The sequence below is a fragment of the Hemitrygon akajei genome, chromosome 6, assembly GCF_048418815.1.
Source record: "Hemitrygon akajei chromosome 6, sHemAka1.3, whole genome shotgun sequence".
NCBI lineage: Eukaryota > Metazoa > Chordata > Chondrichthyes > Myliobatiformes > Dasyatidae > Hemitrygon > Hemitrygon akajei.
In genome coordinates this window covers 105,874,050-105,946,138 of record NC_133129.1, presented here as the reverse complement: position 1 = coordinate 105,946,138, position 72,089 = coordinate 105,874,050, and the positions used below count along the sequence as shown (strand labels likewise).

Here is a 72,089-nt window from a genome sequence, read left to right as displayed (position 1 = left end):
ATATGTATTCTGAGAGCTTTTCCCCTCTCCATTGCTCCATGTGTTGAAACTCTGTTAAAAGCAGCCAGGGAGCCCCTGACAACCCAAACACTCCCTCCAAAACTTCTATACACTCCTCCACTGAAGCCCCAGGCTTTTCAACTTTCAACTCCCGGACTGCTTTGGCTGCCGCACCCCTCAAACTTCCCACCAATCGCTGTCTCTTCTCCTCATTCGAGCCTGGCCACTCCTCTAACATCAGAGACGTATGCTTGATCCAGGTCTCATAGTCCACCTCCCCTTCCGGAGTAGGCGTGGCTCCTGAGAACACTCCCAGCTTCAGCCGTGGTCCCTCGGCCACTCCCACCAGGGAGTTAAGGGCGGCTGCCAGCTCAGAGACCTCCACCCTATCTGGGGGGGCGGGGCCTGGCCATGCCTTCCCACTCCAACCCCCCTTTACTGGTGATGGGCACCACCCCCGGGGGTCAACTCTAGCTCCTCCTCCGGTGTCTCCTCACCCTCGTCTTCCGAGAGGATGTGGAGGCCCCACAGCCCCACCTTCCCCTGGATGCTGACCGCCGCTGGCAGTTCCAATGTCCTGACGTCAGCACTCATACGAACCAAGACCCAGCTAGACTCCATCTCTTTCCCACACCACCGTGCAACCAGTTCTATCGGCCCCATACCTTTGACCAAATTCAACCCCCACACTAACGCACCATCCGAAACCCGAAAATCCATCCCGCTCGCCACTATTGCATAATGCACTGGTACATACTCTAAATCGCACCAGTTTACAATCTTATCTCTGTCCATCTCTGCACTACTGGGCATGCGCGTTTCCACAGCTACTGCAAATTCAATCCCGGACACGAGCACTCCACAAATGTAACACTTACACGACAGGCTGGTATATGTCTAGGGGAAAATTCCAGCCACTCGCCAAACCCCGCCTCCCGTATACACAGATGCTGTGGAATACACGTTAATGCAACGTCGCACACACAATATCAAGCTCACACCAGGTACAGTTACAGAATACACTTTATGAATCTTACTAGAACTAAGTGATTAATAACAATACAGTATATATAAAGGAAAAGAAAATAAAGAAAAGGTGCCAAAACTTATGATTTCAGTCAATTTAGTGCACATCGTTGATAGAAATTGATGGGTAGAGAAAGAGAGGGGAGAGGGAGCAGAAGGAGAGAGTGAGAGTGCAAAGAAGAGAGAGAGAAAGAGAGATGAGTTTAGTCATCCTGTTCTAGAAAAGGTGCGGGTAAACTGGAAAGAGTGTAGGTAAGACTTATATAACACCCTGGTTAAGAGTTTTACTGCTATTCTGTAGGTATTTCATTTTAACAGTTCTGTAAGAGCAGTCTGTTCTGCTTTTTGCATGTTTGGATTTGAGCTAAAGATAAGGTGCTATGTTGTTCAACTTACAAATCAGCCAATCAGGCTGTGGAATTGGGTAAAGGTTCTAGAGAATGCTGGGCAGAGAGGTTTTTGTGATGGTCACTGGTGTGACTTGAAGCCTTTTTGGTGGGAACTGGGAGAAGATGAGGGAAGATGGCTGAGGATGCCATCCTTGTTGCACAAGATGCTTTGTGCAGAAGTAATGGCTTCAAGGAGGAAGGATCAATACTCCTGTGGGAGAGATCATTTGTTCAAGATGGATTTCGAGGGACATTCCGAAGCTGGTGTGTGAATTTCTGCAAACCAAGGGTCCAGCACGCAAGTTAAAGATAACTTTGAAATTAGCTTCAACTTATGTCCACATTTGGACTAGTTTAACTGTAATGGGCTATTTTATTTATTTATTTTTCTTTTTCCTAACTGTTCATTAAAGCTGACATTTGTAAATATACTTCCTTTATAATTGTATGCAGCGTACGATCTCTTATTACTTGCCGATGGCTAATTGCATGGGGGCAGTATTTACACAGTATTCACCCAGATTGGAATTCAAGTGGGTGTTCAAGAAGCGAAGTTCAAGAGAGAAGTTCAAGAAGCAAGGTTAGTAGAGCTGGGACTTTTCTCTTTGGAGAAGAATGAAAGGGGACTTGATAGAGGTCTACAAGATTATGAGAGGCATAGATAGGGTGGATAGTCAGTACCTGTCATGGTCCAGATCAGTTCCCCTTTAAATTTAGTTAGGGTGCGATCCGGACCATTGATTCCTTGTTCCCGTCTAATTGCGTTTCACGCGTCCCTCCAACTCGGCAATCAAGGTAATCTACCCTCGACCCGAACCAGCAACTTATAAGCGCCTCACTTTAGCAGTTCGGGGCGAGAGCATTAAAGAAGCCTTCGCAAGTCGCCGCCACTACGACAAGCCAGAGCGATCCAGCCCGCATCGGAGTACCAGCAATTCACCTTCCGTCGCCAGAGCGATCCAGCCCGCATCGGAGTACCAGCAATTCACCTTCCGTCGCCAGAGTAGGTCGGGGCGAGGTCAGTCTCCCAGGGGTGAGTGGAAGGCGGAGTCCTAACTTGATGTTCCTGTCTGTTGTCCATGTCTACCCCCTGAAGAAGTTCCGGATCAGTGCCTGAGTGGAAGGCAGAGTCCTGACTTGATGTTCCTGTCTGTTGTCCATGTCTACCCCCTGAAGAAGTCCCGGATCAGTGCCTGAGTGGAAGGCGGAGTCCTAACTTGATGTTCCTGTCTGTTGTCCATGTCTACCCCCTGAAGAAGTCCCGGATCAGTGCCTGAGTGGAAGACGGAGTCCTGACTTGATGTTCCTGTCTGTTGTCCATGTCTACCCCCTAAAGAAGTCCCGGATCAGTGCCTGCGTGGAAGGCGGAGTCCTGACTTGATGTTCCTGTCTGTTGTCCATGTCTACCCCCTGAAGAAGTCTCGGATCAGTGCCTGAGTGGAAGGCGGAGTCCTGACTAGATGTCCTGTCCGTTGTCCGTGCTCCCCCTGTCCAAGTCCAAGGTCCATGGCTGTCCATGTTCCCCCCAGTCCAAATCCAAGGTCCGCGGCTGTCCATGTTCCCCCCCGTCCAAGTCTAAGGTCCGCGGCTGTTCATGTTCCCGTTGTCCAAGTCATGACCGCAGCAATCCCAGTTCTCTGTTTCTAAGTCCCAGGTCCGCGGCGATTCTAGTCCCTAGGCTGAGGTTCGTGTTCTTTTGTTCTCGATTTTCCGATCTTTTGTGTAACTAGCAATAAACGCTATTTTATTGTACCTGAGAAAGAAGTGTTTGTGTCCTGCTTATGGGTCCTCGCCCAGCACCCCATCCCCTCTTCGTGACAGTACCTGTTTCCCAGGGCACCAATAGCAAACACCAAAGGGCATATGTACAAAATTAAGGGAGGGAAGTTTAGAGGGGACATCAGGGGTAAGTTTTTTACACAGAGGGTTTTGAGTGCCTGGAATGACTTGGCAGGGATGGTAGTGGAAGCTAAAACATTAGGGGTATTTAAGAGCCTCTTGGACAGGCACATGGATGAAAGACAAACGGAAGGTTATGGGGTAGTGTGGGTTTAGTACTTTTTTTTTAAGGATTATATGGGTTGGCACAACTTGGAGGGCTGAAGGGCCTGCACTGTGCTGTAGAGTTCTATGTTTCTATGGGTGAGACATCTCAAATTCCCAGTTTTGGGTGGGGACCCAAGTCATACTGACCCTAGACATACAGAGTCTGAGAAAGGTGGTTTTCTCACCACTGAGTCCAGTGGCTGTTAGTGAGAGGCTAACGAACTGTGTTTTGAGAGTAAAAAGGGGTTTCACTTACAAGGATGATGTCAGGGTGAGAGTTATGGGAAAAATCTGGCCTGTTTTCCTTGGAACATCACAGAATGAGGGGCACATTTAGGAGTTGGACACCTTTTTGTGGTCGTGCCAGTGAGCAAAACGACACTCCAAGAGGGAGTGGCATCAGTGTGAGGTTCCTGCTGTTCCAGAACCTGGCAGTGTGGGACCTCCTTCCAAATGGTAGCAGCAATAAGAGAGCATAGTAGGGTGGGGTCCTTGTTGATGGAATTTCAAATAGGGACCACTCCAACCCCTCCTCTCAATGGGTCAAAAGGACAGTTACTTGTCTAATTACTCTGACAAGTTTCTGTCTTGGCACAAGTTGTGAACTGTTGCTGTGAGTCTACAACAAAGTGACCTTGCTGGAACCTTGCCCGCAGTTATCAGAGATGAACGGGGAAAGATTGGATGTGATAAGTACCACAATGGGCCAGCTGGAAATGAGGCAACAAAAAAAACAATGACAAAGCTGCGTTTTAAAGACTGGTGAAAATCGAGGGTTTCCGGTGACATCATCGTCGAGAATGGCAGCTTAAGTCACTAGCTCCTCCGGAAAAACGTGTATTAAGCCCCGTTAACCTATCAAATATAATATTTTTCGAAAAATATTTGAACTGAAAAGAGGGGCAAGAATGGGGAAAAAGAATGAAAATAAAAAAGGCGACACTGCGGAGCCTGCGGCCGAGAGGAGTGCAGCGAGCGGCTCTCCTACCCGACCGTGTGCTAGCGAGGCAGCTGCTGGGCCTCGTTCAGTCGAAGCGGCGAATGTCTTCGAAATCCTGAAAGAAATAATGGAGGTCCAGAAAGATATAAAGCAGTATCTCCGTGATATTAAGTCAGAGCTCACCAGCATCAATCAAAAATAGCGGTGGCAGAGACTTGAATTGAGAAGGTGGAAGATCATGTTCAAAACGTGGAATGGATACTGAGCAAGACAATAAAGATATTAAATCACTAAGAAGGTAAGTTGCTTGACCTGGAGGGTAGATCACAGTGGAAAAATATCAGGATCTACAACATTCCCGAAGGAGCGGAGGGCTCGTCTATGACGGAGTTTGTCGGAAAGTTACTGCGGGACGTGCTGGATCTTCCCCTGGCTATGAAGCTGGGAGTCGAAAGAGCCCACCGCATGTTAGTCCTGAAACCTACCCAGGATAGAAAGCCACACTCAATAATCATTAAATTCCTTTGGTACAGCACCAAGGCAGAGATTTTACAAAGGGCCTGGGTTAAGAAGAGAGTGTTTTTAGAGGATAAATTAATATATTTCAAACAAGATTACCCCCCCCCCCCGCAGTCCTCCAGAAATGCAAAGAATACTCCAAAGTAAAGCGAGTACCAAAGCAAAATAAGATTCGATTTCAAACTCCATACCCTGCTAAACTTCGAGTGTTTTATGACAACGGGACGCGGTTGTACCAGACAGTGGAAGAGGTGACTACAGACATGAAGGCCAGAGGGTTGACCGTCAGCATGACCAAAATGAAGGAAAGCCTGGCTGAGGAATTATCCCGCTCTGCTTGGGAAATAGTGCGAGAAACAAGAAGGCAGGAGACGGGAGGAGGCCAAGAGAAATATATCAGGACAAGACCGAGAGTTTCCCAAAGACAGTCCTCACCCCATTCAGAAGAGCCATAACATTTGGCTAACTTTAAAAATGTTGAGAAGCTAAACGGAAGCAGAAGTACACGGTGATATACCTATCTCGAGAAATACTTATTATAATATGGATTTTATATTACTCAGTTATTCTTCTTTATTCGCTCACTTACTCCTTTTTCCCCACCAAAATGAGAATACATATATGTGTGTAATGTGCGTGTATGTATGAATATATATAATGGATTTGTTCACTGACTTTTATGAATACTGCAATGCGGGCCCTCAACTCACAAGTAGGAGGGGTTATCCCCCACAACTAGACATTTCCTCTAGCTCAACGCAGGGTCATCTACTAGAGACCTCAGCCTTGGAATCACACGTTCGTTGCCATTTTTGTTATTATTTGCGTTTCTTGATTCTTATTTGTTCAGGGAGTAGATGGATTAAGTTTTATTCTAATTTAAATGATACATTGACAGATAAATACAGATGGCGAAGGACAAGGTAAAATTCATTTCTTTTAATGTCAATGGGCTATAAATCCAATCAAACATAAGAGAATTTTATCCAAAATGAAAAAAGAGCAAGTATATTTACAGTAGTATATTTACAGGAAACTCACTTAAGTGATAATGAGCATAAAAAACTAAAGAGAATGGGCTTCACTAATTGTTTTTCTCCTCATATAAATCAGGACATAGGAGAGGAGTTGCTATTCTTATCTCAAGTAAGCTAAATTTTGAAAAAGTATTCTAAATGGGAGATAAAGAGGGCAGATATATTCTGGTAAGGGGGAATATAGACAGCAATTCAGTTACTCTATTAAATATATACGCACCCCTGGGAAGTGATATTGGTTTCTTTCAGAAAATTACTGATATTATGGTAACTGAAACAGAAGGTCTCCTGATATGTGGGGGAGACTTAAATTTACAATTACAACCAAACTTAGACTCTTCCAATAGAAAAACCAATGTAACAAAATCTTTACATAAGAAAGTTAATACACTTTTTGAGGATGTTGGTTTCATTGATATATGGAGGGATCTTTTCCCTGACAGAAGGAATTACACTCATTATTCTGCTCCACATTCTGTATATACAAGAATAGACTATTTCATAACATTTGGAAAAGACAAAGACAAAATAAACACCTGTGGAATTGGGACAATAGATGTAAGTGACCATGCACCTATATATTTATCTGTTGATTTTGACCTACAACCAAAGAATACTATTTGGGAACTAAATTAAAGTCTACTCAAAGATACATACTTCAAGGAACAAATTAAAAAAGAAATTGGTCTCTACTTAGAATTTAATGATAACAGAGAGGTTACATGTCCCATTTTATGGGATACTCTGAGGGCGGTCTTAAGAGGGAAAATTATAACGATATCTTCATATAAGAAAAAAATAAGGAATAAAACATTAGAGGAATTACAAAATAGGCTGAAGGAACCAGAGAAAAAACACAAATTGAATTTGGCACAGGATACATTAGGGGAAATTAAAAGAATTAGGAATGAAATAAATAATTTGGCTACGCAAGAAATCAGGAAAAACTTAAAGTTTCTGAAACAGAGACATTATGAAAGTGGATCGAAATCTATGAAAATACTGGCGTGAAAACTGAAAAAAAAGATAGCAGAAAATACAATTCATAGAATTAGGGACCCAAGAATGAAAATGATAAAAAAAAACATAAGCTAAGTGAAATTCAAGAAGCTTTTGAAGTGTTTTACAAAACTCTATATTCCAAAGTTTCAGTGGGAAACATAACCCAAACTGACACCTTCTTGAATTCTCCAGAGTTACCCACTTTAAGCGAAGAACAAAATAGAACGATGACTGCTGACATAACTGAAGTTGAATTAAAAGCTGCAATTAGTACGCTTAAATTAAGCAAGTCACCAGGATCAGATGGGTATATGGCAGAGTGGTACAAAGAATTTAAAAATGAGTTAATTCCTGTTTTACTCCCCACACTGAACTGGGCTCTAAAAAAGGCACAAATGCCACCCAGTTGGAAGGAAGCGATAATCTCAGATATACTGAAAGAAGGCAAGGATAAAATGGAATGTGGGTCATTTAGACCAATATCTGTTCTTAATGTAGATTATAGGTTATTTACCTCCGTCATGGCCAAACGATTAGAGGAGTTTCTACCCATACTGATACGTAACGATCAGACAGGTTTTATACGACAACGCCAGACACAAGACAATATACGAATGACACTTCACATTATGGATCATATACAAAAAAATAAAATCGAAGCAATAGTGATAAGCATGGACACTGAAAAAGCATTTGATTCGGTTAATTGGAACTTTCTTTACAGAGTTTTACATAGATTTGGTTTCCAAGACAATTATTAAAACTATACAGACACTATATGACAATCCTTCTGCTAGGATTAAAATCAGTGGATATTTATCAAATAGTCTTACCCTAGTAAGAAGCACGAGACAGGGTTGTGAATGGTCACCGCTACTCTTCGCGTTATATCTGTAACCATTAGCTCAATACATCAGACAAAATGAAGATATCAGGGGGAATTACTATTAAAGGGACAGAGCATAAATTGGCTTGTTATGCGGATGACATTTTGATCTATCTAGGGCAACCAACATATTCTACCTAAATTGATGCAATCCTTCGAACAATATGATCAATTATCAGGATACAAGATCAACATAGATAAAACCCAATTACTTTCATATTACTATAGCCCACCAAGAGAAATTGAAAGTCTATACCCCTGGGCACGGCACACAAAGTCTTTCAAATATGGGAAATTATCAGAATGTAATTATCAGCCTTTATATTAAAAAATTAAGGAAGATGTGGCAAGATGGAACCTGATTCCTTTTTTCAGTCTCAGTTCCAGGATTGAGTCTATTAAAATGAATATACTGCCCAGACTGTTAGATCTCTTTCAGACCCTACCAATAGAGATTAATCAAAATCAATTCAATGAATGGAACAAGATGCTATCAAGGTATATTTGGCAGGGTAAAAGGCCTAGAGTTCATCTCAAAACTTTGCAATTATCAAAGGGAAAGGGGGGATGGGGTTTACCTTCTCTTAGAGATTATTATTTTGCTGTGATACGTTGGTGCAACCCATCATATGACGCTCAATGGAAAAACATTGAGGAGCGGGTACTTCCCATCTCCATACAAGCAATTTTGGCTGATAACAACTTGCAAAGGTACATAAATACTATTGATAACCCATGGGTGAAATTGACTCTTAAAATATGGAAAAATACTATAAAAGAATATAATCTAGAGGGAGATATTGCAATTCTTAAATGGTGTGCATATGACTCGGATTTTACACCAAATAAATTGGATGCTGGATTTAAGGACTGGACAGCTAAAGGAATAACAGTTCTTTGCAACATAATGTTCAAATTTTGAAATGCTTAAAGAGAAATACTTATTAGAAAAACAAGATTTTTATTGGTATTTACAGATGCGACAATATGTTAATAAGACGCTTAAAAATGTAACCAAGGCAAATACATGCTTGATAGAGCTCTTTAGAAAAGCATATAATTCAGATAATGGTAGTAGAATCATTTCAAACATGTATAAGGGGTTGTCAAATCTTAAAACACATTCGACTTCATACATTAAAACAAAATGGGAGAAGGAGGGAGGGATAACTATATCTGAGGAAGAATGGACGACAATATGGAAATATCAATGGAAGTGTACCAGTTCACCGAAATGGAGGGAGTTTGGATGGAAAAACTTGATAAGATATTTAATTACACCCTCTCAGAAAACCCATTATGATAGTACCCTCCCTGTTTGCTGGAGAAATTGTGGAAATCAAAATGCAAATCATTATCATATTTTTTGGGACTGCCCTGTTATCAAAAACTATTGGAGGGGGATACACAATGCCCTACAAGACATCTTTAAATGTGTAATACCCTTAGAGGTCTATATTTTGGATATATACCTCAAGAATGGTTGAAAAGAGATAAATATTTAATGAATATCCTGTTGGTGGCTGGTAAAAAGACTCTTACTAGGATATGGTTATCACAGGACAGCCCAACTTTAAATACATGGATGGAAATTACATTGGACATTTACAAGATGGAGAAGATAACAGCAACAGCATCTGTTAATCAGAAGCTGGAACAATTTGATTCATCCTGGGGAAAATGGTTTAACTACATAATGCCTTATAGGACTGATTTTATTCTCACAAATCAATGAATCTGTTGTAAAAAAAAAGATCACTCCCTACTTGTACATAGTTCTTTCCTTTTGCTTGTTTTTTCTTTCCACTCTTTTCTATAAGTGTATACCCCAGATAAATACTTTGTGGAGATTTGTGATATATATGATTATATGATACATATGTACAATGTCTGAAATACATCTTATGGAAATGTTTGTTTGATGAACTTCAATAAAAAAAATTACAAAAAAAAGACTGCTGAAAATCGAGAGTACATGAAGAGAATGTGATGAAATGCTTTGTCACTATGATTTGTCACTATCTCTGCTAGTCTCGTACACAGCCACGTATGAATGATAGATAGTGCAGATGTAGCCCCCCACATAGAGACAGGGTAGCAAGTAAGGGTATTTTCATTGTCCTACTTAACTGTATGCTCCTTAAAGTCTAACCTCTTGGGACAGATTTCTATCTGGGGCCAAGAGGAGGGCATCGTGGGGATCATTTTGGGGCTATGATATTATTGATTGCATAATTATGGATTGAGAACCAGTCTTTAGGAAATAAAACCTATGCACAATTTAACTTCCAGGTGATACTTTGTGGCAAGTGTAACCAATCATTTTGATCCCTTCCCATTGAAACCTACACAGAGAAAGACAATATATGGATGATTGGGGCATTGTTAAAGGTGTATCCCCACCACATTTCAGGACAGATCTGTTCTGTGAATTAATCTTCCAGTTAATCGTATCGTCATCACTAGCCATCAACACTAACAAAAGGGCTGTATTTTGGGTGTCTGGGATTTGGAACTGACACCTGTATTGAATATTCAAAGAGGTCTGCAAGTTGGGAAGTGCTACCAATGTAAATCTGTAATCCTGTACATTTACTAGACTACATTCAAATGTTAAAGTTAAGTAGGTAATTATAGCATGTGGAACTGGAGCTAATTGTCTACTGTTATCATTGGGTTGAAGAAGTAAGAAATGGAGTGGGAGAGTGGAATTCTTTTGGAAACTCCTGCATGCTCTCCCTCTTCGGGAAGCTTGTCATCTGGATAAAGAGATTTATATTTCCCTGTTCATTGTGACTCAGCGTCTATCTGACTCACTTTCAGTTCAGACACAATAGGAAGGATGCAGAAGCTTTTGGGAGGAGATTTGTCAGTATAGTATGCTGCCTGGAACACAGAGCATGTCTCATTCAACATTCAAGCACATTTATTACCAAAGAATATATAAATTATACCACCTTGAGATTTGCTCACACACGTGTAGCCTAAATCAAGAAATCCGAAAGAACCCAATACAAATAAAAAAGATTAAAAATGAAAATAAAAGATGATCCACAGCCCCACTCCCCAGCCTTCTCCCTGTAACCTTTGATGCCATGGCCAATCAAGAACCTGTCAATCTCTACCGTAAGTACACCCACAACCTGGCCTCCACAGCTGCCTGTAGTAACAAATTCCACAAATTCACCACTCTCTGGCGAAAGTAATGTCTCCAGATCTCCATTTTAAATCCCCCTCTATTCTGAGGCTGCGCCCTCTTGTCCTAGACTTCCCCACCATGGGAAACATCCTTTCCACATCTACTCTGTCTAAGCTTTTCAACATTCAAAATATTTCAATGTGATCCCCCTTCGTTCTTCTAAATTCCAGTGAGTACAGACCCAGAGCCATCAAACATTCCTAAAAGGGTAACCCATCATTGCCAATCACCTTTGTGAACTAGCTCTGGTCCTCTCCAATGCCAGCACATCTTTCCTTTGATGAGCAGCCCAAAATTGTTCTCAATACTCACCAGTGGCCTCACCAATGTCTTATAAAGCCTCAGCATCACATTCCTGCTCTTGTATTCTCGACTTCTTGAAATAAATGCTAACATTGCATTTGCTTTCCTTAACAAAGACTCAACCTGCAAGTTAACCTTAAGTGTGTTCTACACAAGGATTCCCAAGTCCCTTTACCTCTCAGATTTTTGGATTTTCTTTGCATTCAGAAAATAGTTTGCACATTTATTTCTTCTACCAAAGTGCAAGACCATGTACTTTCCAACATTGTATTTCATTTGCCACTTTCCTGCCCATTCTAATCTAAGTCCTTCTTCATCCGCCCTGTTTTCTCAACACTACCTGCCCCTTCACTAATCTTTCGATCGTCTGCAAACTTAGCAACAAAGCCGTTTATTCCATCATCTAAATCATTGATATACAGCATAAAAAAAAGCAGTCCCAACACTGACCCCTGCGGAACTCCACTAGCACTGGTGGCCAAGCAGAAAAGGATCATTTTACTCCCACTCACTGCCTCCTACTAATCAGCCACTGCTCGAACCATGCCAGTAACTTTCCTGTAATACCATGGGCTTTTAACTTGGTAAGCAGCCTCATGTGTGGCACCTTGTCAAGGGCCTTCTGAAAGTCCAAATATACAACATCCATTACATCCCCTTTATCTATCCTACTTGTAATCTCCTCAAGAATTCCAACAGGTTCATCAGGCAAGATTTTCCCTAAAGGAAACCATGCTGACTTTGTCCTATCTTGACCTGTGTTACCAAGTACTCCATAACCTTGTCTTTAAAAATTGACTCCAACATCTTCCCAATCAGTGGGGTCAGGCTAACTGGTCTATAATTTCCTTTCTGCTGCCTTCCTCCTTTCTTCAAGAGAGGAGTGACATTTGCACTTTTCCACTCCTTTGCTTCCCTTCACTTTCCTTCTGGCCTGTCCACTCCTTGTCACCCTCCCTCACTTCCTCCCTCTCTCACTTGCACTTGCCTATCTCAGTCCATCTACACCCACCTTCCTTCTCATTCCCTTTCACTTTCTTTCCTAGTTTCTCCATCCTCCCTTCCCTCTCACTCTCCCTCCTATGCTCACTCATTCTCTTCTCTTCTCCCACCCTCCCTTTCCCACTCCCTATGCCCCATCGTTACTCTCTCACTCTTCCCTCTCCATCTCCCTTCCTGTCTTCATTCCCACTCCACTGCCTTATCCCTCCTCCCCTCCTACTTACGCACTCTCCACCATCTAATACCTCTTCCCCTCCTGCTCTCTCCCTCTCCACCTTTATCCTTCCTCCCCCCTGCTCTCTCCCTCTCCAACTGCACCCTTATCCCTCATCCCCTCCTGCTCTCTCCCTCATCTCCACACTTATCCTTTTCCACTCTCCATTGTCACTCTCCTTCAACTTCTATCCCTTGTCCTACTCCCCCACCTTCAGCCTGTCCCTCTTCCTCTCTACCTCCATCTCATTCTCCCCCTCAGTAACTCTCATCCCTCCCTCACTTTGTCCCTCGCTCACTCCCTCTCACCTTTTATTCCCTTCCTCTCACTCCTGCCTCCATACTCACCCCTATGAACCCCCTTTCCCTATCCCCTTTCTCTCAACTTCCTGCTCCCCTACCAGATCTTCCCTGCCCCTCTCTATCCCCTTCCTCACCCCAACATCCTCTTTCTTTCCAACCCCGTCCATCCCCCTCACCTTCCCTCTGTCCCTCCCTCTCACTCCGCTCTTCCTCCTTCAATCAGGCCCCCAACCTCCATCACCCTCCTCTTCCCTCTGTCCCTCCCTCTCGCCCTGCTCTTCCTTCCTCAATCACAGATGAGAACAGTGAGAAGACATTGGTCACTCAATTTTGCCGACTGAATACACAAGACGTCAACTCCTAGTTGTTTGGTGTTTTGCAGCACGTCCAGTCAGCATGAGAAGACAGCTCATTCAGGTTCACCAGTTGTGTTTGTGCTTTCTGTTTGCTGTTTGATGTGATTTTGATCGGGGCTCTGTGGCCCGTTGATATAAAATGACACCGCACTAGGTTGCACTAAATTAAACATGCAACCTAGTTTAATGTTTTTAAACTATCTTTGATGACTTTGTGGCTTGGTGTTCTATATTCTGTGTTTTTTCGCTCTTTTTGGCATTTGAACGATTTGTTCTTTTCTTTTGTGTGTATATCTTTTCACGGGTTTCATGGTTTTATCTGTTTCCTAGCTGTCTGTGGGAAGAAGAATCCCAACTGGGCTTTCCAGTGAATAGCAGAGACAGTAAACCTTGTCAAAACTGGTGGTCTTTGGCCTTTCTGGAGCTGGGGAGATGGGTTTTTTTGAGAATAAGTACACGTTGAATCTCTGAATTTTGACACCAAGATTGGGTGTGTAGTGGACAGTGAGCAAGAGCATCAGAACTCGTATCAGGATCTGCACCAGCTGGAAAAAAGGCAGATGGAATGGAATGCAGACAAGTGTGTGTTGTTGTACTTTGGTGGGACCAACTGGAGTAGGTCTTACACAGTGAATGGTAGGGCACTGAGGAGTGTTGTAAAAGGATCTGAGAATACAGGTCCATAATTCATTGAAAGTGGCATCACAAGAAGATAGGATCAGATGAAAGTTTTTGCCACTTTGGCCTTCATAAATTAAAGTATTGAGTACAGGAGATGGGACGTTATGCTGAAGTTGTCTCAGGTGTTGTTGAGGCCTAGTTTAGAGTATTGAGGGAAGTTTTGGTCAAACACCTGCAGGAAAAATACAGATAAGTTTGAAAGAGAACAGAGAACATTTACAAGAATGTCGCTGGGGCTGGACGACCTGAGTTATAGAGAAAGATTGGATAGGTTAGGACTTTATTCCTTGGAATGTAGAATATTGAGGGGAGATTTGATAGAGATAAATAAAATTATGACGGGTACGGATAGGGTAAATGCAAGCAGGCTTTTTCCACTGAAGTTGGGTGGGATGACAACTAGAGGTCAGGAGTTAAGGGTGAGAAGTGAGAAGTTTAAGGGGAACATGAAGGGAAACTTCACTCAGAGGGTGGTGAGAGTGTGGAATGAGCTGCCAGCGCAAGTGGTGCATGTGAGCTCGATTTCAACTTTTAAGAGTAGTTTGGATCAGTAATGAATAGTAAAGGTTATAGTCCTGGTGCAGGTCAATGGAAGTAGGGCAGAAAGACCTGTTTCTGTGCTGTACTTTTCTGGGACTCTCTGTCTATGACTCTTTCCCCTCCCTCCCTCTCTGTCCCCATTCCCTCCTTCTCTCTTCTGCCTCTCCCTCACTGTTCCCTCTCTCTCTCTCCCCACAGCCTCAATGACCCACACCTCCACAGATCCACAGCACATCAGCTTCCTCCGTCCCAATACCTAGGGCTTTCCTCAACCTTCTTCCCCCTCCTCCACTCCTCCTCTCTCCTCTCTGTCTGCCCTGTCCTGGATCAGCCCCTTCCACATCATATTCAGCAGGGGGAGGGGTCCTTAGCCTCAGACTCTAATACACCAACACACTAATATGCATGTAGAAAGGACCTCATACTCCCTGGTCCTTAGCGGTCCTTGACTGTCATCAGCACTCGCTCAGAGACAGAACAGGTAGAAGAACCCTGCTCAGCAGATCCACTGTGCAGCAATGCAGAAGAAAATACAGTCTAGAACTTGGCCGTTGTTTTGAGAGAGGGAGAGGGAAGAGGAGGGTGTGAGAGACAGACACAAAGAGAGAAACAAGAGAGAGAAGAAGAAGAATGGGATAAAAAGGGTGCAGAAGGGTGCATCCAGAGATAGGACATGAGAAGTGGTGAAAGGGGCAGAAGGTGAAGATGGAGGGGAGAGGATAGGAAAGAGGAAAGGAGGGAGAAAAGAGTGTGGGGATGAGTGTGGGGAGAAAGTAGAAGGAGAGGAGGGGAGAGAGGCTGGGAAAGAGGGGCAAAGAGTAAAGTAGAGGGGAGTGGGTTAAAGAAATAGGGAGAAAGAGAGGAGGGAACAGAGCAACATGGCAGAGTGTCATGTTTGATACATATAATATACATTGATATAAGCTGTCCAGGTGTAATAGGGTCAGGGTTCACACACTGTGGTCAGGTCTTGGTGTGTGATGAGGTCAGGGTTCACACACTGTGGTCAAGCCTCAGGGTTTGAACAAAAGATTGGCCAACTGGCAGAAGGTGAAGCGTGGGAATAAAGGGGGCCTTTTCTGATTGGCTGTCAGTAATGATTAGTGTGCCGCAGGTTAAGTGTTTGTACAGCTGCACTTCACATTATACGTCAATGATTTGGATGATAGAATTGATGGCTTCTTAGCAAAGCTGTGATGATAAGCAAACAGGTGGAGGGTCTCAGGTAGTGTCAAGGAAGCAGGAAGTCTGCAGAAGGTCTCGGACAGATAAGGAGAAAGGACAAAGGGCTGGCAGATGGAATACAGTATGGTCATGCACTTTGGTAGAAGGAATAAAGATATGTACTATATTCAAAACAGGGAGCGAATTCAGAAATCAGAAGTGCAAATGGAATTGGGAGTCCTTGTACAGGATTCCCTAAAAGTGGACTTGCACTCTGAGTTGGTGGTTACAATGTTATCATTCATTTTGAGAGGACTAGAATACAAAACTAGGATTTAATACAGCAACTTTACAAGGCATTTGTCAGACCATGTTTGAAGTATTGTGAGCAGTTTTAGGCCCATTATTAAGAAAGAAAGCGCTGGCCTTGGAGTGGGTCCAGAGGAGGTTCTCGGGAATAATCACAGGAATGAAAGATTTAGCGTATGGGGACTGCTTGATGGCTCTAGACCTTTACTTACTGGTGTGTAGAAGAATATGGGTGGGTCTTATTGTAACCAATCAAATGTTGAAAGTCCTAGGTTTAGAAGTTTAAGAGACTACTGGACAGGTATATGGAGGAATTTAAGGTGGGGGGGTTATGTGGGAGGCAGGGTTTGAGGGTCGGCACAACATTGTGGGCTGAAGGGCCTGTAATGTGCTGTACTATTCTATGTTCTATGTTCTTTAAAGAATGGGGTTCCCCGCCTCCACTATTAATGCTGACCTCACCTGTACATCTCCCATTTCCCGTTGATCCGCGTTCACACCATTTTCTCACCTCTTTAATAGTGATAGATTTCCTCTTCATTGGCCTCCACATCCAATACATTGTCCTCCGCAACCTTCACCATCTCCAATTCCTCACCAGGTCATTTATAAAAATCACGAAGAGTAAGGGTCCCAGAACAGATCCCTGAGGTACACCACTGGTAACTGACCTCCATGCAGAATACGACCCATCTTTGCCTTCTGTAGGCAAGCAAGTTCTGGATCCACAAAACAATGTCCCCTTGGATCCCATGCCTCCTTGACAAGGCACGACCTGCCCTTGACAAAGACATGATGCCTATTCCTAAACATATTACAGTATACCTCTCCAAATGTTCATAAATCCTACCCCTCAGGATCTTCTCCATCAACTTACCAACCGCTGAAGTAAGACATACTGGTCTATAATTTCCTGGGCTATCTCTACTCCCTTTCTTGAATAAAATAACAACATCCACAACCCTCTAATCCTCCAGAACCTCTCACATCCTCATTGATGATGCAAAGATCATCGCCAAAGGCTTAGCAATCTCTTCCCTCGTCTCCCATAGTAGCCTGGGGTACATCTCATCCGGTCCCGGCAACTTATCCAACTTGATGCTTTCCAAAAGCTCCAGCACATCCTCTTTCTTAATATCTACATGCTCAAGCTTTTCAGTCTGCTGCAAGTCATCACTACAATCACTAAGATATTTTTCTATAGTGAATAATGAAGTAAAGTAGTCATTCAGTACCTCTACTATTTATTTTGGTTCCATACACACTTTCCCACTGTCACACTTGATAGGTCCTATTCTTTCACGTCTTATCCTCTTGCTCTTCACATACTAGTAGAATGCCTTGGGGTTTTCCTTAACTCTGCCCTCCAAGGCCTTCTCATGGCCCCTTATGGCTCTCCTAATTTCCTTCTTAATCTCTTTCCTAGTAGCCTTATAATCTTCTAGATCTCCAACATTACCTAGTTCTCTGAATCTTTTGTAAGCTTTTCTTTTCTTCGTGATTAGATTTATTACTGCCTTTGTACACCACGGTTCCTGTACCCTACCATAACTTCCCTGTCTCATTAGAACATACCTATACAGAGCTCTACACAAATATCCTCTGAATACTTGCCACATTTCTTCCGTACTTTTCCCTAAGAACATCTGTTTCCACCTAACAAACACCACCTCATCTAAACTATTCACTCTAGGGAGATCCCAATCAATATTTGGGAAATTAAAATCTCCCATCACGATAACTCGGTTATTATTACACCTTTCTAGGATCTGTTTCCCTATCTGCTCCTCGATATCCCTGTTACTATTGGGCGGCCTATAAAAAAACACCCAGTAAAGTTATTAAACACAAAGTACACTGCAGATGCTGTGGTCAAATCAACATGTACAAACAAGCTGGAGGAACTCAGCAGGTTGGGCAGCATCCGTTAAAATGAAGTAAAGTTATTGACCCATTCCTGTTCCTAACCTCCACCCACAGAGACTCCATAGACAATCCCTCCATGGCGTTCACCTTTTCTGCAGCCGTGACACTATCTCTGATCAACAGTGCCACCTCTTTTGCCTCCCTCCCTGTCATTTCTAAACATCTAAAACCCGGCACATGAAGTAACCAATCCTGTCCCTGAGCCATCCAAGTCTCTATAATGGCCACCACATCACATCTCCAAGTACTGATCCACGCTCTGAGCTCATCCGCTTTGTTCACAACACTCCTTACATTAAAATGGACACATCTCAAGCCTATGGTCTGAGCGCGTCCCTTCTCTATCACCTGCCTATCCTCCCTCTTGCACTATCTATAAGCTTTCTCTATTTGTGAGCTAACCTCCTCTTCCCCAGTCTTTTCAGTTCGGTTTCCAACCCCCAACAATTCTAGTTTTAACTCTTCCCAGTAGCCTTAGCAAAACTCCCCACCAGGATATTGGTCCCCCTGGGATGCAAGTGCAACTCGTCCTTTTTGTAGAGGTCACACCTGCCCCAGAAGAGGTCCCAGTGATCCAGAAATCTGAATCCCTGCCCCCTGCTCCAATCCCTCAGCCACACATTTATCCTCCACCTCATTCTATTCCTATTCTCACTGTCGCATGGCACAGGCAGTAATCCCGAATTTCTTCTGTACTTTCCCCTGAGAACATCTGTGGGAAAAGGATGAAGAAAGAGCAGTAGATGCAGTGTATATGGATTTCAGCAAGACATTTGATAAGGTACCCCATGCAAGGCTTCTTGAGAAAGTAAGGAGGCATGGGATCCAAGGGGACATTGCTTTGCAGATCCAGAACTGGCTGAGAAGTGGCAGACGGAGTTCATCCCAGATAACTGTGAAGTGGTTCATTTTGGTAGATCTAATATGATGGCAGAATATAGTATTAATGGTAAGACTCTTGGCAGTGTGGAGGATCAGAGGGATCTTGGGGTCCGAGTCCATAGGACGCTCAAAGCAGCTGAGCAGATTGACTCCGTGGTTAAGAAGGCATACGGCGTATTGGCCTTCATCAATCATGGAATTGAATTTAGGAGCCAAGAGGTAATGTTTCAGCTTTTTAGGACCCTGGTCAGACCCCACTTGGAGTACTGTGCTCAGTTCTGGTCACCTCACTTCATGAAGGATGTGGAAACCATAGAAAGGGTGCAGAGGAGATTTACAAAGATGTTGCCTGGATTAGGAAGTATGCCCTATGAAAACAGGTTGAGTGAACTCAGCCTTTTCTCCTTGGAGCGAAGGATGATGAGAGGTGACCTGAGAGAGGTGTACAAGATAATGAGAGGCATTGATCGTGTGGATAGTCAGAGGCTTTTTCCCAGGGCTGAAATGGTTGCCACAAGAGGACACAGGTTTAAGGTGCTGGGAAGTAGGTACAGAGGAGATATCAGGGTTAATTTTTTTACTCAGAGAGTGGTGAGTGCGTGGAATGGGGTGCCGGCAACAGTGGTGGAGGTGGATACGATAGGGTCTTTTAAGAGACTTTTGGATAGGTACATGGAGCTTAGAAAAATAGAGGGCTATGGGTAAGCCTAGTAAATTCTAAGGTAGGGTCACGTCAGCACAACTTTGTGGGCTGAAGGGTTTGGATTGTGCTGTAGATTTTCTATGTTTCTAAAATAACACTTCTCTTCCTCACCACCAACTCAACCTGAAAATTAATGTTTAGGGAATCCTGCAAAAGGACTTCCAAGTCCCTTTACCCCTCAGAGCTTTGACATTTCTCCCATTTAGAAAATAGTCTACCCTTTTATTTCTTCTACCAAAGTTCATGACAATACACTTCCTGACACTGTATTCCATTTGCCACTCTTTGTCCATTCTCCTAATCTGTCTATGTCCTTGTGTAGCCTCTCTACTTCTTCAAAGCGACATGCTCCTCCACCTATCTTGTTTAGTCTGCAAACATTACAACAACGCTATTAATTCCATCATCCAAGTCACGGACATTAAACATAAAAAGAGTCAGTCCCACCACAGACCCCTGCAGAACAGCATGTCACCAGGATCCAATCAAAAAAGGCTCCCTTTATTCCCACTCTTTGCCTCCTGCCAATCTGCCACTGCTCTATCCATGTTAGTATCTATCCTCTTATACTGAGAGGTCTTATCTTGTTAAGCAGCCTCAGGCACAGCAGCTTGTCAAACGCATTCTGAACTGAAGGGACTCATGATAGGATGGATGGTAAAAAAGCAAAGATAGCATGCAGTCAGACTGTCAGGAAGGGCAGGGTGATGATCGGACATAATTGCAGCCAGCATGATAAGTATCAGTGCATTAGTGATGCAGAATCGAAAAAGGTAGCAAATACACCACTCAAAATGTTATATATCATATCTCAATGCATGGAGTATAAGAAATAAGGTGGATGATCTCTCAGGATGAGGCTTTTCTTTCCAGGACGAAGGAGATGTCTTCCTTTTTTAAGCAAAGGGGCTTCCCTTCGTCCACCATCAACTCTGCTCTCAAACGTATCTCTCCCATTTCCCGCACATCTGCCCTCACCCCATCCACCCGCCACCCCACTCGGGATAGGGTTCCCCTTGTCCTCACCTACCACCCCACCAGCCTCCAGGTCCAACGTATAATTCTCCGTAACTTCCACCACCTCCAACGGGATCCCACTACCAAGCACATTTTTCCCTCCCCCCCTTTCTGCTTTTCGCAGGGATTGCTCCCTACGCGACTCCCTTGTCCACTCGTCCTCCCCATCCCTTCCCACCGATCTCCCTCCTGGCACTTATCCTAGTAAACGGAACAAGTGCTACACCTGCCCTTACACTTCCTCCCTCACCACCATTCAGGGCCCCAGACAGACCTTCCAGGTGAGGCGACACTTCACCTGTGAGTCGGCTGGTGTGGTATACTGCATCCGGTGCTCCCGGTGTGGCCTTTTATATATTGGCGAGACCCGATGCAGACTGGGAGACCGTTTCGTGGAACACCTAAGCTCGGTCCGCCAGAAAAAGCAGGATCTCCCAGTGGCCACACATTTTAATTCCACATCCCATTCCCATTCTGATATGTCTATCCATGGCCTCCTCTATTGTCAAAATGAATCCAAACTCAGGTTGGAGGAACAACACCTTATATACTGGCTGGGTAGCCTCCAACCTGATGGCATGAACATTGACTTCTCTAACTTCCGTTAATGTCCCTCCTCACCTTCTTACCCCACCCCTGACATATTTAGTTGTTTGCCTGTTCTCCATCTCCCTCTGGTGCTTCCCCCCCCCCTCCTTTCTTTCTCCTGAGGCCTCCCGTCCCATGATCCTTTCCCTTCTCCAGCTCTGTATCACTTTCGCCAATCACCTTTCCAGCTCTTAGCTTCATCCCACCCCCTCCGGTCTACTCCTATCATTTCACATTTCCCCCTTCCCCCTCTACTTTCAAATCTCTTACTATCTTTCCTTTCGGTTAGTCCTGACGAAGGGTCTCGGCCCGAAACGTCAACATTGCTTCTCCCTATAGATGCTGCCTAGCCTGCTGTGTTCTACCAGCATTTTGTGTGTGTTGTTGGATGATCTTGTTGCACTATTACAGATTGTTGGTACGATGTTGTGGCCATCACTGAATGATGGCTGAAGAATGGTTGTAGTTGGTTGCTGAAAGTCCAAGGTTACACATTGTATCAGAGGGATGGGAAAGTCAACAGAGGGGGTTACATGGCATGGCTCTGCTGGTAAAGAATGGCAGCAAATCAGTAGAAACATGTGACATAGGATCAGAAGATGTTGAACCCTTGTGGGTTGAGTTAAAAAACTGCAGAGAGTAAAAGGACCCTGATGGCAGTTATATACAGGCTCCCAACCATAGCTGGGATGTGGACCACAAATTAAAACAGGAAATAGAAAAGGCATGTTAAAAGGGCAATGTTATGATAGTTACGGGAGATTTCAACATGCAGATTGATTGGGATAATCAGGTTGGAAATGGATCCCAAGAGAGTGAGTTTGTTGAATGCCTACGAGGTGGCTTTTTAGAGCAATGTGTCACTGAGCCGGCTAGGGGATCAGCTATACTAGATTGGCTGATTTGTAATGAACCAGAGGCGATTGGGAGCTTAAAGTAAAAGAGCCCTTAGGAGCCAGTGATCACAATATAATTGAGTTCAACTTGAAACTTGATAGAGAGAAAGTAAAGTCTGACTTTACTTCAGTAGTGTAAAGGAAATTACAGTGGTATGAGAGAGGAGTTGGCCAAAGTAATTTGGAAGGGGATACTGGCTGGGATGACAACAGAGCAGCAATGGTGCGAGTTTCCAGGAAAAATGAGGAAGGTGCAGGATAGATGTATCCCAAAAACAAAGGAATACTCAAGTGGCAAAATAGTACAACCATGGCTGACTAGGGATGTCAAAGCAGCTGTAAAAGGAAAAGAGAGGGCACTCAACAGAGCAAAAAATTAGTGGGAAGACAGAGGATTGGGAAGCTTTTAAAACCCTACAGAGTTCAACTAACAGAATTGTTCAGAGGGAAAAGAAGAAATATGAAACAAGCTAGCAAACAATATCAAAGTGGATAGTAAAAGTTTTTTCAAATATGTAAAAAATAAAAGAGAGATGAGAGTGAATAAAGGACTGCTAGAAAATGAGACTGGAGAAATAATAACTTGGGACAAGGAGATGGTAAATGAATTAAATGAGTATTTTGCATCAGTCTTCACTGTGGAGAACATTAGCAGTGTGCCAGGTGTGAGAGAGAAGTGAGTGTAGTTACTATTACAAGGGAGAAGGTGTTCAAAAAGCTGAAAGATCTAAGGGTACATAGGTCACCTGGATCAGATGTACCACACCCTAGGGTACTGAAAGAGGTACCGATAGCGATTGTGGGGGCATTAGTAATGATCTTTCAAAAATTATTGGACTCTGGCATGATGCCAGAGGACTGGAAAATTGCAAATGTTACTCCACGTTTTAAGAAAATGAGGAAGGCAGCAGAAAGGAAATTATAGACCAGTTAGCCTGACCTCAGTGGTTGGGAAGATATTGGAGTCAATTGTTCTGGATGAGGTTATGGAGTACTTGGTGACACAGGATAAGATAGGACAAAGTCAGCATGGTTTCCTTAAGGAAATTCTTGCCCAATGAACATATGGGAATTGAGGAGAATAAAATAATTTTTTTCTCTCTTTGGCTGCCAGTGACTAGTGGTGTTCCACAGGGGTCGGTGTTGGGACCACTTCTTTTTGTGCTGTCTATCAATGAGGAAGATGATGGAATAAATGGCTTTGTTTCCAAGTTTGCAGATGATATGAAAACTGGTGGAGGGGAAGGTAGTGCTGAAGAAACAGGTAAGCTGCAGAAGGACTTAGACAGATTAAGAGAATGGGCAAGAAAGTGGCAAATGAAATACGATGTTGGAAGATGCATGGTCTGCACTTTGGTAGTAGAAATAATTGCAGACTATTTTCTGAACAGGGAGAAAATCCAAAAGATGCAAAGGGACTTGGGAGTCCTTGTGCAAAACACCCTAAATTTAGTAGTAGCGTTGCCCTTTTAATTGTTTCATCAAATGGTGTGTCAAATCAGCACAAAGCTGGAGAGCCAATTAAAAGATCTATTGATCCCGCCCAGTCCTGAAAGTCCAGCTCCTGATAGTTGTTGCTATGGTTTCAGTCTCTCAAAGCAAGGTTAATAATTTCCTAAACACAGGCCCTGGTCTTTGCACCCTTGGAGCTGGACTGGATGTGAAACTGTTCCCAGTTTCTTACGGTGAGCATTGGACTTGATGTCGATGTTGTATGTTGGATAGTTAGGGACAGTTTTAGCTGGTCATTAAGTCAGGTGATCCCAGACCAGGCACTGAACCCAGCCTTGTGCAGTTTCTAGCCAAAGTTACTATAGTAACTCGCCTGCGCTCCTTTCTTTGGTTGACGTGGTGGCAAAATTTCCAAAATGTTCCCCTACTTTGTAAACAAAACTCTATGGGTGCCCTGACCTTTGAGGTACAGTTATCATCTTTATTAAGGAATTTTAAATGGGACTTGTTTCATGCCAAACAAATAACCTGTTTATTTGGTATGAGGCTGCTATTACCAAGGCAGATGTTTTAAATTTCCAGGGAGGAGGTGGGCGTGGCTGACTTGTCTGGTTGAAGGAAGGGATTGAGGAGCCGCTTCGGTGAGAACATGAGTGTGGATACGTGAACACAAGGAATATATCAGCCAAAGTGAAGCATGTGAATAAAATAGATTGCAGAAAAAGTGACTGAAGAAAAATGGGTCTAGGTATCACCATTTGGTGATACTCGGACCGTTAAGCAATGGGAGTTTGCTACATGGCTCACTGAGCCCGACACGTACGTCCATGAATCAATGATACTTAGTTTGTTCAGTAAATGGGCACAATTTCCAAGTGCAGCATCAAAAGTTTCAGGAACAACACCATCAATGGTTTGAACAAACCCAAAAGATGTTCAAGGGGTCAGAGTCTGTAAGTGAGAAAAAGTAATTTCAGCCCAGACTGCAGCTGTTTATCTCCATTCTGAGGGACTGTCACTGTAAGCCCATTGACCTACTGTGCCTGACACAGTGAACTGTGGGCTATAGGCCAAATAGGAGGAGGTGCGATTAGAGAAAGGATGTGATTGTGTTAGAGAGGGTACTGAAGAGATTGACGTTGATGTTCCCAGGATTTCAGTGATAGAAACTGATAGGCAGAGTTTGTTTCTCCCAAGTCTGGAGGAAGCTGATTGCTGACTAAAGTGTTTGAAGTGGGGTTGCAAACATGAGGAAATCTGCGGATGCTGGAAATTCAAGTAACGCACACAAAATGCTGATGGAACACAGCAGGCCAGGCAGCGTCTATTGGAAGAAGTACAGTCGACGTTTCGGGCCGAGACCCTTCGTCAGGACTGGCAAAGTGTCCTGACGAAGGTTCTCGGCCCGAAACGTCAACTGTACTTCTTCCTATAGATGCTGCCTGACCTGCTGAGTTCCACCAGCATTTTGTGTGTGAAGTGGGGTTGTGCTGAATGAGGAGGTGGAAACACTTGGTACTCTCGAACAATTAAGGATCATCTAGACAGATTCAGAATCAGATTTATTAACACTGAAATATGACATGAGATTTGTTGTTTTGTTACAATACAATTAGAAGACCTAAAAAGCTATAAATGACTGAAATAACTAAAGGGATGTAGGTGTAATGTTCATGGACCATTGAGAAATCTGATGGCAGAGGGGAAGAAGCTGTTCCTGAATCATTGAGAGTCTTTGAATGAGTAGGGAACATGCACTTGACTCTCCAGACTTAATCAGGTAAATGAGATTAAAGTAAAATGAAGAGATACGATGTTAGGAGCTCATGGCCTGTTTCTCTACTTTGTTATTTATTTTATTGAGACACGGTGTGGAATATGCCTTTGGCTTTCTGAGCCACACTGCCTAGCAACCCCTGATTTAACCCTCACCTAACCACAGGACAATTGACAATGACCAACCAGTTTCCCTTTGGACTGTGGGAAGTACCCACGTGGTCAAGGAGAAAATGTACAAGTTCCTTACACACAGGCAATAAACCCAGGTCGCTGGTACTGTAAAGCATTGTGCTAACCACTATGCTACCCCTACGTCTTATACTGATCAAACACTCTGGAATGCAGTCAACAGGCAGTCTTCTGTTTTGTAAAAGTTCTATGGTGATTATGGGATAAGAAGTTCTGAGGAATATGGATTGTTGAGTGCTGCTTCTTTTGCCTGCTGTAAGCTCTCTATTCACTCTGCTGTGGAAGGCAGAGTGCTCTGAACAAGTCAGGCAGCATCTGTTAATCGAGTAACAGTTCATGGCCTTTCTTCATTCATTTCAATTCTAATGATTTTGTTTCTCTCACCACAGAGGCAGCCTGGCTATTGCCAGCATTGTTATTGACGATTACATGATCTGATATGGCCATAGATTGAAAATTGTTGTTTCAGATTCTAGCAGTTTGCTGCCTCTCTCAGCTCATTGATTTGTCTCTCAACCAAGGGGTCCATGGATGCTTTGGTTAATGGTAGGGGTCTATTGGGAACCCCAGCTCTAAGCCATGTACTGATTTGTTGGTCTTTCTTCACCAAATACAGGAGAACAAGTGACGGCACTGTGATCAGTGTATGCACTGTACTAAATCAAAAGAAAAATTATTAATAAATACGAGGAAATTTGCAGATGCTGGAAATTCAAACGACAACACGCCTGCTGCGTTCTACCAGTATTTTGTGTGTGTTGTTATTAGTAAATCTTTTGTTTGGGAGTCTGAGTATCTGATATTTGTCCTTCAAGTCCAAAAGCCATACTTATCATATTAGGTACATAATCTTGAAAGATTACCAATCTCTGTCTCTATCACCTCTTCTGCAGCTCTCCCATTCATGTTTCCTCCAGCCCTCTGGTTCTTTCCTCAGTATATCTTAAATTAAATTGCATCAAATGTGTATAACGGCTGTTTTTTTGAAGCCCTTTGGAATATAGGTACTAGTTGAAAGTGATTTATCAATGCATGGAGTGGGAGGTAGGGGACAGGCAGTGTTAAACAACATGTTCCATTTGCATGGGATTCAAATAATGCACTTTCCTTGATGGATTTCAGTAGTAATGCAAAAGGATCACCTTTTGGTTTGGAAAATAATTCTTTTCATCGTATATTTTGGTAATAGAAATGATAATGCTGGAAGCAGCATTGTAAGACTGGCTTTCTAGGCATATTTGCTTCACTACACATTCTGCACACCAGTAATCCCAACCATACTCACACCAATTACCAGAACTGTGTATGGGCTCTTGATCCAGCTGGTGGTTATGCAGCAATTGAAACACATTGGTCAACCTTTCCTTATCGGTCTCCTACGGCATGGAAGTAGGAACCACAGCTGTAGGAGCTGAGCAAATTGTAGACTGCACAAGGAGGTTGTCAAACTGTACCCATTTTCCTGCTGGTGAACTGTGTGATTTGGCAGTGATGCAAGCAAGTCTGAACAGTTTCTAAATACACTTTATAGTAGTGCTGTGTCACATCCATGGGGTCCAATGTAATTTCTTTTGCACTTATCTGTGCTAAAAGTCTAGTTTTCTTAATTAAAATTCTCTGCTTTCTCCACTCTATAACAATGAGAATACAGTTTCTGTGTTTATAGGATCACTTAAAGTTCATCATTGTACAGAAACAGATCCTTTCGGCCTACCCCATATACCAACTTCATCCCATTTATTCACATTAGGCCTGTATCCCTTTATGCTACCTTCTCCATGTCTGTTTCCAGATATTCACCATTCCTCTCAAATCTCCTTTAAATTTCCTCCCTTTCAGCTTCAGCCTGTGCTCTCTATTTCTAGATTCTTTTGACCTGGACAAAACATTCTGACTATCTATCATAGCCACGTCTTTCATAATTTTAAAAACCTCCATAGGGTTACCCTTCAACTTGCTACATTCCATTGAAAAAAACCCAGTCTATTAATCACTCCTTATAGCACAGCCCTCCATTCCAGGTGATCTGTTGCTGAAACTCTTCTGCATGTTCTCTGCCACATTCTTCCAGGTATGGGGACCAGAACTGCACACTATACTCCAGTGTTTTCTGTAGCTGCAGCACCATGTCACATCTCTAAGTTTGCTAGAGCTTCTTGGGGGGGGGGGGGGAGGGGTTTAAACTAAATTTGCAGGGGACAGGGATCCAGAATGTGAGAGAGGATAGCGAGAGGAAGAATAAAGGACAGGTGGGGACTACACGGTTCCGGAATATTAAGCGTGTAGTAGAGGAAGGTGGGGCGGGACAAGTGATAAGGAGGACTCGTGTACAGAGGGATGGTCTGACGGAACATGGAGTTAAATGTGTTGAAAGAATAAGTAAATGTAGGAAGGACAACAAAATTCTAGGGGCGTATAGCCCGATGGGAGTTCGGGGAGCTGGGTTAAGCACAATAAGCAGCGATTCAAACAGAGAGAGGAGAAATGGGTTAAAAATTCTATATCTGAATGCACGAAGTGTCAGGAATAAGGCGGATGAGCTTGAAGCCCAGGTGCGAATGGGTAACTATGATGTTATTGAGATAACAGAGACATGGCTGCAGGGAGATCAGACCTGGGAAATGAATGTACAAGGGTATACCTGCTATCGTAGGGACAGAAATGTGGGCAGAGGGGGTGGGGTGGCCCTGTTGGTGAGGAATGAGATTCAGTCCTTTGCAAGGGGGGACATAGGGTCAGGAGAAGTAGAGTCTGTGTGGATAGAACTGAGGAACAGTAAGGGCAAAAGGACCCAAATGGGTGTTGTCTACAGGCCACCAAACAGTAGCATGGATATTGGGTGCAAGTTGAATAGGGAGTTAACATTGGCATGTGGCAAAGGTAATGTCGCAGTAGTTATCGGGGATTTCAACATGCAGGTGAACTGGGAGAATCAGGTTGGTGCTGGACCACAGGATAGGGAGTTTGTAGAGTGCCTACGGGATGCATTCTTGGAACAACTTGTATGAGAGCTGACCAGGGACAAGACTATTCTGGATTTAGTGTTATGTAATGAACAGGATTTGATAAGCGATCTCGCAGTAAAGGAGCCATTAGGAGGTAGTGCTCACAATATGATAAGCTTTTATCTGCAATTTGAAAAGGATAAGGGCAGCTCGGAGGTGTCAGTGTTTTTTTAAAATTTTATTTAATTGCATTTTTAAGTGATTACAAGTATGGGAAAAAAAAGTATATATCCCTTCCCCCCTCCCCTTAACCCCTCCCCCCTAACTTCCCTATATAAAAAAAGAAAAATTAAGAAAAAAGAAAAAAGAAAGAAAGAGTGCCTGGTTGTTGGAAGGTCTCCACATGCTCCATGGAGTTCTTAATAACTTTAGTATATATATTTATTTCTTTCCCCAAGTAACCAATTATTTCATCTTCAGAGCACCTATATATTTAATCCTGTCTTTTGTAAATAAGGGCACCAAATTTTCAAAAATGTTTCATATTTATCTCTTAAATTATAAGTAATTTTTTCTAATGGAATACAGCCATACATTTCTTTTTTCCAACAATCTATACTTAAATATGTATCTGATTTCCAAGTAATTGCAATAGCCTTTTTGGCTACAGCCAGTGCAATTTTTATGAATTCTTTCTGATATTTATTTAGTTTGAGTTTCGGTTTTATCCCTTCAATATCACCTAGTAAAAGTAATATTGGATTATGAGGAAGTTGTATTCCCGTAATTTGTTCCAATAAAAGTCTTAAATTTGTCCAAAAAGGTTGAATTTTAGGACAAGACCATGTAGAATGTAAAAATGTACCAGTTTCTTGGTTACATCGGAAACACTGATCAGATAAACTTGGATTTAATTAATTTATTTTTTGTGGTGTAATATATAATTGATGTAAAAAGTTATATTGCACTAATCTTAACCGAACATTTATTGTATTTGTCATACTATCAAGACATAGTCTTGACCAATTTGTTTCTTCAATTTTAATATTCAAATCACTTTCCCATTTTTGTCTTGACTTATGGACTTATTTAATTGCCTGTTTTTGAATCAAATTATACATACAAGATATAAATTTTTTAATATTTCCTTTTTGAATTAAAATTTCTATTTCATTAGATTTCGGCAATAACATTGCTTGACCTAGTTTTTCTCTTATGTAAGCCCTTAGTTGAAAGTAACAAAATAAAGTGTTATTTGATACTTTATATTTATTCTTTAATTGATCGAATGACATTAATATACCTCCTTCAAAACAATCTCCTATGTATTTAATCCCTTTTTGAAACCAGTTATATAAAAGTTGATTGTCCATTGTAAAAGGAATAAGTCTATTTTGAATTAAAGATCTCTTTGCTAATAAAGATTTTTTTGTCTCATCATCAACATTTATCTTATTCCATAAATCAATCAAATGTTTTAATATAGGAGATTCTTTCTTTTCCCGTATCCATTTAGATTCCCATTTATATATAAAATCTTCTGGTACGTTTTCTCCTATTTTATCTAGTTCTATTCTAATCCATGCCGGTTTATCTTTCTCAAAAAAAGATGCAATAAATCTAAGTTGATTTGCTTTATAATAATTCTTGAAATTTGGAAGTTGTAACCCTCCTAGATCAAATTTCCATGTCAATTTTTCCAACGATATTCTTGACATCTTACCTTTCCAGAGAAACTTCCTCACATATTTGTTTATCTCTTGAAAAAACTTCTGGGGTAATTGTATTGGTAATGATTGAAATAAATATTGTAGTCTAGGGAATATATTCATTTTTATAGTATTTACTCTACCTACTAATGTTATTGGTAATGCCATCCATTTATCAAGATCTTCCTGAATTTTTTTCAAAAGTGGTGAATAATTTAATTTGTATAAGTTTTTTATGTCATTGTCAACTCTTATACCTAAATATTTTATACCATTTGCCGGCCATCTAAATTGAGTTATTAATCGACATTGACTATAGTCTCCATTAGTAAGAGGTAAAATTTCACTTTTATCCCAGTTTACTTTATAACCTGATATTTTCCCATATTCTTCTAATCTATAAGATAATTTACATAATGAATGTAATGGATCTGTTAAATAAAGTAGAACATCATCAGCAAATAAATTAATCTTGTATTCTTCCTGATTAACTCTGAAACCCTTAATATCTGGGTCCATTCTAATTAATTCAGCTAATGGCTCTATTGCCAACACAAACAAAGCAGGGGATAATGGACAACCTTGCCTAGTTGATCTTGTTAACTGAAATGGTGTCGAAATTTGACCATTTGTCACTACTTTAGCTTTGGGATTAGTATTTAATCCATTTTATAAATGATGTTCCTAATCCATATTTTTCCAATACCTTAAATAAAAAATCCCATTCCAATCTATCAAATGCTTTTTCTGCATCTAAAGCAACTGCCACACTCATTTCCTCCCTCTTTTGCGCTAAATGGATTATACTAATTAACCGGGTTACATTATCTGCCGATTGTCTATTTTTGATAAATCCTGTTTGATCCATATGCACTAATTTTGGTAAGCATTTAGATAATCTATTAGATAAGATTTTTGCTATTATTTTGTAATCAGTATTTAATAAAGAAATAGGTCTATATGATGCTGGTTTTAAAAGGTCTCTATCTTTTTTTGGCAATACTATTAAAATAGCTGTTGAAAAAGATTCTGGAAGTCTATGCGTTCTTTCCGCTTGATGTATTAACTCCATAAAGGGAGAAATTAATAAATCTTTAAATTTTTTATAAAATTCAGGCAGAAAACCATCTTCTCCTGGGGATTTATTACTTTGAAGTGATCCTAGAGCTTCTTCAACCTCCTTCACTTTAAAAGGCATACCTAATCCCTTCTGTTCTTCCATATCTAATTTTGGAAGAGTTATTTGTGCTAAAAATCTTTCTATCTTAACATCATCATTTTTTGATTCTGATTTATACAACTCAGAATAAAAGTTCTTAAAAGCCTCATTAATTTCTAGAGGCTTATAAGTAACTTTATTCACTTTTGTTCGGATTGCATTTATTGTTTTAGAAATCTGATCTGTTTTTAACTGCCATGCAAGGACCTTATGTGATCTTTCACCTAGTTCATAATATCTCTGTTTAGTTCTCATAATTGCTTTTTCTGTTCAATATGTCTGGAGTGTATTATATTTTAACTTCTTATTGATAAGTTGTCTTCGTTTTTCTTCTGTCATATTTCTTTGAGATTCTTTTTCTAATTTTATAATCTCTTTTTCCAATTGATCTATTTCTATCATATATTCCTTCTTAATTTTAGAAGTATAACATTATCTGACCTCTCAAATATGCCTTCATTGCTTCCCACAATATAAATTTATCATCAACTGAATGTGAATTTGTATCTAAAAAGAACTGAATCTGTTTTTTCATAAAATCTCAAAAATCCTGACGTTTTAGTAAAATTGAGTTAAATCTCCATCTATAAATTGATTCCTCTTTATCTATCATTATCATTGTCATTATTAAAGGAGAGTGATCAGACAATATTCTTGCTTTATATTCCACATTTTTCACTCTATCTTGAATATTCGTTGATAATAAGAAAAAATCTATCCTTGAGTATGTTTTATGTCTATTTGAATAAAATGAATAATCTTTCTTTTGGATTGATTCTTCTCCATATATCAATCAAATTTAGGTCTTTCATCAATGATAGAGTTAGTTTTACTACTTTTGATTTTGTAATAGCCTTTATTGATCTATCTAAAACTGGATCTAGACAAAAATTAAAATCTCCACCTATTAATATTTTATCATGTGCGTTAGCCAAATTCAAAAAGACCTCCTGTATAAATTTTACATCATTTTCGTTTGGTGCATAAATATTCATAAGAGTCCATAGTTCTGAAAAAATTTGACAATGTATAATTAAATATCTTCCTGCCGAGTCAATTAATACATTTTGTATTTTAATTGGTAAATTTTTATTAACCAAAATTGCAACTCCTCTCGCCTTTGAGTTAAATGAAGCTGCAATAACATTTCCAACCCAGTCTCTTTTTAATTTCTGATGTTCTATGTCCATTAAATGAGTTTCTTGTAGGAAAGCTATATCTATTTTCATTTTTTTTAATATATGTTAAAATTCTTTTTCTTTTTACTGGTCCATTAAGCCCATTAACATTAAAACTTAAAAAATTCAATAAATTAGTCATTATTTTTATTTATGTTACTCCAATCTATAATAATACCTAATCTTTCAACTTTCATGGTATCCTGGGAAATCTTTTTAGAAGTCTTCATGTTGCTATGTGTGTCCCCACCAATCATCCAGGCAAAAAAATAAAAGAAAGATAGAGTATAAGGAAAAAAACAAAATACCCCCCTACTAATGTTGTGAAAGAAAAAAAACACAACATTACCCCCCTCTGTTGTACGGGTCATGGCAATCGCCATGATTACACACGTGAATCCCGTAGTAACCGATTCAAAGCTCCCCATCCCCCCCGCAACGTAAAAAGTATATATATAAGAAAAGAAAAAAACATATTATTCTCAATTAACATTTCCAAAATTTTACTTTTCTCCCTTGTATCATCCTTAAATGTCCATCAGTTCCATTCGCTGTCTCTGTCTTCGTCTTTAACCATTACATTTATAAGTCTCTACGTTTAATTAGCGAATAAATGGAAGTTTTTGTGCGAACACCTCCGCATCTCGATAATCGGAAAAAAATCTTTTTCCCTCTTCCAAAAAAATTATCAATGTTGCTGGGTGGCGCATTAAAAATTTATAACCTTTTTCCCATAAGACTTTTTTTGCTGAATTAAATTCTTTCTTTCTCTTCAAAAGGTTATAACATATCAGGATAAAAAAGAACTGGTTTCTCTGCTATCATCAATGGACCCTTTCTTCTTTTGGCACCTTGGGCAGCCGCCCTCAAAATCTTTTCTTTATCCTGGTATCTTAAACATCTTATCAAAATTGATTGCGGATTTTGCTCATCTTGAGATCTTGGTCTTAAAGCTCTGTGCACCCTTTCAATCTCAATTGAAATTTCTTCCCCCATTTCCAATTTTTCAGGGATCCATTTTTGAAAAAAATTTATTGGGTCTTCTCCTTCGGTACCTTCTTTAAGTCCAACAATTTTAATATTGTTACGTCTACTAAAATTTTCAAGCTTATCAATTTTTTCCACGAGTTGTTTTCTTTCTGATGTCCAGGCATTATTATCAACTTCCATTTCCTTCATTGTTCCATCCATGTCTTCCATTTTAATTTCCAAATCTGTAATTTTCTTTTCCATTTTTTCTTGTTTCTTTGTCATTTTATCAAACATAGCCTCCATATTCGTTATTTTTTCTTTAATTACTTTTTGGTTACTTTTAATTACTTTTAATGCATTTAATTTATGCATTATTTGCCTCAAAGTCTTTTTTATATTTTCAGAGGAATTCTCATCTCCATCTTCGTCTGATTTATCCAGAGAGTCTGATTCTCTCTCAGAATCGCTGTCACTTTCAGTTGAAGTCGCTGTTGGGATTTGTAGTTCTGGTTGCTCTCGTTTGCGCATGCTCGCTCCTTTACGCTTGCGCAATTCTTGTTGATCTTCTCCTTTAGAAATGGCCAATGTTGTGGCAGTTTCCTGTTCTGTTTCGCCAGTGATGTGTTGTACCTGAGTCCGCGGTTCTTCGGTAGAAGTAGGCCTTGATTCTTTTCGAACTTGAGCTGTCTTCGCGGTAGTATTTTTCTTCGTCCTCTGTTTATGAGGCATAGCTTAAAACAATCCGGAGTAATTTATAAGTAACCTTATGAAAGCATTGGCTAATTTTTCTTCATTTAAACATTGATTTATTGATTTTTTACGGGAGGGCTGGGTTCCAGCGTCTCGATCCTACGTCATCACGTGACGTCCCCCGAGGTGTCAGTGTTGCAGATGAACAGGGGAAACTATGGAGCCATGAGGGAGGAGCTGGCCAAAGTTGACTGGATGGATAGCCTAGCAGAAAAGACAGTGGAACAGCAATGGCAGGTATTCTTGGGAATAATGCACAAGGTGCAAAATCAGTTCATCCCCCAGAGAAGGAAGGATTCAAAGGGGGGAAAGGGGCCTCAGTGGTTGACAAAGGAAGTCAGAGACTGCATAGCATTAAAAAAAAGGAAATATGACAGAGCTAAGGTGAGTGGGAGGACAGATGATTGGGAAGTTTATAAGGAACAACAGAACTTAACTAAAAAGACAATACGGGGAGAAAAAATGAGGTACGAACGCAAGCTAGCCAGGAATATAAAGGAAGATAGCAAAAGCTTTTTTAGGTATGTGAAGAGAAAGAAGATAGTTAAGAACAACGTTGGGCCCTTGAAGAATGAATTGGGTGAAATTGTTATGGGAAACAGAGAAATGGCAGAAGAATTTAATGAGTACTTTAGATCTGTTTTCACTAAGGAAGACACAAGCAATCTCCCAGATGTATGGATGGGCCAAGGACATAGGGTAACAGAGGAAATGAAACAGATTGACATTTGGAAGGAAACAGTGATGAGAAGACTGATGGGACTGAAGGCTGACAAATCCCCAAGTCCAGATGGTCTGCACCCCAGGGTACTAAAGGAGGTGGCCCTGGAAATTGCGGATGCATTGGTAATCATTTTCCAATGTCCCTTAGATTCAGGATCAGTTCCTGAGGATTGGAGAATGGCTAATGTTATCCCACTTTTTAAGAAAGGAGGGAGGGAGAAAACAGAGAACTATCGACCTGTCAGCCTGACATCGGTGGTGGGAAAGATGCTAGAGTCCATTATTAAGGATGAAATAGTGGCATATCTAGATAGCAGTGATAGGATTGGGCCGAGCCAGCATGGATTTACCAAGGGCAAATCATGCTTGACTAATCTGTTGGAGTTTTTCGAGGATGTAACCAGGAAGTTAGACAGGGGAGATCCAGTGGATGTAGTGTACCTCGATTTTCAGAAGGCATTTGATAAGGTCCCACATAGAAGATTGGTGGGTAAAATCAAAGCTCAGGGCATCGGGGGGAAGGCATTGACATGGATAGAAAACTGGCTCGGTATTGGGACCACAGCTGTTTACCATTTATGTTAACGATTTGGATGAAGGCATAGAAAATAACATCAGCAAATTTGCTGATGATACTAAGCTGGGTGGCAGTGTGACATGTGATGAGGATGTTAGGAGAATTCAGGGTGACTTGGATAGGCTGGGTGAGTGGGCAGATACTTGGCAGATGGCGTTTAATGTGAATAAGTGTGAAGTTATCCACTTTGGGAGTAAGAACAGGAAGGCAGATTATTATCTGAACAGTATAGAGTTGGGTAAGGGAGTGATACAAAGAGATCTCGGAGTCCTTGTTCATCAGTCACTGAAGGTGAATTAGCAAGTGCAGCAGGCAGTGAAGAAGGCTAATGGAATGTTGGCCTTTATTACAAAGGGAATTGAGTACAAGAGCAAGGAAATCCTCTTGCATTTGTACAGAGCCCTGGTGAGACCACACCTGGAGTATTGTGTACAGTTTTGGTCACCAGGGTTAAGGAAGGACATCCTGGCTGTAGAGGAAGTGCAGCGTAGATTCACGAGGTTAATTCCTGGGATGTCTGGACTGTCTTACGCAGAGAGGTTAGAGAGACTGGGCTTGTACACGCTGGAATTAAGGAGATTGAGAGGGGATCTGATTGAAACATATAAGATTATTAAGGGATCAGACAAGATAGAGGCAGGAAATATGTTCCAGATGCTGGGAGAGTCCAGTACCAGAGGGCATGGTTTGAGAATAAGGGGTAGGTCATTTAGGACAGAGTTAAGGAAAAACTTCTTCTCCCAGAGAGTTGCACTGGTCTGGAACGCACTGCCTCAGAAGGTAGTGGAGGCCAATTCTCTGGATGCTTTCAAGAAGGAGCTAGGATATCTTATGGATAGGGGAATCAAGGGATATGGGGACAAGGCAGGAACCGGGTATTGATAGTAATTGATCAGCCATGATCTCAAAATGGCGGTGCAGGCTCGAAGGGCCGAATGGTCTACTTCTGCACCTATTGTCTATTGTAACATTCTCATCATTTGCTTTGTGGAATTGGCCAAGGCTAGGATGTATCAACACCGGTGCTGTGGTTTCTGCTGCTCTGAGAGGAGGTTCCAACTGAATCTTCTCTGAACATTCATCCACTTGTCAACAATTGCTGTGCACACCTTGGAGCAGAGTTCGGTAACTCACAGAAAGAAACATGGAGGGAAAAAAGGTGAGCAAGTCTTAAATTAATATATCAAATTGACGATTGATGGTTAGAAACATAGAAAACCTACAGCACAATACAGGCCCTTTGACCCACAAAGCTGTGCTGAATATGTACTTACTTTAGAAATTACCTAGGGTTACCTATAGCCCTCTATTTTTCTAAGCACCATGTCCCTATCCAGGAGTCTCTTAAGAGACCCTATCATATCCACCTCCACCACCATTGCTGACAGCCCATTCCATGCACTCAACATTCTCTGAGTTTTTTTTTTAAAAACTTGCCCCTGACATCACCCCTGTACCTACTTCCAACCTCCTTAAAACTGTGACCTCTCATGTTAGCCATTTCAGCCCTGAGAAAAAATCTCTGGCCTCTGACTATCCACACGATCAACACCTCTCTTTATCTTATACACCTCTATCAGGTCACCTCTCATCCTCCACCACTCCAAGAAGCAAAGGCTGAGTTCACTGAACTTATTCTCATAAGGCATGCTCCTCAATCCAGGCAACGTCCTTATGTACCTCCTCTGCACTGTTTCTATAGTTTCCACATTCTTCCTGTAGTGAGGTGACCAGAATTGAGCACAGTACTCCAAGTGGGGTCTGACCAGGGTCCTATATAGCTGTAACATTACATCTTTGCTCTTAAACTCAATCCCACAGTTGATGTATGACTTCTTAACCACAGAGTCAACCTGCACAGCAGCTTTGAATGTGCTATGGACTCAGACCCCAAGATCCCCACTGTCAAGAGTCTTGCCATTAATACTATATTCTGCCATCGTATTTGACCTACCAAAATGAACCACTTCACACTTACCTGGGTTGAACTCCATCTGCCACTTCTCAGCCCAGTTATCAATGTCCCACTGTAACCTCTGACAACCCTCCACATTATCCACAACCCCCCCAACTTTTGTGTCATCAGCAAATTTACTAACCCAACCCTCCACTCCCTCATCCAGGTCATTTATACAAATCACAAAGAGAAGGTGTCACAGAACAGATCCCTGAGGCACACCACTGGTGAACAACCTCCATGCAGAATATGACCTGTCTACAACCACTCTTTGCCTTCTGTGAGTAAGCCAATTCTGCATCCACAAAGCAGGGTCCCCTTGGATCCCATGCCTCCTTATTTTCTCAATAAGCCTTGCATGGGGTACCTTATCAAATGCCTTGCTGAAATCCATATACACTACATCTACTGCTCTACCTTCATCAATGTGTCAAGTCACATCCTCAAAAAATTCAATCAGGCTCGAAAGGTACAACCTGTCTTTGATAAAGCCATGCTGACTATTTCTAATCATATTATGCCTCTCCAAATGTTCATAAATCCTGCCTCTCAGGATCTTTTCCATCAACTTATCAACTACTGAATTAAGACTCACTGGTTTATAATTTCCTAGGCTAACTCTGCTCCCTTTCTTGAATAAGGGAACAACATCTGCAACTCTCCAATCCTCTGGAACCTCCCCCAAACCCACTGATGATGCAAAAATCATTGCCAGAGGTCAACAATCTCCTCCCTCACATCTTACAGTAGCCTGGGTTGCATCTCATTCAGTCTCGGAAACTTATCCAACTTGATACTTTCCAAAAGCTCCAGCGCATCCTCTTTCTTAATATCTATATGCACAACCTTTTCAATCCACTGTAAGTCATCCCAACAATTGCCAAGATCCTTTTCCATAGTGAATACTGAAGCAAAGTATTCATTAAGCACCTCTGCTATCCCCTCCGGTTCCATACACACTTTTCCACTGTCACACTTGATTGGTCCTATTCTCTCACATCTTATCCTCTTGCTCTTCACGCCTTGGGATTTTCCTTAATCCTGCTCGCCAAGGCCTTCCCATGGCCCCTTCTAGCTCTCCTAATTTCATTTTTGAGCTCCTTCCTGCTAGCCTTCTAATCTTCAAGATCTCTATCATTACCTAGTTTTTTAAACCTTTCATCCGCTTTTCTTCTCTTCTTGACTAGAGTTTCAACAGCCTTTGTACACCACGGTTCCTGTACCCTACCATCCTTTCCCTTTCTCATTGGAATGTACCTATGCAGAACACCAAGCAAGTATCCCATGAACATTTGCCACATTTCTGCCCTTAGAACATCTGTTCCCAATTTATGCTTCCAAGTTCCTGCCTGATAGCTTCATATTTCCCCTTGTTCTACATTAAACGCTTTCCTAACTTGTCTGTCCCTAACCCTCTCCAATGCTATGGTAAAGGAGATAGAATTGTGATCACTATCTCAAAAATGGTCTCTCACTGAGAGACCTGACACCTGACCAGGGATTTCCGAATACCAGGTCAAGTACAGCCTCTCTTCTGTAGGCTTATCTACATTATTGTGTCAAGAAACCTTCCTGAACACACCTAACAAACTCCACCTCATCTTAACCCCTTGCTGTGGGGAGATGCCAATCGATATTTGGGAAATTAAAATCTCCCACCACGACAGCCCTATTATTACACCATTCCAGAATCTGTCTCCCTATCTGCTCCTTGGTGTCCCTGTTACTATTGGGTGGTCTATATTTTTAAAAAAAACCAGTAGAGTTATTGACCCTTTCCTGTTCCTAACTTCCACCTACAGAGACTCAGTAGACAATCCCTCCATGACTTCCTCCTTTTCTGCAGCTGTAAAACTATCTCTGATCAGCAGTACCACCTCTTTTGCCTCCCTCCCTGTCCTTTCTGAAACATCTAAAGCCTGGCACTCTAAGTAACTATTCCTACCCCTGAGCCATCCAAGTCTCTGTAATGGCCACAACATCCTAGCTCAAAGTACTAATCCATGCTCTAAGTTCATCCGCTTTGTTCATGATGCTTCTTGCATTAAAATAGACACATCTCAAACCATTGGTTTGAGGTCATCCCTTCTCTATCACCTGCCTATCCTCCCTCTTGCACTGTCTCCAAGCTTTCTCTATTTGTGAGCCAACAGCCTCTTCCTCCGTCTCTGCATTTGGTTCCTACTCCCAACAATTCTCATTTAAACTGTCCCCAATTGCCTTAGGAAATCTCCCTGGCAGGATATTGGTCCCACTGGGATTCAAGTGCAACTGGCCTTTTTGTTTCCACAGGTCACACCTGCCCCAAAAGAGGTCCCAATGATCCAGAAATCTGAATCCCTGCCCCCTGCTCCAATCCCTCAGCCACGCATTTATTCTGCACCTCATTCTATTCCTATTCTCACTGACACGTGGCACATGCAGTAATCCTGAGATTACTACCTTTGCGGTCCTGCTTCGCAACTTCCTTCCTAACACCCTGTAGTCTGTTTTCAGGACCTCCCCCCTTTTCCTACCTGTGTCGTTGGTACAAATATGTATCACGACCTCTGGCTGTTCTCCTTCCCACTTCAGGATACTGTGGACATGATCAGAAACATCCCAGACCCTGGCACCTGGAAGGCAAACTACCATCTATGTTTCTTTCCTGCATCCACAGAATCTCCTGTCTGACCCCCCTAACTATAGAGTCCCCTATCACTGATGCCATCCTCTTCCCTACCCTTCTGAGTCACAGGCCCAGACTCTGTGCCAGAGGCACTGTTGCTTCCCCCAGGTAGGCCATTTTCCCCCCTCCCACAACAGTACTATTGTTAAGGGTGACAGCCACAGGGGTACTCTCTGGTATCTGCCTCTTGAAGGAGCAACACCTCATATTCCATCTGGGTAGCATCTAACCTAATGGCACAAAGATCGATTTATCTAATATCTGCTAAATTTCCCCCTCCCCCTTCCTCCTTCAGTTTCCCACTCTGGCCCCCTTTTACCTCTTCTCACCTGTCTGTCACCTCCCTCAGTGCCCCTTCTCCTTCCCTTTCTTACATGGTCCACTTTCCTAGAGTTATAGAAAACTACAGCACCGAAACAGGCCCATTGGCCCATCTAGTCCAAAGGATTTCTACAATTATATTAATAGCAAAAGGATAGTGAGGGATAAAATTGGTCCCTTAGAGAATCAGAGTGGACAGCTATGTGTGGAGCCAACATATGGGGGAGATTTTGAACAATTTCTTTTCTTCGGTATTCACAAAGGAGAAGGATATTGAATTGTGTAAGGGAAACAAGTAGGGAAGTTATGGAAACTATGATGATTAAAGAGGAGGAAGTGCTGGCGCTTTTAAGGAATATAAAAGTGGATAAATCTCCGGATCCTAGCAGGATATTCCCTAGGACCTTGAGGGAAGTTAGTGTAGAAATAGCAGGGGCTCTGACTAAAATATTTCAAATGTCGTTAGAAACGGGGATGGTGCCGAAGGATTGGCGTATTGCTCATGTGGTTCCATTGTTTAAAAAGGGTTCTAAGAGTAAACTTAGAATGGTTCTAAGAGTCAGTTTGACATCAGTGGTGGGTAAATTAATGGGAAGTATTCTTATAGATGGTATATATAATTATCTGGATAGACAGGGTCTGATTAGGAACAGTCAACGTGGACTTGTGCGTGGAAGGTCATGTTTGACAAATCTTATTGAAGTTCAACCATCCCCACAACCTCTGTCAAAGAGCATGGACCGTCAGTGAAGCCACTCACCAGCAGCAGCTCCTTTTGTATGCTTGCCCCTGAATTATAATTATTCCAGCAGAGGCACTGTCCAATGATAATCTCCTGCACAAAATCTTATCTGATGTTCTTTCCTTTGCCCTTTACTCCACCAGGGCTCGTTAACCAGAGCAGTTATCTCCTGGTTCGAGCACTGCTGAAGATATTTGACACAAATCCAAAGACTCTTGTCATTTAGTTCTTGACTTGCATCCGGAGAGACTTTATGGAACAGCAATACTGAGAACGCCTCCTCTGGGTGAATGTGAGAATCAAGAGAGTTTGCAGGAAAACATTTTAAAACTGATGCCTCGTGTTAAAAATGGGGAATTTTCAGATGAACCCCTGGAATTTCCTGCTACAGAGGGTTGTGGAAGCTAGATCATTAGAAATTTTTAAGGCAGAGATTGATAAATATTTGAAAGGTCTAGCTGCTGCTGGAGGAAGGCCCCCATACTAGAGTGATCTCTGCCCCTTCCACTCTATCTTGACAAACTATTATGCTACTATTATCCCACTGACCCGCTTCTGAACCATCTGTACCCCTTCCCCTCCCATCCATGTACTTAGCTAATTTTATGGGAATAGCCACAGAAAAAGAGCTGAGGGCAGCATACAGTAGATCAGTCGATATCATATTAAATATTCGGACAGGGTAGAGGGAGCAGTAGGCTAATCTCTGCTGCTAGGTTCTTGGAAATACAGAAAACCTAGAGCACAGTATAGACCCTTCAGCCCACAAAGTTGTGCCGAACATGTCCCTATCTTAGAAATTACTAGGCTCCAATTTTCTAAGCTGCATGTACCTATCCAAAAGTCTCTTAAAAGACCCTATTGTATCTGCCTCCACCACCGTCACCAGCAGCCCATTCCACGCACTCACCACTCTCTTAGTTAAAAAATTTATCCTTGACATCTCCTCTGTACCGACTCCCCAGCACCTTAAACCTGTGTGCTCTTGTGGCAACCATTTCAGCCCTGGGAAAAAGCCTCTGACTATCCACACGATCAATGCCTCTTATCATCTTATACATCTCTATCAGGTCACCTCTAATTTTCCGTCACTCCAGGGAGAAAAGGCTGAGTTCACTCAACTTATTCTCGTAAGGCATGCCCTCCAATCCAGGCAACATCCTTGTAAATCTCCTCTGCACCCTTTCTATGGCTTCCACATCCTTCCTGTATTGAGGCGATCAGAACTGAGCACAGTACTCCAAGTGGGGTCTGACCAGGGTTCTATATAGCTGCAACATTACCTCTCTGCTCCTAAATTCAATTCACCGTAAGCCTTCGGACCCCAAGATCCCTCTGATCTTCCACAGTGCCAAGAGTCTTACCATTAATACTATATTTTGCCATCATATTTGACCTATCAATAACTTCACAGTTATCTGGGTAGAACTCCATCTGCCACTTCTCAGCCCAGCTTGTCATCTTATCAATGTCCCTCTGTAACCTCTGACAGCCCTCCACACTATCCATAACACCTCCAACCTTTGTGTCATCAGCAAATTTACTAACACATCCCTCCACTTCTTCATCCAGATCATTTATAAAATTCACAAAGTGTAAGGGTCCCAGAAAAGATCCCTGAGGCACTCCACTGGTCACTGATCTCCATGCAGAATATGACCCGTCTATAACCACTCTTTGCCTTCTGTGGGCAAGCAAGTTGTGGATCCACAAAGCAATGTCCCCTTGGATCCCATGCCTCCTTACTTCCTCAATAAGCCTTGCATGGGGTACTTTATCAAATGCCTTGCTGAAATCCATATACACTAACATCTACTGCTCTTTCTTCATCAATGTGTTTAGCCACATCCACAAAAAATTCAATCAGGCTCGTAAGGCACGACCTGCCTTTGACAAAGCCATGCTGATTATTCCTAATCATATTATACCTCTCCAAATGTTCATAAATCCTGCCTCTCAGGATCTTCATCAACTTACCAACCACTGAGGTAAGACTCACTGGTCTATAATTTCCTGGGCTATCTCTACTCCCTTTCTTCAATAAAGGAACAACATCTGCAAACCTCCAATCCTCTGGAACCTCTCCCATCCCCATTGATGATGCATAGATCATTGCCAGAGGCTCAGCAATCTCCTCCCTCGCCTCCCACAGTAGCCTGGGGTACATCTCATTCGGTCCCGGCAACCTATCACTACAATCACCAAGATCCTTTTCCATAGTGAATACTGAAGTAAAGTATTCATTATGTACCTCTGTTATGTCCTCCAGTTCCATACACACTTTCCCACTGTCACACTTGATTGGTCCTATTTTCTCACATCTTATCCTCTTGTTTTTCACATACTTGTAGAATACCTTTGGGTTTTCCTTAATCCTGCCCACCAAGGCTTCTCATGGCCCCTTCTGACTCTCCTAATTTCCTTCATAAGCTCCTTCCTATGAGCCTTAAAATCTTCTAGATCTCTAACATTACCTAGCTCTCTGAACCTTTTGTATGCTTTTCTTTTCTTCTTGACTAGATTTATTACAGCCTTTGTACACCACAGTTCCTGTACCCTACCATAACTTCATTGGAACGTACCTATGCAGAACCTCACACAAATATCCTTGGAGTATTTGCTGCATTTCTTCTGTACTTTTCCCTGAGAATATCTGTTTCCAATTTAAGCTTCCAATTTCCTGCCTGATAGCCTCATAATTCCCCTTACTCCAATCAAACATTTTTCTAACTTGTCTGTTCCTATCTCTCTACAGTGCTATTGTAAAGGAGATAGAATTATGATCACTATCTCCAAAATGCTCTCCCACTGAGAGATCTGACACCTGACCAGGTTCATTTCCCAATACCAAATCAAGTACAGCCTCTTGTAGGCTTATCTACATATTGTGTCAAGAAACCTTCCTGAACACAGCTAACAAACTCCACCCCATCTAAACCCCTTGCTCTAGGGAGATGACAATCGATATTTGGGAAATTAAAATCTCCCATCTCGACAACTCTGTTGGGATTGGAAACTGATACAACACCAAGGTGGGCTCAAAGTTGAAAGTACAAAATTCAAAGTAAAATGTATTATGAGAGTGCATACGTATCACCACGTACAACCCTCAAGTCAAGTCACTTTATTGTCATTTCGACCATAACTGCTGATACAGTACATAGTAAAAATGAGACAATGTTTTTCAGGACCATGGTGTTACATGACACAGTACAAAAACTAGACTGAACTACGTAAAGAAATAAAACAACACAGAAAAAGCTACACTAGACTACAGACCTACACTGGACTGCATAAAGTGCACAAAAACAGTGCAGGCATTGCAATAAATAATAAACAGGACAATAGGGCAAGGTGTCAGTCCAGGCTTCGGGTATGGAGAAGTCTGATAGCTTGGGGGAAGAAACTGTTACATAGTCTGGTCGTGAGAGCCCAAATGCTTCAGAGCCTTTCCCCAGACAGCAGGGGAGAGAAGAGATTGTATGAGGGGTGCGTGGGGTCCTTCATAATGCTGTTTCCTTTGTGGATGCAGCGCGTAGTGTAAATGTCCGTGATGGCAGGAAGAGGGACACTGATGATCTTCTCAGCTGACCTCACTATCCGCTGCAGGGTCTTGTGATCCGAGATGGTGCAATTTCCGAACCAGGCAGTGATGCAGCTGCTCACGATATTCTCAATACATCCTCTGTAGAATGTGATGAGGATGGGGGGTGGGAGACAGACTTTCCTCAGCCTTCGCAAAAAGTAGAGAAGCTGCTGACCCTGAGATACTTTTTCCAACAGGCTTACTTAGCAAATCTACAGAACAGTAACTGTAAACAGGATCAATGCAGATGAAAATGCGGCTATTCAGTGAAACTTGTCCATACCAACCAAGATGTTCAACACCCTCTAAACCAGGGGATTCCCAACCTGTGGTGCACACACTCCCTGCTTAATAGCTTTGGGCCGTGGCATAAAAAGGTTTCGGAACTCCTGCTCTAAACCCGTGTCTGTGTACCTGTCCAAATGCCTCTTAACTGTCATCATCGCTGCTTCACCCTCTCTGACACATTCACATACGCATGGCCCTCTGTATGAATACAGTTTCCTCAGTTCTTTTTCAATCTTTCTGCTCTCACTTTAAACCTATTCCCTGACCCCAGGGAAAAAGCTGTCTGCATTCACCCTATCCACGTCCACGGTGATTTCCACTCCTCTACAATTCAATACATCCCAGTCTCCTGTGCTCAAAGGGGCAAACTATTGTACTTGGAGTATTGTGTGCAGTTTTGGACTCCTTATTTAAGAAAGGATGTGCTGACATTGGAGAGGGTTCAGAGAAGATTCATAGAACCATATTACCATATAACAATTACAGCACAGAAACAGGCCATTTCGGCCCTTCTAGTCCATGCCGAACGCTTACTCTCACCTAGTCCCACTGGCCCGTACTCAGCCCATAACCCTCCATTCCTTTCCAGTCCATATACCTATCTAATTTTACTTTAAATGACAATACCAAACCTGCCTCTACCACTTCTACTGGAAGCTTGTTCCACATAGCTACCACTCTCTGAGTAAAGAACTTCCCCCTCCTATTACCCTTAAACTTTTGCCCCCTAACTCTCAACTCATGTCCTCTTGTTTGAATCTCCCCTACTCTCAATGGAAAAAGCCTATCCACGTCAACACTATCTATCCCCCTCTTAATTTTAAATACCTCTATCAAGTCCCCCCTCAACCAAAGAATAAAGACCTAACTTGTTCAACCATTCTCTGTAACTTAGGTGCTGAAACCCAGGTGACATTCTAGTAAACCTTCTCTGTACTCTCTCTATTTTGTTGACATCTTTATAATTTGGTGACCAGAACTGTACACCATACTCCAAATTCGGCCTTACCAATGCCTTGTACAATTTTAACATTACATCCCAACTCCAATACTCAATGCTCTGATTTAAAAAGGCCAGCATACCAAAAGTTTTCTTCACCACCATATCCACATGAGATTCCACCTTCAGGGAACTATGCACTATTATTCCTAGATCACTCTGTTCTACTACATTCTTCAATGCCCTACCATTTACCATATATGTCCTATTTGGATTATTCCTAACAAAATGTAGCACCTCACACTTATCAGCATTAAACTCCATCTGCCATCGTTCAGCACACTCTTCTAACTGGCCTAAATCTCTCTGCAAGCTTTGAAAACCTACTTCATTATCCACAACACCACCTACCTTAGTATCATCTGCATACTTACTAGTCCAATTTACCACCCCATCATCCAGATCATTAATGTATATGACAAACAACATTGGACCCAGTACAGATCCCTGAGGCACACCACTAGTCCCCAGCCTCCAACCTGACAAACAGTTATATACCACTACTCTCTGGCATCTCCCATCCAGCCACTGTTGAATCCATTTCACTACTTCGATATTAATACCTAACGATTGAACCTTACTAACTAACCTTCCATGTGGAACCTTGTCAAAGGCCTTACTGAAGTCCATATAGACAACATCCACTGCTTTACCTTCGTCAACTTTCCCGTAACCTCTTCAAAAAATTCAATAAGATTTGTCAAACATGACCTTCCACGCACAAATCCATGTTGACTGTTCCTAATCAGACCCTGTCTATCCAGATAATTATATATACCATCTCTAAGAATACTTTCCATTAATTTACCCACCACTGACGTCAAACTGATAGGCCTATAATTGCTAGGTTTACTCTTAGAACCCTTTTTAAACAATGGAACCACATGAGCAATACACAAATCCTCCAGCACCACCCCCGTTTCTAATGACATTTGAAATATTTCTGTCAGAGCCCCTGCTATTTCTACACTAACTTCCCTCAAGGTCCTAGGGAATAGCCTGTCAGGATCCGGAGATTTATCCACTTTTATATTCCTTAAGAGCACCAGTACTTTCTCCTCTTTAATCGTCATAGTTTCCATAACTTTCCTACTTGTTTCCCTTACTTTACACAATTCAATATCCTTCTCTTTAGTGAATACTGAAGAAAAGAAATTGTTCAAAATCTCCCCCATCTCTTTTGGCTCCACACATAGCTGTCCACTCTGATTCTCTAAGGGACCAATTTTATCCCTCACCATCCTTTTGCTATTAATATAACTGTAGAAACCCTTTGGATTTATCGTCACGTTACTTGCCAAAGCAACCTCATATCTTCTTTTAGCTTTTCTAATTTATTTCTTAAGATTCTCCTTACATTCTTTATATTCCTCAAGCACCTCATTTACTCCATGCTGCCTATTATTTATTATAGATATCTCTTTTTCCAAACCAAGTTTCCAATATCCCTTGAAAACCATGGCTCTTTCAAACTTTTAACCTTTCCTTTCAACCTAACAGGAACATAAAGATTCAGTACCCTCAAAATTTCACCTTTAAATGACCTCCATTTCTCTATTACATCCTTCCCATAAAACAAATTGTCCCAATCCACTCCTTCTAAATCCTTTCACATCTGCTTAAAGTTAGCCTTTCTCCAATCAAAATCTCAACCCTGGGTCCAGTCCTATCCTTCTCCATAATTATATTGAAACTAATGGCATTGTGATCACTGGACCCCAAGTTCTCCCCAGCACATACCTCCATCACCTGACCTATTTCATTCCCTAACAAAAGATCCAACACTGCCCCTTCTCTAGTTGGTACCTCTATATATTGCTGCAAAAAACTATCCTGCACACATTTTACAAACTCCAAACCATCAATCCCTTTTACAGTTTGGTTTCCCAGTCTGTGTGGAAAATTAAAATCTCCCACAATCACAACCCAGTGCTTACTAGAAATATCTGCTATCTCCTTGCAAATTTGCTCGTCCAATTCTCGCTCCCCATTAGGTGGTCTATAATACACCCCTATAAGTGTTACTACACCTTTCCCATTCCTCAATTCCACCCAAATAGCCTCCCTAGACGAGCCCTCAAATCTATCCTGCCAGAACACCGCTGTAATATTTTCTCTGACAAGCAACGCAACACCTCCCCCTCTTGTCCCTCTGATTCTATCACACCTGAAGCAAAGAAATCCAGGAATATTTAGTTGCCAATCACACCCCTCCTGCAACCATATTTCACTAATAGCTACATCATCATATTTCCAGGTATCAATCCATGCTGTAAGCTCATCCATCTTTCTAACAATGCTCCTTGCATTAAAATAGATGCATTTAAGAAATTCTCCACCTCTTCCTCTCTGTTTATCTCTAACAGTACAAACAACTTCACTTTCTTCTTTTTCTTCCTTCTCCCATACATCTGTTCCTACACTCTGGTTCCCCTCCCCCCTCATATCTAGTTTAAATCCACTGGAGCCTCTCTAGCAAACCTACCTGCAAGAATATTTGTCCCCCTCCAGTTCAGATGTAAACTGTCCCGCCGGAACAGGTCCCACCTTCCCTGGAAAACTGCCCAATTATCTATAAATCTGAAGCCCTCCCTCCTGCACCATGTCTTCAGCCACGTGTTGATCTGCGCTATCTTACTATTTCTAAACCCACCTGCACATGGCACTGGTAGCAATCTTGAGATTGCTATCCTGGAGGTTCTGTCCTTTAACTTGGCACCTAGCTCCCTAAACTCACCTTTCAGGACCTCCTCACTCTTCCTACCCATGTCATTGGTCCCTACATGGGCCACAAAATCCCTCCCTTTTGAGAATACTAAGAACTCGATCCGAGATATCGTGGACTCTAGCACCAGGGAGGCAACAGACCATCCGGGATTCTCGATCTCTTCCACAGAACCTCCTATGTTTCCCCCTAACTATCAAATCCCCTATCACTACTGCTCTCCTCTTTTCCCTCCTTCCCTTCTGAGCTGAGGGTCCAGTCTCGGTGCCAGAGATGCAACCACTGCAACTTGTCCCTGGTAGGTCGTCCCCACCAACAGTATCCAAAATGGTATACTTATTGTTGATGTGAATGGCCACAGGGGTACTCTGCTCTGTTTGTCAGGAGCTGCAGCTGGATGCACCTTTTGCAGGTGTAGTCATCAGGGACAACTATGCTCATCCTGACTTCCCATATACTGCAAATGGAGCACTCAACTGCCCTAATTGCCTCGTCCATTACCTACTTCTAAGCTAATTAGATTTATTGAAGGAGCTTACCCGGTCTTACCTCACCTGAAGTGAAGCTCGTACTCAGCCTCTGCTGGCTTTTTAAATTCCCCCGCTGATCTCAGAGGCCGACTTTCACGCGCTTGTGCAGTCGTGCCCCATTCAACCTCGCCTCTGCCTGTTCTCACCGAAACCTGTGAGCCAAGGCTGTCCCACTCTGCCTCAGTCCACTCCTACAATGGCCGCTATAATGATGGCCACTGTATATGGCGGTCTTTCTTTTAAACCTTTGGCACACTACGTCACGCACCTGCACAATCTAGCCTCTTTGCCCTGATCATTTAAAAAAAAAAAACAGCTTCTCTCTGAGCTTCTTTTACCTCTTCCCTCTCCTCCTCTTGCTTCAAGTTAATGTTCACTAGAAAGATTCCAGGAATGAGAGGGTTAACATATGAGGAATGGTTAACATATGAGGAACGTTTGACTGCTCTTGGACTGTACTCCTTGGAGTTTATAAGAATGGGGGGAGGACCTCATAGAAATATTTCGAATGTTGAAAGGCATGGACAGAGTGGATGTGCAAAGTTGTTTCCCATGGTGGGGGAGTCTGGTACGAGAGGGCATGACTTAAGGATTGAAAGGCACCCATTCAGAACAGAGATGCGAAGTAATTTTTTTTAGCCAGAGGGTGGTGAATCAATGGAATTTGTTGCCATGGGCGGCAGTGGAGGCCAAGTTATTGGGTGTATTTAAGGCAGAGATTGATAGGTATCTGAGTAGTCAGGGCATCAAAGGTTATGGTGAGAAGGCGGGGGAGTGGGACTAAATGGGAGAATGGATCAGCTCATGATGAAATGGCGGAGCAGACTCGATGGGCCAAATGGCTGACTTCTGCTCCTTTGTCTTATGGTCTAATAGTCTAATTAGTTTATTATTGTCTTATGTATTGAGATACAATGAAAAGCTTTTTTCACTGTTTTGTCCTCATAAATACACTTTGTTACCTCTTCAAACTCCCCTGGTAGATTGCTTGTGAGTGTAACATTTTATTTTTGTACTGTTTGATTGGAAATTAAATTTGATTTTCCATATGTTGTGCTGTGGAATTAATGACAGTCACTTGTGTTTCAGGCTTCCTCTCCATCTTGCAACTACAGAAATGTGCCAACATCACTTCCCCTGTCTAGTTCCCTAACCACCACTCTTTCAAATGCTCTGACTTGTGACAGGACCACACCTTCTCCACAGTCGCCAAACAAAGGTTAGTATGTGCAGTGCAGAAATCGGGTGGCAAGGTGGAGATGCTTCTCTACCAAAGGAAGTGTAAGGTGATCCTTCCCTCCGTTGACCTGCGGGTCACCCTTGGGCAAGGTGTAGCACCTGCTTAGCCCCATCCCTCCCCCACCCCCACGTGATGCCATGGGAGCAGGTGGTAGATGGTTGAATGAGTAGCTGGTGCATATCACAAGTCCCGGTGATGCGACCACTGTTCCCAGGCAGACAATCTCTGAAGAATATTGGTAATGGCTGGGATCACCTGGCTTGTAAAGACACTGCCAGAGAAGGCAATGGCAAACCACTTCTGCAGATAAATTTGCCCAGAACAATCATAGTCATGGAAAGACCATGATTGCCCACGTCATACAACACGGCACATAACAAACAAACAGGTAGGGGTCAGATACTGATATTCCAGTCTGAATCTGAACTCAGAATGCCAGTCCAGCCCAAAGCAACAGAGTGGGTGTTTTGGTACTCCCATACAAGGAGTTATCTCCATCGAGGATGTCGGGATCCAACCATAACCTACTTCAAAATGTATAACTTTCCAAAGGAGGTGCCTGTGTGGCAGGAGCAATACAGGAAATGAGTGATTTTATGCCTGATACTGTGCCTAACTAAAGGCTATCCCACAAACTAGTCAGGCCAAAGTCCCACAATTATCTCAGCAGTTTCAGGCAGCATCTGTGGAGGGAAATGAAAAGTTGATGTTTTGGGCTGGGACCAGAACATCGGGACTAGAAAGGAAAAAGGCAGAAGCCAGAATAAAAAGGTGGGGCAGAGGAAGAAGCACGAGCTAGCAGGTAAAAGGTGACTCCAGGTGAAGGGGCATGAGGGAGGAGTATGAAAAGGCATTAGCTCAGAAAAGCTAGGAGCTGATGAGTGGACGAGGCAAAGGAAGAAGGAATCTTACAGGAGAGCACAGTAGACCACGGAACACAGAGCCCACTTTTTTTCTCCTTCCACACCCTCTCTATTTTCCTATCACCTCCCTTGGTTCCCCACTTCCTTTTTTAATCCAGAGCCTGGAACTTATATAAATGCTTCTTAAATGAGATGACCTTCCTTGACCACCCCCTCAAGCAGCCATTCTTCAGCCATTCAATTCATTCTTCAGCCATTTTGTGTGGAAAGTCTTCACCTCTTTCAAACTTCCTACGTCTTACCTTAAACCTGTTCTCCCTCAGTTTTAGACATCCCCAATGGAAAGAAATCTCATCTGTAGTAAAGTCCATCACCCCTGCTGCATCATAGACTGTTGACAGCAGCTTGCCAGAGTCTTGGCCAGTCTGTCAAGTTGTCGCCAATGCAGCCCATCTTCCCTTTCTTCTCCCAGTGAGGAGGTCTTTGGAGTTTCTGTAGGTTTGGGGTTTTTATAGGATGGGGTTGGACCATAAGTCAAGTCAAGTCACTTTTATTGTCATTTCAACCATAACTGCTGGTACAGTACATAGTAAAAATGAGACAACGTTTTTCAGGACCATAGTGTTACATGACACATTACAAAAACTAGACTGGACTATGTTTAAAAAAAAACAACACAGAAAAAAAAACACACAACAACTACACTAGACTACAGACCTACCCAGGACTGCATAAAGTGCACAAAAGAGTGCAGGCATTACAATAAATAATAAACAGGACAATAGGACAAGGTGTCAGGCCAGGTACTGGGTATTGAGGAGTCTGATAGTTTGGGGGAAGAAACTGTTATATAGTCTGGTCGTGAGAGCCCGAATGCTTTGGTGCCTTTTCCCAGATGGCAGGAGGGAGAAGAGTTTGTATGAGGGGTGCGTGGGGTCCTTCATAATGCTGTTTGATTTGCGGATGCAGCGTGAAGTGTAGGTGTCCATGATGGCGGGAAGAGAGACCCCGATGATCTTCTCAGCTGACCTCACTATCCGCTGCAGGGTCTTGCGATCCGAGATGGTGCAATTTCCGAACCAGGCAGTGATGCAGCTGCTCAGGATGCTCTCAATACAACCCCTGTAGAATGTGATGTGGATGTGGGGGGGGGGGGTGGGAGATGGACTTTCCTCAGCCTTTGCAGAAAGTAGAGATGCTGCTGGGCTTTCTTTGCTATGGAGCTGGTGTTGAGGGACCAGGTGAGATTCTCTGCCAGGTGAACACCATGAAATTCGGTGCTCTTAACGATCTCTACCAAGCAGCTGTCGATGTTCAGCAGGGAGTGGTTGCTCTGTGCCCTCCTGAAGTCAACAACCATCTCTTTTGTTTTGTTCACATTCAGAGTCAGGTTGTTGGCTCTGTGCCAGTCTGTTAGCTGCTGCACCTCCTCTCTGTAAGCTGACTCATTGTTCTTGCTGATGAGACCCACCATGGTCATGTGGTTTGAGCTGTGTGTTGCTGCACAGTCGTGGGTCAGCAGAGTGAACAGCAGTGGACTGAGCACACAGCCCTGGGGGGCCCCCATGCTCAGTGTGATGGTGTTGGAGATGCTGCTCCCAATCTAGACTGACTGAGGTCTCCCAGTCAGGAAGTCTAGGATCCAGTTGCAGAGGGAGGTGTTCAGGCCCAGTAGGCTCAGCTTTCCAATCAGTTTCTGAGGGATGATTGTGTTGAATGCTGAAATGAAGTCTATGAACAGCATCCGAACATATGTTTTTTTTGTGCAGGTGGTTAGGGCCAGGTGGAGGGTGGTGGCAATGGCGTCATCTGTTGAGCGGTTGGGACGATACGCAAACTGCAGGGGGTCCAGTGAGGGGTTCAGCAGGATCTTGATGTGCCTCATGATGAGTTTTTTGAAACACTTCATGATGATGGATGTGATTGCAACGGGACAGAAGTCATTGAGGCAGGACACTGAAGACTTCTTTGGCACGGGGACAATGGTGGTGGCCTTGAAGCACGTTGGAACAGTGGCGCTGCCCAGGGAGATGTTGAAGATGTCAGTGAGCATCTGCAAGCTGGTCTGCACATCCTCTGAGCACTCTACCAGGGATGTTGTCTGGTCCAGCAGCCTTCAGTGGGTTGACCCTGCACAGGGTTCTTCTCACATCGGCCATGGAGAGACACAGCACCTGGTCATTTGTAGGAGGGGTGGACTTCCTCACCACCACATCATTTTCTGCCTCAAAACGAGGTAGAAGTTATTCGTGCATCTGGGAGGGAGACATCCCCTGCACAGTCAGGTGATGTTATCTTGTAGTTGGTGATGTCCTGAATGCCCTTCCATATGCGCTGTGTGTCGCCGCTGTCCTGGAAGTAGTTGTGGATTCATTGGGCAAGTGCACGCTGTGCCTCTCTGATGGCCCGGGACAGTTTGGCCCTCGCTGTTGTTAGAGCTGCCTTGTCGCCTGCACTGAAAGCAGAGTCATGGGTCCTCAACAGTGCACGCACCTCTGCTGTCATCCACGGCTTCTGGTTAGCAAGTGTAGTGATAGTCTTGGACACAGCGATGTCGTCGATGCACTTGTTGAAGTACCTGGTCACTGATGCTGAGTACTCCTCTAAGCTGGTAGGGTCGCCATCGGTTGCAGCCTCCCTGAACATGTGCCAATCAGTGTGCTCAAAGCAGTCTTGAAGAGCAGAGATGGCTCCTGCTGGCCAGGTTTTCACCTGCTTCTGAACTGGTCTGGAGCGCCTGACAAGCAGTCTGTATGCTGGGATTAGCATAACAGAGATGTGGTTTGAGTAACCGAGGTGGGGGCGGGGCTCCGCCCGGTACACGTTGTGGATGTTTCTGTAAACCAGATCCAACATGTTCTCCCCCCTCGTTGCAAAGTCCACATGATGGAATTTGGGGAATTTCATAGCCGCCTATGGCAACAAATTCCACAGATTCACCACTCTCTGACTAAAGAAATTCCTCCTCATCTCCATTCGAAATTGTGAGCTGTGTTCTCTAGTCTTAGACTCCCCCACCATCGGAAACATCCTTTCCACATCCACTCCATCAAGGCCTTTCAACATTTAATCGGTTTCAATGAGATCCCCCAGCAACCCAGAAATCTGAATACTCGTGAGTACAGGTCCAGAGCCATCAAACACTCATCATGTGATAAGCCTTTCAATCTGGAATCATTTTTGTGAACCCTCTCCAGTGTCAGCACATCCTTTCTTAGATAAGGGGCCCAAAACTTCTCTCAATACTCCAAGTGAGGTCTCAGCAGCCAGTGCCTTATAAAGCCTCAACATTACATCCTTGCTTTTATATTCTCAACCTCTTGAAATGAATGTTAACATTGCATTTGCCTTCTCAGTTATTAGCCACATGTCCACTTCTCCTTTTACAGCCAGGCTTGGGACTGTCCATGGCAGAGTCAAACCTCATCTATCCCCCTCATCAATTTGTATACTTTTATCAGGACAACCTTTAACCTCCCGCTGTTTATGGAAAACAGCCTCTGCCAACCTTCTCCCTGAGATGCTCCAATCCTGGCAATATTATGATGAACTTCCTCTGTGCTAAAACATAGAGGTCATTGATCCAATATGGGTAAATGGGATGAGTGTACAATGTCTGGAAGGGTCCTCAGGTGGAAGCAGAGTCCTGAGAGAGGTTGCTGAAGAGATAACAGATGCATTGGGCACGATCTTTCAAGAATAACTTGACTCTGGCATGGTCCCGGAGGACTGGAAGATTGCAATTAACTATTAACTAAATGAGGAGAAGATTCAAACTTCAGAGATGCAGAGGGACTTAGGAGACCTCGTGCAAGACTCCCAGAAGGTTAATTTACAGGTTGAGTCTGTGGTAAAGAAGACAAATGCAATGTTGGCATTTATTTCAAGGGGAATAGAATATAAAAGAAAGGAGATAATGCTGAGCCTTTGTAAGATACTAGTCGGGCTGCACTTAGAATATTGTTGTCAGTTTTGGGCCCCATATCGCAGAAGGGATGTGCTGTCATTGGAGAGATTCCAGAGGAGGTTCACGAGGATGATTCTGGGAATGAAGAAGATAACATATGAGGAACATACTTCAGTTTTGGATTTGTACTCACTGGAATTTAGCGGGGGGGATCTCATTGAAACCTACTGAATGTTGAAAGGACTAGATAGGGTGGATGTGAAGAAGATGTTTCCTATGGTGGGGGTATCCAGAACTAGAGAGCACAGTCTCAAAATGGAGGGCAACCTTTTTAGAACAAAAGTAAGGAGGAATATTTTTTAACCAGAGAGTAGTGAATCTGTGGAATGCTCTACCAGAGACTGTGGTGGAGGCCATGTCCGTGGGCATATTTAAGGCAGAAGTTGATTGTTTCCTGATTCTTCAGGGCATCAAAAGATAAGGCAGGTGAAGGGGGTTGAGTGGAATCCGGGATTAACAGAATAGATGCAATGGGCTGAATGGCCTAATTCTGTTCCTATGACCTCATGGTCTAAGCAGAACTGACTTATCCATGCAGCTTTTCTGGCTGAACCTATTCACAGCGGTTTGGTTTTGCACACTGAACTGTGTGCAAAACACTGAAATCACACCAGCTTTATAACTTTTGATAACCAGCAGATTTCCTGCAGCAATTGTCTTTCCTGTAGTTTGGTGAAGCAAAATGCACAAGTACTACTCACTGTAGTACTGATGACTTGTGGTCAGAGCTAACTGTTCCTTTAACCAAGTTGTTTCAGTACACTTGCTACATTAACAATGTGGAAATTGTCCCAAGTTTGTGTCAGGAAATGTATAGGAAGCTTGACCCAAAAGCAGAACAATGGAAACAATTTAGCAGTAAACAATCCTTTACTAATAAACTGTAAAATACCAAGCAACAAGGGGCCACAAAACAATAGAGAACAGATACTAACCATAAGAGGCAACAAGACAACTGAAGGCTAGGAGCAACTGGCTGGTTTGATAAGTGAACATGTGCTGTGGATGACAGCTGGGTTTAAATAGGCTGCAGGTGATGAGTTGGAAATGAGTGGCAGGAGATTCCTGTTAGTTGGATGGAGACTAGGAGGTGCCTGCCTGTGCAGACCTGACAATTTGTCTTGTCAGAAAGTGGGACAAATCAAATTGACTACCCAATTAATTTGCACTATCACAGCAAAATAATGGGATGTGCTATCAAGAAGCATTCAATTACCAGGCATTTGTTCCCTGATGTTCCTTTTGGGTTTTGCTAAGATCACTGAGTTCTAGCTTTTCTAAGCTTTCACCTGAACATAGACAACAGACCTGTACTCCAGGAACAGAAAAATAGAATCATATAAATCTACAGCACCTTCAGCCCACAATGTTGAGCCGACCATGTAATCTACTCTATAAACTACCTAGAATTTCCCTACCACATAGCCCTCTATTTTCCTAAGCTTCATTTACCTATCCAAAAGTCTCGTAAATACCCTATTGAATCTGCCTCCACCACAGTCGCTGGCAGTGCATTCCACGCACTCGCCACTCTGTGTGTTTGGAAAACTTACCTCTGACATCCCCCTTCTACCTATTTCCAAGCACATTAAAATATGTGCCCTCATGTTGGCCATTTCAGCCCTGGGGAAAAAACCTCTGATTATCCACATGATTGATGCCTCTCATCATCTTATACACCTCTATCAGGTCACCTCTCATCCTCCGTCGCTCCAAGGAGATAAGGCCAGGTTCACTCAACTTCTTCTCATAAGGCATGCTCTCCAATCCAGGCAACATCTTTGTAAATCTGCTCAGCACTCTCTATCATATTCACATCCTTCCTGTAGTGAGGTGAACACAATACCCCAAGTGGAGTCTGACCAAGGTCTTGTATAGCTGTAACATTGAGCTCTTGAACTCAATCCCATGGTTAATGAAGGCCATCACACCATATGCCTTCTTAACAACACTGTCAACCTGCACAGCAGCTTTGAATACTATGGACATTTACCCCAATATTTTGCTGATCATCCATATTGCCAAGAGTCTTACCATTAGTATTATATTCTGTCTTCAAATTTGACCTACTGAAATGAACCTCTTCACACTTAGCTGGTTTGAACTCCATCTGCCACTTCTCAGCCCAGTTCTGCATCCCATTGATATTACGCTGTAACCTCTGACAACTCTCCAAACTATTCACAACACCCCCAACCTTTGTGTCATCAGCAAATTTACTAATCCACCCTTCTACTTCTTCATCCAGGTCATTTGTAAAAACCTCAAAGAGTAGGAATCCCAGAACAGATCCCTGAGGCGCACCACTGGTCACTGATCTCCATGCTGAATACAAACCATCTACAACCATTCCTTGCTTTCTGTGGGCAAAGCAAGGTCTCCTTGAATTCCATGTCTCAATACCTTCTGAAGGAGCTTTGCATGGGGAACCTTATCAAATGTCTTTCTGAAATCCATATATACAACATCCACTGCTCTACCTTCATCAATGTGTTGTTATATCCTCAAAGAATTCAATCAGGTTCATAAGGCACAATGGTGACACATTATAAAGCCATGCTGACTATCCCTAATCAGATTATGTCTCTTCAAATGCTCATAAATCCTGCCTCCAACATCTTGCCCACCACTGAAGTCAGACTCACTGGTCTATAATTTCCTGGGTTATTTCTACTCCACTTCTTGAACTAGGGAACAACATCTGCAACCCTCCAATCCTTCAGCACTTCTCCCATCCCTATTGATGATGCAACGACCATCACCAGAGGTTCAGCAATCTCCTCCCTCACTTCCCACAGTAGCCTGGGGTATATCTCATTCAGTCCTGGTGATTTATCTAACTTAATACCTTTCAACAGCTTCAGCACATCCTCTTGATGTCTATACATTCAAGTATTTCAGTCCGCTGTAAGTCATTCCCACAATTGTCAAGGTCCTTTTCATTGGTGAATACAGAAGCAAAGTATTCATTAAGTATCTCCGTTACCTCCTCTGGCTCCCTGCACACATTTCCACTATCGCACCTGATTGATTGGTCCTATTCTCACACGGCTCATCCGCTTTCTGTTCACATACTTGTAGAATGCCTTGGGATTTTCCTTTATTCTGCTCACCAAAGCCTTCTCATGGCCCCTTCTAGCTCTCCTAATTTCATTCTTGGGCTCCCTGCACCCTTGTAATTTTGTAGATCTCCAACAGTACCTAGTTTCTTGAATCTTTTGTAAGCTTTCCTTGACTAGATTTTCTACACTCTTTGTACACCGTGGTTCTTTCCCCACCATCCTTTCCCTGCCTCAATAGAACATACCTATGCAGAACGCCATGCAAATATTCCCTGAACTTTTGCCACATTTCTGATGTGCATTTCTCTGAGAACATCTGCTCCCAATTTATGCTCCTAAGTTCCTGCCTAATAGCATCTATTTCCTCCTACCCAAATTAAATGTTTTCCCAAATTGTCTGCTCCTATCCCTCTCCAGCACTATGGTGAAGAAAATAGAGTTATAGTCACTACCTCAAATGCTCTCTCACTGAGATTTGACAACTGACCAGGTTCATTTCCCAATACCAAATCAAGTACAGCCTCTCCTCTAGTTGGCTTATCTACATATTGTGCCAGGAAACCTTCCTGAATACATCTAACAAACTCCACCCCATCTAAATCCTTTGCTCTAAGGAGATGCCAGTCAATATTAGGAAAGTTAAAATAGAGTCAACTCAGACTTGGTGGAATCACAAACAGGGATATTAAAATGGAACTCCTGTGATTGAGCACAGATTGCTCAGCACTAGGCTTCTAAGTTTAGACTTTCCTTGAAGGAACATGGCAGGCAACAAGCTGGCAGTCTGAGTGTTAAAGGGACAGCGCCAGTTAACCATACTCCAGGGAATTGAAGCGCCGAAGCCTGGTTGCCTACCGCTGTTCAGTCAGGACCATGACAATTAGTATTTTATCCAAATCTATCCTTCCAAAATGTAGTCAGAATAGGAAATATTTTCTGTGATTAACATGTAATTGAAATTACAAATCCTCAAATACTGACCAAAATAGCATTCTGACATAGTCTGATTGTTGGCAAGTAACACTCATGCTCAAAATGCCAAACAATGAACGTCTCCAACCCATACCTTGTCATTAACATTAATGAATCAACCACTGTTACACCACATCAAGAATGCCGTGCTGTTCCACCCCCCCCCCCCCCCCACTTCTGAAAGTCTGATCACCTGGCTGAGTATAGGCAGAGACTGAAGACTACAGCACTAGTAGTGTAGACCAAGAAGGTATGGACCAAGGAGCGCTTACAGGATTGCTTTGAATCAGTGGACTGGACTGTATTCAGGGATTCATCTTCAAGTCTGAATGAGTACGCCAAAGTTGTCACTGACTTCATTAAAAGCTGCATGGATGAGTGTGTGCCTACAAAAACTTGCATATTCCTGAATCAAAAGCCATGGATGAACCAGAAGGTCTGTTGTCTGCTGGGGGCTTGATCTGTGGCATTTAAATCTGGTGACAGAGATCTGTACAAGAAAACCAGACTTTTGAAACACTTTCAAGAGCGAAGAAACAAGTCCGAGCGAGGTTGGAAGTGACACTGAATGCACATCAATTCTGGCAGGATTTGCAGGTAGTACTTCCTAAAAAACAAAACCCAATAGCATGGATGGCAGCGATGCTTCACTCCCAGATGAGCTCAACGCCTTTTATGCTCGCTTTGAAAGAGAGAATATAACTACAGCTATAAGGATCCTGGTGACCCTGTGATCTCTGTCTCAGCGGCCAATATTAGGTTGTCTTTTGGGAGGGTGGAAGAGGATGGAGAACCTGGTAAGGATCTGGTGATGTGCCAACCCACTGGTGGGAGTATTCAAAGACATTTCCAATCTCTCAAGTTCCCACCTGCTTAAAGAGGGTAACAATTAGAGTAATTAGGCCCAGGAAGAGTAGTGCGAGCTGCCTTAATGACTGTTGCCCAGTAGCACTCACATCAATGGTGATGAAATACTTTGAGATGTTGGTCATGGCTAGAAATACTCCTGCCTCAGCAAGGACCTGGACCCACTACAGTTTGCCTTTCACCACAATAGGTCTACAGCAGACACAATCTCAATGACTCTTATGTGGCCTTAGCTCACCTGGACAATACAAACACCTATGTCAAGATGTAGTTCATTGACTATAGCTCTGAGTTTAACACCATCAATCCTACAGCTATGATCGAAAAGCTACAGACTCTGAGCCTCTGTACCTCCTTCCGCAACTGGATCCTCAACTTCCTAACATTCTGTGTGGAATTGGTAATAACATCTTCTCCTTCCTGACAATTAGCACTGGCGCTCCACAGGGTTGTGTGCTTGGACCACTACTCTACTCTTTCTATACCTATGACTGTGTGGTTAGGCATCGCTCAAATGCCATCTATAAATTTGCTGATGATACAACCAGTGTTGGTAGAATCTCAGATGGAGATCAGAGGGCATATATGAGCAAGATATATCAACTAGTTGGGTGGTGTTATAGTAACAACCTGATACTCAGCATTAGTAAGACTAAAGAGCTGATGGTGGACTTCAGGAAAGTAAGACTAGGGAACACGAACCAATCCTCATAGAGGGATCAGAAGTGGAGGGAGTGAGAAATTTCAAGTTCCTGGGTATTAATATCTCTGAGGATCTAACAATACAACGTATTGATGCAGCCATAAAGAAGGCAAAAAACACTACTTCATTTGTTTTATTATTTCTGTTTTTGCACTATTTCAATTTAACTATTTAATATACATATATAAAGCAATTGATTCATTTTTTCTATATTATCATGTGTTGCATTCTACTGCTGCTGCTAAGTTAACAAATTTTACGACATATGCCAGTGATGTTAAATCTGATTCTCACTCTGATAAAACTCACCAATGGCCCAAGTCTTCACAAGAACTCCTAATATCACAAATGACTATAACATTAAAATCTGCCAAATAGATATTGTATCCTCAACAGTAGGCATAAGATTTGATTGGCCTGTAGTCAGGAACTCTCCTAAACTCTCTCTTTTTTATCATTGGCAAGGAATACTCCATCTGCTTAGAACCTACAGCACATTACAGGCCCTTCGGCTCACAATGCTGAGCCGACCACATAACCTATTCTAGAGACTGCCTTGAAATTCCCTAACACATAGCGCTCTATTTTTCTAAGCTCCGTGTACCTGTCTATGATGCTCTTAAAAGACTCTGTTGTATCCACTTCCACCATCTCTGCCGGCAGTGCATTCCACGCACTCACCACTCTCTGTGTGAAAAAACTTACCCCTGACATCCCCTCATTACCTATTTCCAAGCACCTTAAAACTATGCCCCCTTGTGTTAGCCATTTCCTTGGGGAAAAAACCTCTGGCTATCTACATGATCAATGCCTCTCATCATCTTATACACCTCTATCAGATCACCTCTCATCCACCGTTGCTCCAAGGAGAAAAGGCCGAGTTCACTCAACCTATTCTTGTAAATCTCCTCTGCACTTTTCCTACAGTATCCTCATCCTTCCTGTAGTGAGGTGACCAGAACTGAACACAATTCTCCAAGAGGGGTCTGACCAAATTCTTATATATCTGTGATATTACCTCGCAGCTCTTGAACTCAATCCTACAGTTGACAAAGGCCAACACACCATACACCTTCTTGTCACTGTCTATCTGTGCAGCAGCTTCGAGTGCCCTATAGACATGGACCTCAAGATCTCTCAGTTTCTCTACACTGTCAAGAGTCTTACCATAAATATTATATTTTATCTTCAAATTTGACCTACCAATCACTGTTTAGCTGACTTTAAACAAAGCATTACACCATCCAAAACAAAACAGTCAGTGAAATCACCGTCTGCCACCTTCCCCCTCACCCGGTCTCACCTGTCAGCTTCTCACTTCATCCCCCTTACCCCACCCACCTTCCCCCTCACCTGGTCTCACCTATCACCTGTCAACTTGTACTTCCTCCTCACCCACCTTTTATCCTGGCTTCTGCCACCTTCTCTACCAGTCCTGATGAATGAACTTGGCCTGAAACATTGATTGTTTATTCCTCTCCAAGGATGATACCTGACCTGCTGATTTTTGTGTATGTTGCTCTGGAATTCCAGCACTTGCAGAGTCTGTTGTGTTAATATATTTCTAAGCTGAGACGCTGTGCTTCTTGGAGGGTAACCGGCAGCTGGTCTCTAGACACCAGTTAACTTTGTCTGTGGGTTAGTTAGAATAGTCTAGGCGAGTAACCGCAGTGCTTTTTATCTAAATTACACACTGTTTGTGGCAGATGAACCACCTATCATGTGGTCAGCCAATTATGTGCTTCCTTACAATTACTGCAGCTTTGCTCTTTCAAACAATGTGGCTTGTAGGAGGAAAAACATTGGAAGCTATCTTATAAATCGCTTGCCACAGCATACCAACCTCTGCCCTGCTCTTCAGCTATTCTATATTACCCTCCTGAGGATAAAGAATTCTATTATAGTGTCACCTGCAAACTTGTGTCTTGTACAAGCTCATTCAAGTCATTTATATACAATACTGTGCAAAAGTTTTGGGAACATATACGTATGTAGCAAGAGTGCTTGAGACTTTTGCATGATACCGAAGTAATTTTTTGGACTGGGAATGGGAAGTGGGCAGGGAGGGGGGAATTATGGTTGGGAAAAGGGGGAAGGGAGAGAGGAGGTAGCAGGAAGCACCACAGAGACATTCTGTAATGATCAATTGTTTGGAATCAAATGATCTTGTCTGTGTCTCTGGGCTGGGTGTGCCTGCACTCATGCCACCCCTGCTCCTGGCACTCCTTCTCTGCCACCTGCCCCACTCCCCTCCCATGGTGCTTCACCCATGCTCCTGCCAGATTCACAACTCACTCTCTGATCCCCGTTGACAAGTACAGCATAATAGTCTTCAGCACCCTAGCTCTATATACAGACCTTTGCACAGTACTGTACACTGGTGCAGTGGCTATGTTCACTGATGCTCTTTAGTCACTATGGGTCCTGCTGAGTTTCTAGTGAGTTGCACAGGAGCACAACATGCTGTTGGAGGACGTGCTTATGGTGTGAACTGTTGCTAGGGCTGGGCTGTGTCTTTCAATTTGACCTGCTACACCTATTCATGTCTGATGCCTTACATGACCATACTTCATTTGGCCACCACCAATCAACCTGGACAGTGAGAGTGATGTTGGAGCATTCACCCAGGCCAGGGCAACAGTAACTCCACACCTTGATATAATAACTCTTTTCCTGACCTTACAGACCGTGCTTATTTTAATATGACTTCCCCTGCTTCAAGCAACAAGGAGCTTTTGAGTGAGCTGAAAGCTGGAAAAGTCCTGAGGCAGACACAGCACACGACAGGCCTGACCACAGTATTTTCTGGAAGTGGAAGAAATGTGAGTGGGCAGCAGCAACATCATTAATGTAGAATGGTCTAACATGGACACATTTTGATGTACAACTGAAGGACATTTAGAGTTCACAAAATTTTTATTAACAAAAGTCTTTATGTACATTTAAGGCAGAGGTTGATAGATTCTTGATTAGTCAGTGCATGAAGGGATGTGGGGAGAAGGCAGGAGATTAGGGCTGAGAGGGAAAATGGATCAGCCATGATGAAATGGTGGAGCAGACTCAATGGGCTAAATGGCTTAATTCTGCTCCAATATCGTATGGTCCTGGTCTTACAAAAGCAAAAAGATGATATACAGAGTGTAAAAACTAACAGAAAGCTAAAGGATTATGAAGACCAATAGAAGCAACTCAAAAAACAATAAGGGAAGAAAAGATTAAACATGAATGTAAGTGAGTTAATAATATTTTTTTTTTAAATACCGTAAGTTTTTTTCAAATATATAAAGAGCAAAAGAGTACTTGGTGTAGGCATTGGGCTACTGCTAAAGATTCTGAAGCAACATTAACAGGGGCAAAGAAATAGAGAATGAACTGACTAGGTATTGTCAATCTTTACTGTACCAGGATTTAGGGAGTGTCAGGGGTAGAAGTAAATATTAAGGAGAAGGTGCTTGAGAAGCTGAAAGGTGGACAAGTCATCTGGCTAGATGGACTACACAGTAGGATTCTGAAAGAAGTAGCTAAAGAGATTGTAGAGGCACTAGTAGATATTCGATCAGAATAACTAGAGTGAGAAATGTTTCTAGAGGGCTGGAACATCGCTAATGTCACTCCAATCTCTAGCAGGAAATTATAGTCTAGTTAGCCAGAATTCAGGGGTTGATAAGATTTGAGAGTCCATTATTATCAAGAAGGTTTTGAGGTACTTGGAGGCACACAATAAAATAGGCCAAAGTCAGCCTGGTTTCCTTAAGAGGAAATCTTGCCTGAGAAATCTGCTAGAATTCTGAGGAAATGACAGGCAGGACAGACAGAGGAGAGTCAGTCAAGGATGTATACTTGAATTTTCAGAAGGTGCCATACATAAGGCTGCAAAGTAAGATAGGAGGCTGTGGTATTACAAAATATACTAGCATAGAAGATCAGGTGACTGAGAGAAGACAAACAGTGGAATAAAGGGAGATTTTTCTTGTTATATCTCAATGCACAGGTTATAAGAAATAAGGTGGATGATCTTGTTGCACTATTACAACTTGCCAGGTATGATGTTGTGACCATCACTGAATCGTGGCTGAAGGATGGTTGTAGGTGGGTGCTGAATGTCCAGAGTTACACATTGTATTGAGGGGATAGGAAGGTAGGCAGAGAGAATGGCGTGGCTTTGTTGGTAAAGAATCAGTAGAAAGATAACATAGGTTCGGAAGATGTTGAATTCTTGTGGGTTGAGTTAAGAAACTGCAAGGGTAAAAGGACCCTGATGGCAGTTGTATACTGGCCACCCAACAGCAGCTGGGAGGTGGACCACAAATTGCAATGGGGAAATAGAAAAGGCATGTCAAAAGAGCAATGTTATGATAGTTATGGGAGATTTCAACATCCATATTGATTGGGAAAATTAGATTGGTAATTGATCTTGAGAGTGAGTTTGTTGAATGCCTATGAGGTGACCTTTTAAAGCAGTTTGTCGTTAAGCCTACTAGGCATTCAGTTATATCAGCTATGGGTGTTAAGAAATGGACTAGAGGTGATTAGGGAGTTTAAGGTAAAAGAATTGGGGAGAGTCCAGAGGAGGTTCACAAGGATGATTCTAGGAATGAAAGGGTTATCATCTGAGGAATCTTTGATAGCTCTGGATCTGTACTTGCTAGAATTTAGAAGGATGAGGGGGGGATCTAATTGAAACCTTTCAAATGTTGAAAGGCCTAGACAGAGTAGATGTGGAAAAGATGTTTCTCATGGTGGGAGGGACTTGGACAAGAGGGCACAGCCTCAGGATAGAGGGGTGTCCATTTAAAACAGATATGGAATAATTAATTTAACCAGATGATGGTGAATTTATGGAATTTGTTACCAAAGGCAGCTGTGGAGGCCAGGTTGTTGCGCGGATTTGAGGCAAAGCTTGATAGGTTCTTGATTGGACATGGCATCAAAGGTTATTGGGAGAAGTCCGCGGAGTGGGGCTGAGGAGAGAAAAAGGATCAGCCATGATTGAATGGTGGAGCAAATTCAAAAACTTCTATAGATCTACTGTGGAGAGCATTGGGGAGTGAGCATTCTGACAGGCTGCGTCACTGTCTGGTATGGGGGGGAGAGGAGAGCATTCTGACAGGCAGCGTCAATCTCTGGTATGGGGGGGAGAGGAGAGCATTCTGACAGGCTGCGCCACTGTATGGTATGGAGGGGAGAGCAGAGCATTCTGACAGGCTGCGTCACTGTCTGGCATGAAGGGAAATGAGCATTCTGACAGGCTGCGTCACTGTCTGGTATGGGGGGGAGAGGAGAGCATTCTGACAGGCTGCGTCACTGTCTGGCATGAAGGGAAATGAGCATTCTGACAGGCTGCGTCACTGTCTGGTATGGGGGGGAGAGGAGAGCATTCTGACAGGCTGTGTCACTGTCTGGTATGGTGGGGAGAGGAGAGCATTCTGACAGGCTGTGTCACTGTCTGGTATGGGGGGGAGAGGAGAGCATTCTGACAGGCTGCGTCACTGTCTGGTATGGGGGGGAGAGGAGAGCATTCTGACAGGCTGCGTCACTGTCTGGTATGGAGGGAAGTGAGCATTCCGACAGGCTGCGTCACTGTCTGGTATGAGGGGGAGAGGAGAGCCTTCTGACAGGCTGCGTCACTGTCTGGTATGGGGGGGAGAGGAGAGCATTCTGACAGGCTGCGTCACTGTCTGGTATGGAGGGAAGTGAGCATTCCGACAGGCTGTGTCACTGTCTGGTATGGGGGGAGAGGAGAGCATTCTGACAGGCTGCGTCACTGTCTGGTATGGGGGGGAGAGGAGAGCATTCTGACAGGCTGCGTCACTGTCTGGTATGGAGGGAAGTGAGCATTCCGACAGGCTGCGTCACTGTCTGGTATGAGAAGGAGAGGAGAGCATTCTGACAGGCTGCGTCACTGACAGCTATGGGGGTGAGGAGAGCATTCTGACAGGCTGCGTCACTGTCTGGCATGAACGGAAGTGAGCATTCTGACAGGCTGCATCACTGTCTGGTATGGGGGGGAGAGGAGAGCATTCTGACAGGCTGCGTCACTGTCTGGTATGGGGGGGAGAGGAGAGCATTCTGACAGGCTGCGTCACTGTCTGGTATGGAGGGAAGTGAGCATTCCGACAGGCTGCGTCACTGTCTGGTATGAGGGGGAGAGGAGAGCCTTCTGACAGGCTGCGTCACTGTCTGGTATGGGGGGGAGAGGAGAGCATTCTGACAGGCTGCGTCACTGTCTGGTATGGAGGGAAGTGAGCATTCCGACAGGCTGTGTCACTGTCTGGTATGGGGGGAGAGGAGAGCATTCTGACAGGCTGCGTCACTGTCTGGTATGGGGGGGAGAGGAGAGCATTCTGACAGGCTGCGTCACTGTCTGGTATGGAGGGAAGTGAGCATTCCGACAGGCTGCGTCACTGTCTGGTATGAGAAGGAGAGGAGAGCATTCTGACAGGCTGCGTCACTGACAGCTATGGGGGTGAGGAGAGCATTCTGACAGGCTGCGTCACTGTCTGGCATGAACGGAAGTGAGCATTCTGACAGGCTGCATCACTGTCTGGTATGGGGGGGAGAGGAGAGCATTCTGACAGGCTGCGTCACTGTCTGCTATGGGGGGGGAGGAGAGCATTCTGACAGGCTGCGTAACTGTCTGCTATGGGGGGGAGAGGAGAGCATTCTGACAGGCTGCGTCACTGTCTGGTATGGGGGGGGAGGAGAGCATTCTGACAGGCTGCGTCACTGTCTGGTATGGGGGGGAGAGGAGAGCATTCTGACAGGCTGCGTCACTGTCTGGCATGAAGGGATGTGAGCATTCTGACAGGCTGCATCACTGTCTGGTATGGGGGGGAGAGCAGAGCATTCTGACAGGCTGCGTCACTGTCTGGTATGGGGGGGAGAGGAGAGCATTCTGACAGGCTGCGTCACTGTCTGCTATGGAGGGAAGTGAGCATTCCGACAGGCTGCATCACTGTCTGGTATGGGGGGGAGAGGAGAGCATTCTGACAGGCTGCGTCACTGTCTGGTATGGAGGGAAGTGAGCATTCCGACAGGCTGCGTCACTGTCTGGTATGAGAAGGAGAGGAGAGCATTCTGACAGGCTGCGTCACTAACAGCTATGGGGGTGAGGAGAGCATTCTGACAGGCTGCGTCACTGTCTGGTATGGGGGGGGGGAGGAGAGCATTCTGACAGGCTGTGTCACTGTCTGGTATGGGGGGGGGGAGAGGAGAGCATTCTGACAGGCTGCGTCACTGTCTGGCATGAACGGAAGTGAGCATTCTGACAGGCTGCATCACTGTCTGGTATGGGGGGGAGAGGAGAGCATTCTGACAGGCTGCGTCACTGTCTGCTATGGGGGGGGAGGAGAGCATTCTGACAGGCTGCGTAACTGTCTGCTATGGGGGGCAGAGGAGAGCATTCTGACAGGCTGCGTCACTGTCTGGTATGGGGGGGGAGGAGAGCATTCTGACAGGCTGCGTCACTGTCTGGTATGGGGGGGAGAGGAGAGCATTCTGACAGGCTGCGTCACTGTCTGGTATGGGGGGGGGAGGTGAGCATTCTGACAGGCTGTGTCACTGTCTGGAATGGGGGGAAGTGAGCATTCTCAAAGGCTGCGTCACAGACTGGTATGGAGGGGGAGGAGAGCATTCTGACAGGCTGCGTCACTGTCTGGCATGAAGGGAAGGGAGCATTCTGACAGGCTGCGTCACTGTCTGGTATGGAGGGAAGTGAGCATTCCGACAGGCTGCGTCACTGTCTGGTATGAGGGGGAGAGGAGAGCCTTCTGACAGGCTGCATCACTGTCTGGTATGGGGGGGAGAGGAGAGCATTCTGACAGGCTGCATCACTGTCTGGTATGGGGGGGAGAGGAGAGCATTCTGACAGGCTGCGTCACTGTCTGGTATGGAGGGAAGTGAGCATTCCGACAGGTCGCGTCACTGTCTGGTATGGGGGGGAGAGGAGAGCATTCCGACAAGCTGCGTCACTGTCTGGTATGAGAAGGAGAGGAGAGCATTCTGACAGGCTGCGTCACTGTCTGGTATGGGGGGGGGAGGTGAGCATTCTGACAGGCTGTGTCACTGTCTGGAATGGGGGGAAGTGAGCATTCTCAAAGGCTGCGTCACAGACTGGTATGGAGGGGGAGGAGAGCATTCTGACAGGCTGCGTCACTGTCTGGCATGAAGGGAAGGGAGCATTCTGACAGGCTGCGTCACTGTCTGGTATGGAGGGAAGTGAGCATTCCGACAGGCTGCGTCACTGTCTGGTATGAGGGGGAGAGGAGAGCCTTCTGACAGGCTGCATCACTGTCTGGTATGGGGGGGAGAGGAGAGCATTCTGACAGGCTGCATCACTGTCTGGTATGGGGGGGAGAGGAGAGCATTCTGACAGGCTGCGTCACTGTCTGGTATGGAGGGAAGTGAGCATTCCGACAGGTCGCGTCACTGTCTGGTATGGGGGGGAGAGGAGAGCATTCCGACAAGCTGCGTCACTGTCTGGTATGAGAAGGAGAGGAGAGCATTCTGACAGGCTGCGTCACTGTCTGGTATGGGGGGGAAGGAGAGCATTCTGACAGGCTGCGTCACTGTCTGGTATGGGGGGGGAGGAGAGCATTCTGACAGGCTGCGTCACTGTCTGGTATGGGGGGGAGAGGAGAGCATTCCGACAGGCTGCGTCACTGTCTGGCATGAAGGGAAGTGAGCATTCTGACAGGCTGCGTCACTGTCTGGTATGGGGGAAGTGAGCATTATGACAGGCTGCGTCACTGTCTGGTATGGAGGGATGTGAGCATTCTGACAGGCTGCATCACTGTCTGGTATGGAGGGAAGTGAGCATTCCGACAGGCCGCATCACTGTCTGGTATGGGGGGGAGAGGAGAGCATTCCGACAGGCTGCGTCACTGTCTGGTATGGAGGGAAGTGAGCATTCCGACAGGCCGCATCACTGTCTGGTATGGGGGGGAGAGGAGAGCATTCCGACAGGCTGCGTCACTGTCTGGTATGAGAAGGAGAGGAGAGCATTCTGACAGGCTGCGTCACTGTCTGGTATGGGGGGGAGAGGAGAGCATTCTGACAGGCTGCGTCACTGTCTGGTATGGAGGGAAGTGAGCATTCCGACAGGCTGCGTCACTGTCTGGTATGAGAAGGAGAGGAGAGCATTCTGACAGGCTGCGTCACTAACAGCTATGGGGGTGAGGAGAGCATTCTGACAGGCTGCGTCACTGTCTGGTATGGGGGGGGGGGAGGAGAGCATTCTGACAGGCTGCGTCACTGTCTGGCATGAACGGAAGTGAGCATTCTGACAGGCTGCATCACTGTCTGGTATGGGGGGGAGAGGAGAGCATTCTGACAGGCTGCGTCACTGTCTGCTATGGGGGGGGAGGAGAGCATTCTGACAGGCTGCGTAACTGTCTGCTATGGGGGGCAGAGGAGAGCATTCTGACAGGCTGCGTCACTGTCTGGTATGGGGGGGGAGGAGAGCATTCTGACAGGCTGCGTCACTGTCTGGTATGGGGGGGAGAGGAGAGCATTCTGACAGGCTGCGTCACTGTCTGGTATGGGGGGGGGAGGTGAGCATTCTGACAGGCTGTGTCACTGTCTGGAATGGGGGGAAGTGAGCATTCTCAAAGGCTGCGTCACAGACTGGTATGGAGGGGGAGGAGAGCATTCTGACAGGCTGCGTCACTGTCTGGCATGAAGGGAAGGGAGCATTCTGACAGGCTGCGTCACTGTCTGGTATGGAGGGAAGTGAGCATTCCGACAGGCTGCGTCACTGTCTGGTATGAGGGGGAGAGGAGAGCCTTCTGACAGGCTGCATCACTGTCTGGTATGGGGGGGAGAGGAGAGCATTCTGACAGGCTGCATCACTGTCTGGTATGGGGGGGAGAGGAGAGCATTCTGACAGGCTGCGTCACTGTCTGGTATGGAGGGAAGTGAGCATTCCGACAGGTCGCGTCACTGTCTGGTATGGGGGGGAGAGGAGAGCATTCCGACAAGCTGCGTCACTGTCTGGTATGAGAAGGAGAGGAGAGCATTCTGACAGGCTGCGTCACTGTCTGGTATGGGGGGGAAGGAGAGCATTCTGACAGGCTGCGTCACTGTCTGGTATGGGGGGGGAGGAGAGCATTCTGACAGGCTGCGTCACTGTCTGGTATGGGGGGGAGAGGAGAGCATTCCGACAGGCTGCGTCACTGTCTGGCATGAAGGGAAGTGAGCATTCTGACAGGCTGCGTCACTGTCTGGTATGGGGGAAGTGAGCATTATGACAGGCTGCGTCACTGTCTGGTATGGAGGGATGTGAGCATTCTGACAGGCTGCATCACTGTCTGGTATGGAGGGAAGTGAGCATTCCGACAGGCCGCATCACTGTCTGGTATGGGGGGGAGAGGAGAGCATTCCGACAGGCTGCGTCACTGTCTGGTATGGAGGGAAGTGAGCATTCCGACAGGCCGCATCACTGTCTGGTATGGGGGGGAGAGGAGAGCATTCCGACAGGCTGCGTCACTGTCTGGTATGAGAAGGAGAGGAGAGCATTCTGACAGGCTGCGTCACTGTCTGGTATGGGGGGGAGAGGAGAGCATTCTGACAGGCTGCGTCACTGTATGGTATGGGGGGGAGAGGAGAGCATTCTGACAGGCTGCATCACTGTCTGGTATGGAGGGAAGTGAGCATTCCGACAGGCCGCATCACTGTCTGGTATGGGGGGGAGAGGAGAGCATTCCGACAGGCTGCGTCACTGTCTGGTATGAGAAGGAGAGGAGAGCATTCTGACAGGCTGCGTCACTGTCTGGTATGGGGGGGAGAGGAGAGCATTCTGACAGGCTGCGTCACTGTATGGTATGGGGGGGAGAGGAGAGCATTCTGACAGGCTGCATCACTGTCTGGTATGAGAAGGAGAGGAGAGCATTCTGACAGGCTGCGTCACTGTCTGGTATGAGAAGGAGAGGAGAGCATTCTGACAGGCTGCGTCACTGTCTGGTATGGGGGGGGAGGAGAGCATTCTGACAGGCTGCGTCACTGTCTGGTATGGGGGGGAGAGGAGAGCATTCTGACAGGCTGCGTCACTGTCTGGTATGGGGGGGGAGGTGAGCATTCTGACAGGCTGTGTCACTGTCTGGAATGGGGGGAAGTGAGCATTCTCAAAGGCTGCGTCACAGACTGGTATGGAGGGGGAGGAGAGCATTCTGACAGGCTGCG

The 72,089-nt window shown here is 43.8% G+C and overlaps 1 long non-coding RNA gene across 2 annotated transcripts; it reads left to right on the top strand.

The window, feature by feature from the left end:
• Positions 1-23,501: 23,501 nt before the first annotated feature.
• Positions 23,502-63,752, top strand: LOC140729380 (uncharacterized). 2 transcript variants are annotated; one of them, XR_012099315.1, is made up of 4 exons: positions 23,502-23,612; positions 36,428-36,579; positions 50,327-50,456; positions 63,597-63,752. It is a non-coding gene; the product is annotated as an uncharacterized lncRNA (long non-coding RNA). The 2 variants fall into 2 exon arrangements; XR_012099314.1 differs by having other exon boundaries at positions 23,510-23,612; positions 36,423-36,579.
• Positions 63,753-72,089: the final 8,337 nt, after the last annotated feature.